Source organism: Lipotes vexillifer, unplaced genomic scaffold, assembly GCF_000442215.2.
Source record: "Lipotes vexillifer unplaced genomic scaffold, Lipotes_vexillifer_v1.1 scaffold1361, whole genome shotgun sequence".
Classification (NCBI taxonomy): Eukaryota; Metazoa; Chordata; class Mammalia; order Artiodactyla; family Lipotidae; genus Lipotes; species Lipotes vexillifer.
The window spans coordinates 370,186-442,274 of record NW_006788723.1 but is presented as its reverse complement, the minus strand read 5'-3'; positions in this window follow the sequence as shown (position 1 = coordinate 442,274).

Genomic DNA, 72,089 nt, shown 5'->3' with positions numbered 1-72,089 from the left:
TTAGAAGAAGAGAGGATAGCATGTGTCCATTGGTCAGGGAGAATAGGACACCTTCAGGGAACCAAAGAGTCTGGCTGGAATGTAGAGTGTGAGAGGTGGCGAGAGGTAAGAATGAGGCTGGCGTGGAAGCAGGGGGCTTATAGGTTGTAAGCCAGAGGAGGAGTTAGGGCCTAATGGTCAGGGTAATGGGGACATATGAATAGTTTGACATCCAGAACCTTTGAGGATCTGGCCCAACGTACTTTTCTGGGATATATTCCTACCATTTATCAATATGTGCTCCAGGGTTCAGACAAGTGGATCACGGGCTGTTGCTGTTTTGGGAAAGTCCTCTTCCATCCATTTGCAGAGACTGTCTTCTCCATTCAACTTTCTTTGATTTTCACAGTTGGGAAATGCCTTCTTCCTGTTTTGAACTCCCAAAGCTCTGTGTACGTGTCTTATGAGGCTTACCTTATAGCTTTTCTTATGTTTATGGCATATCTTAGCTCTCTGCTAGATGATGTCTTGAGGATAAGGATTCATCGTATTCATCTGTCTGTATTTCTGAGAGTGACTGTCTAAGAATTACTGTGAATTTGTTTGGTCCATATTCATCTCCAGTGAATCCATTGCAGTTGGCAACATTCTAACTCACACAATCCAGATATTGGCCTTTTGGAATCTTCCTCCTTTTCTTCATCCTAGGTGTACTTGTAGCATCCTTGGTATACAGGGAGGTAGTATGAACACTGCTGCTCTGACCGCAGCAGAACGAAGGACAGACACCAGTGGCAATGATGGCTTTGGGGGACTGTGGCAGCAGATTGCTCTTCTGCTATTGCAGTGACTGGCCACATCACCTCCTTGAAATGGAACAGGAGGAGGAAAAATTGATGTAACATACAGACAGCAGGGCTAGCAGGCAGCCCGCTAGACAAGGTGTGTGGACTCCTAGATTTTGGGAGGTACTGGAAGGAGATTAAAGTTTTTGTGGAACAGGTGGGAGTTAAGCTAGAGAAATATTTTTGTAGGGCTGCCTTTGTGTTTCACCTTTTACCCCAGGCTGGTATGAGTGGTAAACGTAAGTCACCTACATTATATTTCATTTGTTTCCTCAGATGTACATATAAACATCTTCTAGGAGGGGGGATCCTAATCCTGTGGGACTATTGAGCTGCATGGCTAGAGAAGTAGAGGCACTATCCCTGGTGTGATTAGGAGCTGGGGGTACCTAGCAATATGCCATTGTAGACCTGCAGCTGGTCTGCAGCTCTAAACTGCCACCTCACATTAGGGGCTGTTGGAGGGTGGCACGAGTCTCTCTTCAGGGGTGATCTGGGTTCTGGGGTCCACGCAGTGTATTTGCAGCTCATGAAGTGGCAGACTCAGCCAGATTAGCCTCATCAGCGTTGAAGGGAGCACCAGTCATTTTCCAGACCTGATGGGGAGCTGGGGTCCACATCTTTCAGTTGACCAGTTTTTATTGTTTTAAGCCCTTTGCCATTGCCAGTTTCCATTGAGCTTTGCAGGAGGCCAACCTTCCCTCTGGGAGGTAACCTGTAGGAGATGGATTTTTCACAAGTTTTCCCTTACTTCTCTCTCTTTCCAAACATGTGAAATTAAAGATGCTGAAAATGTTTTATTACCTTTTAATGTATGATTTAATTATTTTATTCTGCTGCACAATTCTTAGCTCTGTAGGAAGCACAATTGAGTTCTTAGTTTTTAACTTAAAAAACTTGTATATTTTATGATGACAGAAAAAATGTTTTGTAGAAAAATTCAGATAATATAAAAGAAGAAAAACTGGGGCAATATTTTTTCCATAGCTTTTTTCCCTCTCTCTAGAGAAAAGCATTAAAAAACTAAAAGCAGAATTACCATAAGACCCAGCAATCCCACTACTGGCATATACCCAGAAAAAAACATAATTCAAAAAGACACATGCACCCCAATGTTCATTGCAGCACTATTTACAATAGCCAGGTCATGGAAGCAACCTAAATGCCCACTGACAGAAGAATGGATAAAGAAGATGTGGCACATATATACAATGGAATATTACTCAGCCATAAAAATGAATGAAATTGGTTCATTTGTAGAGATGTGGATGCATCTAGAGACTGTCATACAGAGTGAAGTAAGTCAGAAAGAGAAAAACAAATATCGTATATTAATGCATATATATGGAACCTAGAAAATGGTACAGATGAACCGGTTTGCAGGGCAGAAATTGAGACACAGAAGTAGAGAAAAAACGTATGGACACTAGCGGGGGAAGCGGCGGGTGGTGGTGGTGGTGGTGTGATGAATTGGGAGATTGGGATTGACATGTATACACTGATGTGTATAAAACAGATGACTAATAAGAACCTGCTGTATAAAAAAAAAAGTGCAAATATATGGGTAACTTTGGAGAATATTAGGAGTTACTTTGATTAGATTAGTGAATTAGATTATTTATGGAATTAGATAAAAATTGTTCATAACCCCAAACAAAAAAGGCTTACAGAAGTTATAGAACAGTTTTGGTGACAATAAGCTAAATGTTAACAGAATTGTAATGCACCTTAGAGAATTCTATCAAATGATAAACTTATTAACTAAGAAATGGTGTCTAAAGATCCAGAAAGCCCATATTGTCTGAGAAGTAATCATGTGACAAAGGTCACCATGAGATAATGACTCAGATCATGCTGGTAGTTTACCTGATTTGGTGCCCATTTTTGTCTGTGTTGCCTAAGGCTCTTACCAGATAGGTCAGCTTAGCTGTAAAGAACCTCAAACTGAGGTTTTGATGTTCCATTTGGGGAGAAAACACTTCCCTGGGCACAAATACTGAGTTAGCTTGTTGAGTCTTAATATTATTAATTAATGCTCCAAAGAGTTAATTCTCTTGTTTGAGTCAAGGAATTTTGGGGCAATTTGTGTTGGATACAATATATTGTTTGATAAAGTAGAATTAAAATAAAATTTAATATTTCTCTCTCCCATCACTGAGAGTTTTTAAGAAAAATGTAAGCCACAGAAAAAATACTGACTCCCAACTACCTAAAAGGAAAAATACATGAATGCAGGGAAGGAGTAGTTTGTTGGGAGAAGATGAGACGATTCTTCCATAATATGTAGAGATATCAAAGCAGTGTTTTTGGATGGTAAAACTTCCTGGTGGTTGCCAAGCTTGTATGGCATAACACTGAGATGTAACATTTATTATTACCAACATTTTGCATGGGTTCTGGATAAACACATTGCCTTCAGAACTTGAAATCTAAATGAAACCACTTCCAAACACTGAAGAAATGATGGCTTTTAGGAGTGTCAAACTGATTCAAGATGAAGTGCCTGCAAAGAGCTTGTAATGAGCAATTTCAAAGTCACCTTCAAGATAAAAGTTTGTAATGGATAGGTAAGATATTTTAGATACAAAGTTTATTTTCTGAGAGGTTGACATCTGGTATGTGAATAGCTTCTTTTATGGAATGCAATATACAGAATTGAGTCAGTGTTCCATAAAAGATAATTTTAATATATCAGTGCCTTCAATTTTAGGCATTTTTATTATTATGCATCACATGCCTAACTAGGGATTGTAAATACAAAATATTTGAAGGATGATTTAGTTCTTTTTCATCACTTGGAGTTACAAGTGTGAATAGCAAATATTACTCTAGTATAGAACCAATAATGTCCTGAGAAACTGCTGAAGTAGGTAGTACTTAAAAAAAAATCTTCCTGGAAAAATTAAAATTTACAGCCCTTTTCTCTCATGTCTGTTACCGATGTGATTTCTCACTGTTGTTGTGGTTATAGTACTACTTTGAAATAACAGTTTTTCTGTGAGTCCTTTTTTTTTCCTGAAAGAACCCGAGAGTAATTCTGCCTCTTTTGAAGAACAAAATGTGTGTTTTTTGGCAATCGAAAAATGGGCAGAAGACCTTAATAGACATTTCTCCAAAGAAGACATACAGATGGCCAGTAAGCACATGAAAGGATGCTCAACATCACTAATTATTAGAGAAATGCAAATGAAAACTACAATGAGGTACCAGCTCACATCAGTCAGAATGGCCATCATTAAAAAGTCTACAAATAACAAATGCTGGAGAGGGTGCAGAGAAAAGGGAACCCTCCTACCCTGTTGGTGGGAATGTAAGTTGGTACAGTCACTATGGAAAATGGTATGGAGGTTCCTCATAAAACTAAAAATAGAGCTACCATATGACCCAGCAATCCAACTCCTGGGAGTATACCTGGAGATAACTATAATTCAAAAAGATACATGCACCTCTATGTTCATAGCAGCACTGTTCATAATAGCCAAAACATGGAAATAACCTACTTGTCCATCGACAGATGAGTGGATAAAGAAGATGTGGTGTATATACGCAATGGAATACTACTCAGCCATAAAAAAGAATGGAATAATGCCATTTACAGCAACGCGGATGCAACTAGAGATTATCATACTAAATGAAGTAAGTCAGAAAGAGAAAGACAAATACCATATGGTATCACTTATATGGGGAATCTAAAATATGGCACAAATGAATCTATCTGCAAAACAAACAGACTCATAGACGTAGAGAACAGACTTGTGGTTGCATGGGGGCGGGAGAGGGATGGACTGGGAGTTTGGGGTTGGTAGATACAAACTATTACATTTAGAATGGATAAACAACAAGGTCCTAATCTATAGCACAGGGAACTATACTCAACATCCTGTGATAAACCATAATGGAAAAGAATATTAAAAGAAGAATGTCTATCTGTGTATAACTGAGTCACTTTGCTGTACAGCAGACATTGGCACAGCATTGTAAATCAACTCTGCTTCAGTAAAAAAATGCATAGGTTTTTGGTACATTTTGCTGTTTGAGGCCTTCCAAGTTCATGCATGTGTTCTGCTCAACTAAAGAGCAACATGACATAAAAATAAATGAGTGTTTTATTATTTACGTTTTCCAGGAAGAGCTTTTCTATAATTGCTTAGAAAATCTTAAAGAGGTTCTGTGCCTGCAATCCAACTGTTGATTTTTTGGCCATTTTCAGGTAAGTCCACAGAAAAGCAAAGATATTATTTGAACACTAAACTTATAATCTATTTCCAGTTTGTTGACATTGACAACTAGAAAGATTATTTGGAATTTTTGCTAAGTTGGTGGTATAAACAAACACAACATAACTAACTGCTCTTAAACGTTATTTACATGGTAGTCTGTAAATCGCTGTCCCCTGTGATCATCAAATACTGTTAGATATCACTGGTACTTGCTTTATCTGTGGTGTCTGAATAACATCATGACCAAATCTATTATTTCTCTTTTCTATATGGTGCAAATGCAATAATGGGTTTGAACCAAAATGTTTTGTTTCTTATTTCTCCTTGAGCAAGTAGTTCTGTTTAATTTTTTGCTTAGTAAAATGAATTTATTCTGGGTTCTTGAGTAACAGGTGATATCTGGGCCATGAAATTTGCTGGCTGTCACAGATCTGACAATTCCAGTGTATCTTCCCTGCTGACACTCACCAAATCTCTGTAACGCCGTTATCAGCTCATTTTGATGTCTCTACATTACAAGTATTGTACCTGTAAGCGTTAATAACTCTTCTACTTCTGAAAAGTGCTGCTTTTGTTAGTGGGCATAGGCCCAAGGAAATGGATGGGAGGACAATTATATTTTAATAGAGGTTACAAGTGGGAAGTAATCTGAGCTTAAGTGACTGCCCAGGAGAGCTGGCTATGATGCTACATTTGCAGTGACACACAATCTGTTTGTGCCCTTCTATGATTCCATCCCTTTTCTTCCCTCAGGTAATTGTATTACTGAATTTTGTGTTTCTCATTTTCAAAGAATTATACAGTTTATTGTATTTGTTTTGTGTGCTTTTGGATTTTGAATAGATGGAGTTATACTTTTGTAACTTGCTTCTATCACTCAACATTATGTTCCTTGGATTCATGAATGATGATACAGGTAATCGTAGTTTATTCATTTTTATTGCTGTATAATATTGTATTATATGAATATACAATTTGTAAATATATTTTGATTGATCTATTATATAAATTGGGCTGTTTCCTGCTTTTACTATTGTAAATAATGCTGCTATGAGTATTCTTGTACATATCTTCTGTTGTGTGCTAGTTTTACATGTGTGCTAGTTTCACTAAGGCAGCATATAGTTGGGTCTTTTTTTTTTTTTTAAATCCATTCAATCACTCTATGCCTTTTGATTGGAGAATTTAATTCATTCGCATTTCAAATAATTATTGATAGGTAAAGACTTACCAGTATCATTTCGTTAATTGTTTTCTTGCTATTTTGTAGTTCCTTTGTTCCTTTCCTTTGTGAATTGATGATTTTCTGATGGTAGTATACTTTGATTCCTTTCTCTTTATCTTGTGTGTATCTACTATAGCTTTTTGTTTTGTGGTACCTTGAAGTTACTTGAAGTATCTTACTGATATAGCAGTCTATTTGAAGCTGATACCAGCTTTGATTGCATACAAAAACTCTACCCTTTTGCCCTCCTCCCTGCATTTTATGTTTCTGGTGCCACAATTTACATCTTTTTAGATTGTGTGTCCATTAACAAATCATTGTAGCTACAGCTATTTTTAGTACTTTTGTCCTTTAACCTTTATACTAGAGTTAAGTGGTTAATAGACCACCATTTTATAATATTAGAGTATTTTAAATCAATTTACTTTACCAGCGTGTTGTATATTTTCTATTTTCATACAATTTTATTTTTACTAATTAGCATCCTTTCATTTCAGCTTGAACAACTCCTTTCAGCATTTCTTGTATAGGTTGGTCTAGTGGTAATGAACCTCCTCAGCTTTTGTTTGTTTGGAAGTCTTTATCTTGCCTTCCTTCTTTATCTCCCTCTTCCAGACTTTATAGACTGATCCCTAGGAAAAGACCTTCGCCAGCAGGTGGGGACATGCTGGAGTGTGCTGTGAGTCTTGTGGTGCTGGGCACCAAGTGCAAGAGTGTGTGGTGGCTCTGGTCCGGGGAGGAGTGATGTTCAGGCCACTGAGGTCCACAGCATTGACAACTGAGTGGTCCTTGGCACACGCTGTAGGGGTCCACAGTGGCTCTAAAGGCTGTTGGGGTCCTCACAGCACCTCCAGGTTCAGTGGCCAAGGATCAGAGCAGGCAGAAGTGGTAGTCAGTGCTGGTGGTGGGCAAACACTTGGCTGCAGGTACCAGCTCTGTATGGCAGGGGCTGTTGTAGACACACACACAGTGGGGTCCAGGGCCAGCAGCAAGGGCCAGGGCCAGCTGCAGGTGCTATGGGGGCCCTTGTCGTTGGCATGTACTTTTGTGGCTGCAGGGTCTCACCTCGTGCGCATGCATAGTAGTTCAGGCCTTTGATAGGAGACAGGGTCAGAGCTGAGCCCAGAGCAGGTGTGGGGACTCTGGCTGTCCATGTGCATTTCTGTGGCTGCAGGGTCTCACAAAGGGCATGCCACAGTGGAGGCTGGTGAGAGGAGTCAGGGAAGTGGTGTGCAAGTGCACGGTTGGAGGGGCTAGCCCCAAGCATATGTATGGCAGTGGGGATCAGCCTTAGGGGTCTAGGCTGGTGTCTTGTACTCAGGCAGCTGCAGAGGCCTCAGCAAGCTGGTGTGGATTCCAGGATGCAGCAGAGGAGGGAGTAGGGAGGGACTCATGCAGTTAGCTGGCATCTTGTCTGCAAATACCTGTGGGGTGAAAATCAGTAAAACCTGCAGGGGGTCTGTGGTGACTTCTTCAGTGGTAAAAGCGGCTGGGGTCCTCTGCACAGCAAGCCTCTGGGAATCTTGGTCACTCTTGCTGTATGGCTGATACCAGTATTCTCTGCTGTTCTTCCTTGTTCCCAGTCATCTCGATAGCCTCAACTTTGCCAGTCTCTGCGTGGTGTGAAACCAAAGTGAGCTTTGCGTGGTGCCTTGAAAGGCTGGGGAAGCTGCTTGCTCACCCTGCTTGCTCTTTCCCAGCCAGGAGAAATCTTTCTAGTTGGGGAGCTCCCTCTTGGCTCTGAGCAGTGCCTGCCTGGGGAATGAGATGATATAGGCAGAATGAAGTTATTTTTCTTCCCCTTTTTGTGGGATTATTCTCAGTTTTGTTTTGTTGTTGTTGTTGCTGCTGAAATTTCTTAAGTGGACTTCTGAGCTGTCCCAGAGCTGTTTCTGTTTGTGGATAGATGTTTGTTGATCTTCGTGGGAGGACAGTGGCTAGGGTCTGCTCCTTCACCATTTGGTGATGTCACTCCTTTCTGATTCTTGAATATGTCAGGTTAGAGACACTTTTACATGGATAGTTGAAGTGATGTCCTCAGTATATTTATGTGGCAGTCTCAGTTTGCACTGAGGTAAGATCTGTCACGCCTTACATTGTTGCTTCCATCTTTCTAGCCTCTAGGAGTGGGTGATTCTCTTAGGAGAAATTCTAGTCCAATATGCTTTCATTTGGCAGTTAATAGCTCATCAGCTACAGAATAAAAATTATTTGGTTTTAAGCCTCCCCAAATCAAAGCCATTTAGGCAGATTTTTCTTGGTCTTTGGCCATGCTTCAATAGTTCTTAACTCCTAGAATTCCTTTATGGATACTCCATTTCTTGGAAGGAGGAGAGAGAGAGAGAGTTAATTCTTCTTGTATATAAATGACTTTCAAGTCTGCCTTATATGTTCTGGCAGCCAATTTCTATATGAAAAAAACACAACTCTTAATGTATCTATATACTCCAGTTGTTACCTTTATGTTGTTATAATTTGTCCCAGTATCTTAAAACAGGCTTTTAAATTTCTATAAAATCTCTTCAGCATTTGTTCTATAAAATACCAAAACTTCAATAGAAATTCTTCACATGGAATCAGGGCACATATATTTTAAATCATCTCAGGATTAAAAATCACTGTTCTTATGTGAAATATACAAGTTATTAAATGAAGGAATCACATCTTGGACATAGTCTAGATGATCGAAATCACAGCATCTCATATGCAGTTTTATAAAGTTGTAGGTTCATTGGATCAGATTGATCTCTTGCTTTCAAATTGCAGACATGAGAAGTAGATTTTAAAAGTAAGAAAACATTTACTGTAAATATAGAAATAAAGGAATAAGAAAACCCCAGGCAGCTGCCGTGTCTCCTCACCTGGTCCCTCTTGAGAAACACAGGAAAAAGAAAAATAAGAGATGAGGACAGAGCCTGGACACAGCCCTAGGCTAGGATTTCCTAGTAAGTAAACAGCTTCTGTCTTGAACTTGAAATTCTAGCATCTGTCTCTTGGAGAGAGACAAAAATATTAGAGTTCTGTAACATTTCCTTAGAGTTTCCCTAAATAGGCAGGCTCGCTCCAGTTTCAGGACCTCTGCACTAGTCAGTTCTCGGCCTTCCCACAGCTTGCCCACCTGGCACCTCCCTCTTACTCTTTATGTCTCACTTCAGACACCACTTCCTCCATGAGGCATTCCCTGATTACTGAAGAAAGTCTCCGTGTCTGTTCACCTAGGCTCCCAGTTCACGTTATATATACATCTGGTAACCGAATGCATTATTTCCATAGTGTTTTGCAGAACTCTCTTTCCTTGAGATTCTCCTCAAAATACAACAAAACAAACAAACCCCAAATCTGTTTTGTGGTCAAATAATTTTGGGAAACTCTGTGTTCTAGGCTCCTCTTACATATTTATTATACTCATTTGAGTACTGGTGGTCCTGAGAAGATATTCATGGAAGAAACGTATTTTTATCCAACGTTTCCAGAATTACTTGACCATAAAACGTCTCTTTTGAGAAATATCTGCCTGCAGATTTCTCTGGAACGAGGTTGGGAAATGCTGTCTTATTGTCTTGTTATTTGTTTTCTTTGAACTGCCTCGCCACTAGATCATAATTATTGGTATCACCAGTGCTTGGTACAGTGCCTGGCACATAGTAGACCCTTAATGAAATTATTTTTGTTAGTTAAAAACATGGGAGAGAGAAAGGTAATGCCTCCCATGTTTGAAGCTTGGGCAGCTAATACAGTTGTTTATTATTATATAACAAACCACCCCAAAATTTAGTGGCATAAAACAATCTTTTTAAAAAGAAATCTTCATGGTTTTTGTGGGTTTGTAATTCAGAAAGAGCACAGTGAGGACCACTCGCTTTTGCTTTTCAACGTCTGGGATCTTTGCTGGAATGATGCAAATAGCAAGGGGTGCCTAGATTTGCTGGGGGCTGGAAGGGCTGTGCTGGAGGACCCACCTCTAAGATGATCTCTTGACTCACATGAGTGGCCAGAGCACCTACATGAGACCTCTCAAGCGTGATGGTCTTAGCATGATGGCTCAGCATTCCAAGAACAAGTGTTCCCAGGAGCTAAGGCAGAAGCTGCAAGTTTTTTTATGACTCACACTCAGAAATCTCAGGTATGTCAAAGAATTTACAGCCGTGCTTCAAACTGGCACAGCAGCTGTGAGGATAGTGATGCCTCTAATTGACATAAGGAATTAGGGAGAAGAGAGTTTGCTGGGTACGAGAGAGTGTAAAACAATGTGTTTAAGTGTGAGGCACAGGTGAGCATCCAGGTGCAGATGTCTAGGGGAAGCCAGGGGGATGTATGTGGAGCTCAGGAGAGAGGTGGGAGTTGAAAATGAGGGTTAGGGTTTAGACCATGTAGGTTGATGCTGCAAGCACAAATAAGATTCCTTAGGGAAAATTTTCAGAGAAGAAGAGGAAAGAAGCTTGGACATAGACCTCGTATTATGGACTGAATGTGTCCCTCCTCAAATTTGTGTTGAAATCCTAAAACACCCCCTAATGTGATGGTATTAGGATGGTATTAGCAGATGGGGCCTTTGGGAGGTGATTAGGTCATGAGGTGAAGCCTTCATAAATGGGATTAGTGTCCTTTTAAAGGAGACCCCAGAGAGTTCTCTTCTCTTCTTTTGGCCATGTGAAGATACAGTGAGAAGATGGCAGTCTGCAGCAAAAAGAAGTCCTCACCAGAATTTGACCATGTTGGCACCCTGATCTCCTTGACTTGTAGCTCCAGAACTGTGAGGAATAAATTTCTGTTGTTTATAAGCCATGCAGTCCATGGTATTTTGTTATAGAAGCCTGAACTCATGAAGACACGTGTGTCATGCCAACATTTAAGGGAAAATTGGAGGAAAGTAAGAAGGGAAAGGAACTGAGAAGCTGCAGTGGTGGGAAGAATAAAACAGCATGATCCTGGGAAGCCCAGAGAAGACAGAGTTCCAAGGGCAGGATGGTCAGCATGCCTCAGAGAAGTCAAGTGAGGAGGCCCAAGACGTGGCTGCTGGATTTGGTAATTACATAATTTGGTAAGACAGGGTTCAGTGAAGAGGGACATGGGCCAGAGTTGGCAGTGGAGGGCAGCTGTTGAGTTGGGATGGGAGTTGGTGGTGGGAAGCTGGAGTGGGTGCCAGGGAGGATGCTCTGCTTTCACAGTTGGGCTGCATTCAGGTGGTGAGAGTGCTCCTTTCCGTACCCACAAAAGCCTTCCCTTGTGATTGCACTATGGAGTCACATGGCACCTCATTCACAATTGTTAGAAATGTGTAAAAGTCATTGAATTGGGAAAAGCTTTCAGGAGTATAAGGCAGCCAGGGTGGATCACATAACAGCCCAAACATATGACACATCCCTAGATAAGCCTGAAGCCACAGCCAATAACAGTTCTGGAATCTGCCAGGGAGTAGCCGATGCGAGGAGCAAATACACTTCCTCTGTTTGGCCTCTGCTGGCTGCTGAGAAGGGCAGTTAGCCAAGTCCATTTTCCCAAAGGGTTAAGAGTCATGTGGGCTCTGTTATTATGAAGATACATCTACATATGGGGAGTGAATAAGGACTGTTGGGACAGGGCAGTGTTTTGTCATCTTACACATTCTATTAGTCCTCTTGACATTTCCCTTTTAGGAATAGGCAAATGCAGGCCTACCAGAGAAACAATTTTGACGTTCGATTTTTTTGATTCTGTGGGACTTGAACATGACTGTTGGAAAAAATTTGTTACAACTGATAAATTGTGATTAAATGATTTAATATACCTAAAGCTCTTAGAATAGTGCCTGTTCTAAGAACAAACACCATATAAGTGTAAAGTATTATTATTAATAATTTTTTATTACTTTATTATTGTGTTGCAGCATTTCATTATTATGTTGTAGCTTTAAATACAGGATTACAGTTTGGAGGAAATTCTTCTTCTCCTTTATCTTTTTCATAGATATCTTTATCTATTTCATAGATAAGATAAACTTCATATTTTGGACTTTTTCAGGAAACATTATAAAGATGGAAGTAAAATTTCTTTAGCCCTAAGTGAAAGCAACATTACCAGAGAACGAAGTGATATGACGATCCGCGTGTACTCAAAATAGAGTCCAAAATTGACAACTGAGTGGCTATATTTAACCTAAGTGGATATTCTTTGTGGTTGGTGGGCTTTGATGCCAGTGACTTGTGTTTTGACCCTGAATATCGTACTTGAGAGGGAGTCCTTTTGGGAAAATCGGTGTGCTCAAGTGATACAATGTACAGATGTAAAGTGGTCCGACTTGAAGACCTATTGAAAATTAGGAGCCCCATTGTACACCTCCTATCTCTTTTGCTCTCTCATAGAACGAGAATGCTAGAAGTTCAGGTCAGAAGCTGTTTACTTACTAGCAAATCCTAGCCTAGGGCCATGCCCAGGCTGTGTCCTGAGCTCTCATTTTTCTTTTTCCTGTGTTTCCCAAGAGGGCCCAGGTGAGGAGTCATGGCAGCTGGCTAGGGAGATATAGAGTGGGATCTATGGGGATTACTTTATTCCTTTATTTCTACTCTGAAAATGAAATCTTATTTACCAAAATCATCTCATGCTTGCACTTTTGAAAGCAGGATTCCAGTTTGATTCAATGCCTGCAAAATTTGATAGAAATCCACATTAAGCTGTGGATTAGATAGTAGAAAAAAAGTGGAAGATGTGATTTCTGACTTCAAGAATTTCACAATATATTTTAGATATGAATGAAATTCATAGCCAACTACATAAAACATATATACACTTAGAAACATGAACTGTTTATTTTGAAATATAAGTTTTCTGATCAGAAAACAGTGGGACAACTTATATGAGTTTAGAAGGATGTTTTAGGAAGATGGAATAGACTATGGTGGAGTAAATGTGATGAATTAGTGACAAAGACTTGTTTTTATTTTTATTTTTATTTATTTATTTATTTGAGGCAAGGAATAGTAACTTTATTCAGAAAGCTGGGTGTCAAAGAAGATGGTGGGCTAGTGCCCTAGAGTACCATCTTATGGGGTCTTTTATAATACAGAGAGGGGAAGAGGTGAGGAAGTAAAGTAAAAAGGCCATTAGTCTTGCAAAAGATCTCCCTTGGCCTGCATCAGGGAGGGGATGTGTTAATTTCTTCTTTTCTGTTGCTATTCACAGGTGGGCAGGGTCAGAATGTCTCCATGTGAGCTGAACAAAGGCACTTTAGTTTAACATTCAGGCAGAGGGGCAGGGTTCCCCATGGCAAGCCATTATGTATGCTTGCAGCTATAGACAGCATCCTTTTAGTGATTATAATAACAAAAGCAACAAAAAGCAAAGGTAAAAGAAACAGATCCAACATGGAGTCAGATTTTGCTCTTCCCTATTACAATTCCACACTGTCAATGTCCATTCCCCAATCTTGTGGGAAAAAGACTTGTTTTAAAAAATTGTCCCATTAGATAGAAATAGACTTACAAAGTACTGTAGACAGAAGTAGTTGTGGGCAAACTGAAAAGGAGCATAAGTATGATTAGTCATCCCATAAGTGGGATCATTGGGCTTTTCTAGCACTTTTCTGAATCAAGGACTAGGTTGAAAGTGGTTATTGACTATAATAAGAAGGAATGCTGTGGCCTGACAGATATACGGACTTGTGCTTCTAGAGAACACAGGTAGGTTAGTCTCTGATGCTTAAGTAGAGAGGATTTAATTTAATCACAGGGAGAAGCACTGTGTTTTGCACACAGCAGGTGTCCTGTGAATGCTTATTGTTCACAGTGCAGCTCATGTCTGAATTTGTGAGGGTTTCATGGATCCTAAATTCCTGAAATGCTTTTTTTTCTTTTGCTGTTATTGCACTCTGACATTCAGTCACGTCTTGGATTTTCTTCAGACTGCACATGCATGCTTGAAAACCTCCTGGAGCTATAATGCTATGCACAGATTGGGAAAATGTCATAAATATGTCTATTTCCTGTAGGCTGCTTAGGATAATATTGTCTGCAACAGGATTTTGGGGGGCCTTAAATATCCATTCAGGTGATATGTCTATGAATATTTGTCCTCAGTAATTTTCAAAACTAGTGTCCCTTACCCTCTTTAGTGTTATGTCTAAAGTCAACTGTTTCTAAGCTCAGTTTTGTGGGATTTGGAACATAGTAAGTTTCTATGCAATTTTTATGTCTCTGGAACTCACATCCTTGTTGGTCTGGAGGCTAGAGTTTCTTTAGGAAATGAGGCAAGACCTATTGATGGTCAGAAAGCATTAATAGTAAACCCATCTGCTCAAGTCAAGTTTTGCCTGACAAGTCAAGTTTTGTTTGTAGTAAGATCAAATAAAATGCCAGATTATTTCTAATTTAATTTTTGATTATCTAAATCAATGGAGATGCACTAAGAGGTCAAGAAATGTTATGTGGGAAAATAAGCCCTCTCTCTTTCACACACACTCTCACACATGTATATATACATTTGGAATTTGGTGACTCGACAGTAATGGTTCATATTGAGCTTCACATGTAAAACATTCATTTAAATTAGCTAACACTAATGGTAACAATATTTTATGGGGGCAAAAAATTGTTTGGTGACCAATTAGATAATTTTTATTATCATAACAAACCACATACAAGATAGCAATATAAGATTCTGTATTCAGTTAATGGTCTTAAAAAAGGAATAAGTCTTTGATGTTCAGTGTAGTAGTTACTAGCTAATGTGGCTACTTAGCACTTGAAACATGGCAAGAATTTAAAATTTTGTTTGATTTTAATTATTTTAAATATAAATAAAGAAACTCATACACAGTTCAGTCATTGGAAAACTTTTGTGAATGTTTGAAACAACTTGAGTATGTCAATTTACTTTTTGAATAAGTTCTATGAAGTCTAAATACAGAGCAAGTATTTCCTATAAAAATTTAGTATCTGAATTGAGATATGTTATATGTGTAAAATACATACTGGGTTTTAGAAACGATACAAAAAAGAATGTAAAATACCTCATTAATAACTGTATTGTATTGATTACTTATTGAAATGACAATATTTTACATAGTTGATTAGGGAAGCTTTCTCTGATAAGGTGAGAGTTGAGTAGAGATCTGAGAGGAAGGAGGGGGCAAGGCATACAGTTCTCTGCAAGAAGAGTGTTCCAGGGAGAGAACACCAAATGCAAAGGTTGTGAGCTAGGACCATGATTGGTATGCTCAAGGAGTAGCAAGAACCTCAGTCCATCATTGACCGGAGCAGAGTAAGTACAGAGGATCTGTACAAGAGATAAGTTCAGAAATGAAGCTATGCCAGGCCATGTAACATGCCATTATATAATTTAGGATTTTACTTTGAGTGAGATGGTAAGATACTGGAGGAATTTTAATAAAGCATTGACTTAATCTGACTTATATTTTAAAAGGATCACTATGACTAGTATTTGAGATTTGATTTTATGGGGCAAAGATGAATGCCGTTTAGGGGGATACAGAAATAATCCAGGTGAGAGATGATGCTGGCTAGGATCAGCATGTTAGAGGTAGAGGTGATAAGAAGTGTTTGCATTCTGATAATTAAAACTAACAGGATTTGCTGATGTACTGAATATGAGGTGTGAGAGAAATAAAGGAGTCTAGGAAGACTTCAAGAATTTTGGCTTGAGCAACTGGAAAGATGGAGTTATAATTTACTGAGATGAGGAAGAATATGATCAGAACAGATTTTTTTGGGAGACAGAAATCAGGAGTTCTGTTTGGAGTATTTAGAGGTTCCTGCTAGCCACCTATGGTGAGAAGTCAAGTAGACAGTAGACTATATGAGTCTGTAGTTCAGGGCACATATTCAGGCTGGAAGTAAATGGTGTCATTAGTACTATAGTTAGTATATAAAGCAAGGAACTGGATGAATTTGCTAGGACATGAGTCTAGACAGAAAAATAGTCTGAGATCTGAGCTACGGGATGCACCAACATCTAACATTTACCGGCTGGGGAAATGAGTAACAAGCAAAGAGACTGAAAAGGAGTTGCCAGTGAGGTAGGAGGAAGACCAACAAAGGCGGCGTCCTGGGAGCCAAGTGCAAACAGTGTTTCAGGGAGGAGAGAGTGATCAAGAACTTAAAATACTGCTGTTAGGTCAATAAGATGACTTGGCAAATGTTCATTTGATTTAGCAACCTGGAGGTCACTAGTGGCTTTGGCAAGAGTTATTTCTCTGGAGTTTTGAGGAAGGAAGACGAATTACAAAGTTCAGAAGGCAGTTTTGAGAAAAGAAAAGAAGATGGTGAGTATAGATACTTCCTTTGAGTTTTGCTGTAAAGGAAACAGAAAAATGAGATGAAATCTGGAAGAAGAAGATGTGGGGTCAGGGAAGATTTTGATTTTGTTTTGTTTTAAAGAGGAAGTATAGGGCACCTGTGTGCAAATGCCAGTGACTCTCTGTGGCGTAGGAGAGAGGGGAGAATTGGGAGAATTGCTGGAGCAATATCACTGAGAAGCTGAGAGAGGATGGCATCTTGTGCACAAGTGGAAGAGATGGCCTTTGGGAGGAACAACTGTAGTACGGGAATAATATTAGATTCAATAAATTGATAGTATTGAATTGTTAGTAACCAATTTACCAAATTGTACCTCAGATTTTTTTCTTTTAAAAAGCATCCTTCAACACATCTTAACTCTCATTCTCACTCAGAGTAAGAAAAATGGAAAAATGAAACTGCAGTGAGATAATATTTTTCACCCATCAGGCTGACAAAGATAAAAAAAATGTTTGATAGTATACTGTGTTGGACAAGTGTGGAGAAATTGTTACTCCCATACACTGGTGGTGGGAGCATAATTGGTACAGCCTATAAGGAGGGAAATTTGGTGAATATTTATCAAATTTACAAATGCAAAATACTTCTTGTACCAGAAATTGCACTGATAGCTTTTTCTATAGATATACTTACCTACGTGGGAGATGGCATTTAATAGGAAAGGATGGTGAATTAATATATTTATCAGTAGTGGATGATGTATGAATTGTGGTGCACCCATACAATGGAACTGGATACAGCTGTAAAACAGAAATATGGAAGTCCTTTATCTATTGATACAAAAAGATCTCTGGGAAGCCAGTTATGGAGCAGTATGTCCAGTTATGGAGCAGTATGTCCAGTTTGCTATCATTTGTGAAAAAATAATATACATATATGATTCATATACATGTATTTGCATATGTCTAAATATCTCTGGAAAGATCTGTAAAATATTGAAAATAATATTACATGGAAGATGCTGGCTAGTTCATTGTTCATATGATAATCCATTTTAATGGTGAGGTCTATATATGTAAAAGCAAAAAAAAAAAAAAGAAAGTATGAAAATTTTAAAAAGTCAACATTTTTATGACTTTAGCACTTTTGACCAACCAGTAGCTAAATATTTTGACTGTATACAGCTATCAACTTAAATCTGAAAAATCGAGAAATGAAAATACATATTATAATTAATGAATCAAAGCAATCTATTTCACAATTATTTTAAACAATACTAAGAATATTGTCATTTTTGGCTTTTGAGTAAAATGTAATAAATTATAATTTTTTATAATAGATGGTATGCCCTTTAAAAATATTTTAACAAATTATTTATTAACCTAATTTATTATATCTAAATAACAGTGTATTCAAATACATTATTCTAAATATAATGTTAATAAAATATTAAATGCATTGGTGGATTTAGCATAGTTATTTAAACAATTTTAATATTTCTAAATTATCTAGAATTTTATTTTTTATAAGTATAATATTTTTCATTATTATTGCAGTATTACATCAAAAACAGGCTATATCATTGCTTGAAGAAAGTACAGTGTAATTCTTCCAACTTAACTCTCTTTTTTTAGTTCAGTTCTATTTCTTTCAGTTTCTAGGTGATTAAGACCTTGCTTTATTTTGTATATTTGACCTACATAAATACAAGGAAGTTATTGCCATTTAGTTTTTCCTTCAATTACTTAATTTGCCCCAATTTTTTTGCCTCCTTTTGTCTGGGGAATAGAGGCTGTACTATATAATGAATATGTCATAACAAATGCATGTTGAAATCATACCTGAGAATAATCCTTTTAGATTCCTTAAAGTGATATTATATAAACCTGTGCTAAATATTTACACATTTTGGAATGTAGGATTCTGTTTTTCAGTGTTATTGACTGTACTTTCTAACACTTGTCCAGTAAACTCATTTCTAATGATCAACAAATGGTGTTAATTTCAAGATTTCTAACATAACGTCTTGAAACACTAGAGTGTCTTTTGTTGGAACAAATACTAGTTGACAATTCAAAGACATATCTTTTTCTGAATGGTGTACGGTTAAGAGGAAATACTTGTGAACAAAAGGTGGAAATAACTGAACTGGGAATCAGGTATCACAGGTTGAGAACAAGAATATCGAATAGAATATATGGTCAAAGTCTAAGGACTTGAATGACAGCTCAAAGACAAGATGGGATTTCACCCACTTTCAAAACATTACTTTTGTGCTCAACTTTAAAGCACCGGCTGCTTTTTTTGAGTTCATGTGATAGTAAATATTCAATACTCAAGCATATATATGAGCTTCCATTTACTCAAGGGTGGTAGAAGTATTCATACTTTATTGGACTTCATTTAGCAACTAGATCCTTTTTAAAAGATTCACATTTTCAGGCGTATTTTAAAGATTAGTTCTTTATATATGTGTTATAAATATAATTTTATTTTTCCTCATTCAAAACACTATGATTATAAAATAGAACTATTATAGTCACATGTAATTAAAAAAAGTAATTAATCTACCTCTAAAAGCTAAGGTCAAGAAATACAAGCACCTGTCAATATGTTAATGCATGTAAATAATTCTAGCTAAGTTTGAAAATAGTCATAGGAATATTTTGTGCTCCTAGTTTATAATGGTGCTCTTCTAGCAAACTCATCTGTAATCATCTAAGTGATATTAATTAGGGCAATCTAGAGACCTGGGACACCCTTGCAATATTACTAGCAAAAAAATCTACTAGACATTTCAAAGACATGAGTATTCTGAGTGGTGTTTTTGTGAAAGATAAATTATCACATTATTAGGAAGCAAGTACCCAAGGAAATGATAAAATAATGTGAAATAGGGCAAAAGACTACAAGTTTGAAAGATATCTGAAAGGCACAATCTGGGGTAATTATGCCTTTTTAATTCTTTATTTTTTAAGAGTGGCAAATCAAACTAATCCATGATCTGGTAAGTAAAATGAGATGACATGGGTTTGGGGTAGAAGCTGGCATAGGATTTTGGAGCTAAGGTCATTTTTAAAATAGGAATTTTATGTTCTAATATTAATAATGAGAATATCTGATCTATTTATGCTATAATGTATTTTGTTGGGTAAAGTTCCTTAGTTCCTTAGCCAGGAACATTTTGATTAGTTAAAAATCGTTTAAGGAGTGTGAATTTTATTTTTGGTATTTTGTTGAATAATTAGACTGTGAGAAAAGTTGGTTTAAATATAGTTTACCACAAAATTTTAAGAGAGAAAATGAAATAGGAAACTAATATAATCAGAGGTGTACTCAAAGTATTTATGCAAAGAGCTTTTGGGGGTTTCTTTTAAGGTGTATTAAAGTGAAAACAACCTTCTGTGACAAACCAGAAAATCCTAGCCATTACTTTATCTGAGTACATAAATTTCCATTTTAGCTTCTTAACATTCTCCTTGAAGAGAATTAGAATGGAATTGATTCAGGAAGAGAAACTCGTCTTCAGTCTATAGGCTTACCAAAAAAGGCTACTGCTCCGCTGGATTTTGGAAGATATGACTTTTGGTATATATGTGTTTGTGAATTTTAGAGGGGAAAGGAAGAAACTTTGAGATCTTAGAGTCATTGGCTGTGAGAAGTAAACTTGTTAAACATTTACTATGCCTCATTTTGATAGGAGAAGTGAATGAAGTCCAGAGGGATTAAATCATTTTCTCATGGTCATGTAGCTAGTTAATGGAAGAGCTGGATTGTAACTTGGGCCTTCTAACTGCCTCCTGAGGTCACGGTTCCTTCAGAGGATCACTCACATCTGCCTGCACCCTTGCATTCATGGGCCATTGCCAGTTTTGTGTCTTCACCATTTCCCACGTGGTCTGTTGCCACAGTGAAATTTCTAGGATGTGTGTTTCAGACTTTGGGGTCCTGCCCTGTTGTGCCCTAAGTAAACTCTGTTAGCTGGCAATGAGGTAGGAGGGTGAGGATAGATGGTCCTCTCGGCACCAATCTCCATCTATCCATTTGTAAATGAGAGTTCTTCCTTCCTGTTCCTACACCTTTCCCTCCAGTGGCTTGCATTGCATGCTCTTTTTTCCATTTTAAGACTGCTCCCACTATTCATTTTAACTTGATGTCTTCTAGTAAAATGTGCCAGGTATTTTTTGGAGCAGGGGACTACAGTGTGATCATAGTTGAAATATGTCCTAGGACCCATATCTTACAAGTTTGCCCTATCTGTGAGACCAATGTTTGCTTACACCCCATGCCCAAACTACCCCCACACATCTGTCAGGCTAATCTTCTTAAAGCACATATTTCTCCAATGTTATTCTAATCCTTAAAAATATGAGTTTACTCTCTATACTTATATAAGTAATTCCTTAGTTGGATGTTTAAGATTTTCCCCAATCTTTCTCCTAAGTTTTCAGTGTCATCTTTAGCCATTCATATTAATAAACACTCTGCTGCAGTACCAGTGGTATTATTACTCACTGCCCATTCAATGAACTATGTTTCTCTTGCTCCTTTTATTAGGGCAAATGGTGCCTGATGTTGAGAATGCCATGACAGGTGACTATCACTTACTAAAGTGGGCAATTAAGAAACCTGTCAGTATTACTAACACTATCACCATTACTATTATCATTTACCATCACAGGGTCATAAATATAACTCAGAACTTACAGGTGCAGAGCAGCATAATTCATTAATTTTTATCAGTAATTAATCTGGCTTGCTACTCAGCCCTCCCCTAGGTAGCAGGGGCCTCTGTCCTTGAGATCTCCTCCCCTCAAAGTAACTACACTAAATGTTCAATTGTGTTTAAACCTTAGACCAGTTCCAATTTAACTACTTTATGTAGGTAATGCTCAATCTCTCTAAGATCAAATGCTCAGTCTGTTAGATGTTTTAATCTTCTACTATCCCTCCTGGCTCTTAAGATAGTATCTGATGGTATCTGGTGGGGGGTAGGGTGGTGGTGGAGAAGGGATGGATATGTCTGAGTGGAAAACTAGGGGTCCTTGAGCAAGGTATCCCTTGCTTCTCTGGTCTCTGTGTCAATGTCCCTTGCCCATCTGGTTTGGTGCTTATTCTGCTTGAATTTGCAGCTAAAGTCAGCGACTGGTGTACTCCTTGGTACTTCCAGGCAAATTTAGTCATATCCATCTTATGATGGTACCACAGACGTCTTTAGGCCCTTTCTGGGTATTGTACTTTGCAGCTGTTGATTCAGGGCTTTCTAATCCCCTAGTCTATGAAAATTCCTCACTCAGATTCACCTCTCTTGGGTCCTGTCCCATCTATGCTACATGGAAAGATTGCTGAGGAAAACCACACTTCAGGATTTCCCTCTGTCTGACCAGAATATTTCATTTTCTTAACTTTTCAGGCCTTCTCTCTTGTGGTGGGACTTCCTGTACAGAGTCCCAGTTGGGAGTGTGGGCAAGAGGCCTTCCTGAGCTTCTCACAGGGCTAACTTCCTTATCTAATGCATCTTGCCTTTCTGGGGTAAAATTGGGGCTATGTCTCATCTAATGCTATATCTCTCCTACTGCTCTCTCTTTTTTCATACTGTGTATTTGTGCCCAAAGAGACTAGCCTTCCTCATGTCTTCTGACTTGTATGCATTTGTTGTCAACCACAGAGTAGCATGCCCTGTGACCTAGCCACTCCGCATTGTGGCTAGGCTCTATGAACCTGGCCCCCAAGTTTGGTCCTGATACGGACCAGAGGAACTGTGATTATCTTTCCATACGTGGTCATCTCTCATTTCAGTTTCAACATGTTTAAAAGAGAATTATCAGCTTTTCTTACCTCAAACTTGATTTATCTTCGTGCCCTATTTCTCTTGAGGACATTATAATTATACCTTGTAAGAAGGCTTTAGGTCCTTATTGTTCTCTAAATTACTCTGTACAAAATTAGCCTCTAGATTCACCTAGCTCTTTCTTTAAAATTCCATCTTTTCAATTTCCTTTATTGTGCACAATCCTGTTTTTGAACCTCAGGCCTCTTTCCCCTGCATATTTATCCTAGTTTCTTAATTAATTTTGCCACCTTCAGAATTCCTGTCTCTTAACCACCATCATCCAAACTGTCACACTGTCACACTGTCAGAATTATGAAATACAGATTTCCATTCTCAAGAATATTTGGTTGCCCATGGCCTGGGGATAAATCCATTTATTCGACAAATATTTACTCAGGGTGTTTTATGTTGTAGCTGCCTTTTCAATAGCTGTTGTGTCTGTTACTTCCCTCTGCATCCCCAGTCACTGCTACTCTAATTGACACTACATCATGTCCTGTCTGGATTACGACACTAGCCTCCTCTCTGGCTTCTCTGCTTTCCACTTGCTCATCTCCAGTTGAGCAGCTATGGTAATCTTTTATTTGTTTAGCTCTCCTACATTATATTTCCTCAAGAAGTTGTCAAGAATTGGTTATCATTTCTAGGTAGCTAATTTCCAAGTGTTAACAACTATAATAATATTTTCATTTTAAATACTTTAAACTAATGAGTAATTTCAGGAACTAGCATCTGTCATACAAATGGACTGGATGCGAGGAGGGGAATTTGTGGATGACTTTCTGGTTAAATGTTTAATATAGTGTTCTGTACTCAGTTTGATTTAAAGTAGCACCATTCCAGGCACATTTCCTCCTAGACCATCTCTCACACTCATATATTACACCTTGCCACTCTGTTACTGCTCCTTAGTGAACACTAGCAACTTTTTCATGCCACATTTGATTTGTGTTATTCACTAAGCCTGGAATGCCCTTCTAATTGCCACTGTTGAAATCAAACTAATATTTCAAGGTTTGAAAGGAATATTCTTCAAGACTTTCTTCTTCCTTTCAGTTGAAATTAATCACTTCTTCCATGGTGGCTCACAGTGCCTTAAAAAAAAAAAAAAACTAGATTTTTGGAAACGTATATGATAGATTATGCGATGGTTAGATTGAAAGTCTGTATGTTGCCCTAGATGTGTAAGTTTAATAATTGAGGGAAGGCATCCTATCTTATCTTTGTGTCCTCCCCAAATCCCAGTTTCCTTTACTGAGTGCATTGCATGTTGCAGTGTTCAATAAACATTTGCTGTTTCTTCCATCTATTACCTATACAGAGGACCAGACATTTCATAATGGTGTCCAAATGTCCATCCGGTGGCTTCATATTTTGAGATCAGTTTTCTGGGTCATGATGATAAATGGCATAGAGGTGACTAAATATATGCTTGTTTTTATTATTTGCTATTTTTTTCTCTTGGCTGACTGCTCATTTATCTTTAATTTTAGGAAAGATTCTTTGTTAATGATTCAGAAGTTCAACTTTCTGGAAAGCATATCATAAAAAGGTTAGGTACGGAAAGTTTACAGCCATACGATTATCAACTGTAGTTTAATTGGTTTTGAGAAACGATTGCAGCACTTTTAATTTCCATAAAACCTTATGTAAAAAATAATTGTACAGTCTAACCCATTTAACTGTAATTTTTAGGAATGAAGGCTCTTTTTGGTTTGTGATGACTACTGTTCATCTGTCTTGGCTCTTTAAGACTTGAAACAAAATTCAGAGCAGATCAAACTCTGCAATTGGAATAGGAACTCAATGAATTGGTGTGGTTTTAGGAGTGTCCAAAGGCTCCACTTTCCTTTATTGTTCCTAAAATAACTCATTAGTTTAAGTTAAGATGTTTAAAATGCAAATATTATTATAGTTGTTAACATTTGAAAATTAGCTAATGAGAAATAATAACCAATCCTGTACAGCTTCTTGAGGAAAAATAACATAAGGAAGATAAAATTTGAAGTAAAGTGAGAGTATTGTCTCAGAGAGGAATGCCCATCATTCTTTTTTTTATTTTATTTTATTTATTTATTTATGGCTGAGTTGGGTCTGTTGCTGTGCACAGACTTTCTATAGTTGTGGTGAGCAGGGGCTACTCTTTGTTGAGGTACGCAGGTTTCTCATTGCAGTGGCTTCTCTTGTTGCAGAGCATGGGCTCTACGTTCGCGGGCTCCGTAGTTGTGACTTGCAGGCTCTAGAGTGCCAGCTCAGTAGCAGTGGCACACGGGCTTAGTTGCTCCATAGCATGTGGGATCTTCCTGGACCAGGGCTCAAACCCGTGTCCCCTGCACTGGCAGGCGGATTCTTAACCACTGCGCCAACCAGGGAAGCCCATGTCCATCATTCTTAGTATGAGACTTATAGGGAATGGGAGAAGGTAGTGTTGAAATAGAAAGCTAAGTAAAAAGGAAAAGAAAACAAAGAAGAAAAAGGGGAAGAGGAAGAGAACTGATATTTACTGAGTGCTTTACAATATGCCTGAACTTGTCTGTGAGAGGAATGTGACATGCACATGGAGAAGAGCTGAGGCCAGCTAAACCCAAAGATATAAAAGAATAGTGAGGGAAAATTCAAAAAGAGTCATGTACCACAATGTTCATTGCAGCACTATTTACAATAGCCAGGTCATGGAAGCAACCTAAGTGTCCATTGATAGATGAATGGATAAAGAAGATGTGGCACATACATACAATGGAATATTACTCAGTAGTAAAAAGAAATGAAATTGAGTTATTTGTAGTGAGGTGGTTGGACCTAGAGTCTGTCATACAGAGTGAAGTCAGTCAGAAAGAGAAGAACAAATACTGTATGCTAACCCATATATATGGAATCTAAAAAAAAAAATGGTTCTGAAGAACCTAGGGGCAGGACAGGAATAAAGACACAGATGTAGAGAATGGACTTGAGGACACGGGGAGGGGGAAAGGTAAGCTGTGACGAAGTGAGAGAGTGGCATGGACATATATACACTACCAAATGTAAAATAAATAATGGGAAGCAGCCACATATCACAGGAGATCAGCCTGGTGTTTTGTGACCACCTAGAGGGGTGGGATAGGGAGGGTGGGAGGGAGATGCAAGAGGGAGGGGGTATGGGGATATATGTATACATATAGCTGATTCACTTTGTTATACAGCAGCAACTAACACAATGTAAAGCAATTATATCCACTAAAGATGTTAAAAAAAAAGTAAATTTTAATTAAAAAAAAAAAAGTCAGGGAACAGCAGACCCTATCCAATTGACTGCTCATGGCAGGTGAACCCAGTTGTGACCCAAGAAACCACTCAGTTGACCTGCTGACTTGTGAGCAATCATAAATGGTTGTTGTTTAATCCACTGAGTTTTGGGGTGATTTGTAACACAGCATTATTTTGGCAATAGATAACTTGCTACACACCAGACACTGTGATATGCACTGGAAATACAAAGATAAATAATAAATGGCACTGTCCTCAAGTTGTTCATTTTCTGGTGAGGGAGCCAACATCAATGAGATCACTGCTTAATAATAATAGTAATAATAGTGCTGTGACAGTCAAGAAGGGGTCACCCAGCCACCCAAGAGAGTGTGGAAAAAGAGGTGACATTTAAGCATGCTCTTGAAGAATGGGCAAGAATTTCGCATAAGGGGAAGAGAGGAGAACATTTGATGGAGGGCAAAGTATGTACAAAGAGCGGGAAGTATATCAAAGAAAAAGGCAAGAGGAGTTGTAGGAGGCAGAGCTAGAGAGGTTGGTTGGACCCAAAGGCGATGTATCTTGGGCACTTTTGGTATTCAGCTTACTATCGGAGTACCGAGGATACACATTTGTTTGTAATTGTTCATAATAAATCCACTATGTATGTCCTTGAGTTAACTGTGGTGAATTTGTTGCTTCTTTGAATGCATCATTATTGATAGTAATAACAACAAATGAATATTATAAATAGTAATTACAACCAAAATCAATAGTATTAGGGTTATAGATTTACATATGAAGCAAAGAACAGATGGCCATTAGTACTTGTACACAAATACATGTGACATAAGAGGAAGAATTTAGTGAAAACCAGAAGGTGATACAGCAGTGGCTGACACTGCTGCTTTTGAGGACTACCTCTACCAGTTTGTCTTGAAAGTCCTCATAGGAAGGTAAAGTAAAGATTCTTTTGGATAGAGTACTAGTGTGCTTTTCCTACAATAAAATGCAGTCTTTCAGGATGTATTAGGCCCTGAGGCAGGGGTCACAGAAACAGTTCATTGCATATTTTTCAGCAGTAGAACATCTCCCATTAATTATCCTTAGAAAGTTACAACAAAATTATTACAGGACAGCTTGAATGGTAGGAAGGAGCACTGCATAAAGATGTAGGCTGCTCAAACCACAAGTGGCTTTAGTTTTTCTCTTTTAAACACAGACCCAATTAAATGAATTAATTCTAAAGAAACGTTGAAAACTAAAAATGGCTTTAAAGTGGAAATATCTTTTGGTTTACTTATTTCACTTAACCTTCCTGTGGACAACAAATGCTAGTCTTTCATAAGCAGTTGTTAATTTTGGAATTTTACTGTTTGTTCCCTTACTTAAAAAAGAAAAACTCCACAAATTCATAGTCTTATGTTTTTCACTTCTGTGTACTTCTTTCATTTGTTTCATTTTTTCTCTTTTTCTTCTAAAAATGTACAACTTTTGGTATAAGAGTTTTTGTCTTTTTGGTATCCTAGGATTCATATTTTTAAAGATTTATTTGCTTTTTGTTAGGTGGCTGGGTACAGTGGCGATGTTTTAGTCCAGGAGATGATGTATTTATTTGTTTTATCTATCTATGTTTTTCCAAGAACTCAGGATACAAAGAATTTAAACACACAGCACTCCTTTAACACAACAAACAGTAGCAACAGAAGCAGAACTGGGGCTAGGAAAGGAGAGAGACCATTTTAGCTTTCTTCATAGCACTTTGTTCTGTATTTTAACGTGGTAGCTGTTTAATTCTGTGGAGAGTTTAAAAATGCAGTATATCTGGAGAATGCATAGAAGTTCAAGTCATTCAATATTATTTATGTCTTTTACAAAAGAATAGTAGCAGCATGTACTTCAGACTCAAATTTTGACTTCTATAGAATAAATTTAGTAAACTCAGTGCTTTGCTTCCTTTTAAAAAACTTATCTTTTTTCTTTATATTTTGAGGAAACTTTTGGAGCAGCATATCAATGATAGAACCTAATAAAATCTTACCTTCAGGCAAACTTCTTGTATACAAAATCAGAGACCATAGTGCCAGGGCTTTCTATTAGTACCATCCATTTTGTTAGCATTTTTCCAATTTATCTTGCGTTACTAACTCTCAGCGTACTATGCCTATTGTAAATATTTAAGCATTACTGTTGACATAAAGATAATACTGACAAATTGAGTTAACATTTCTGTTGAGGATTACTGACCATGTGTAGCCCAGAACAACTTTAACACCCACACCAAATCCTATACTCAGGCCAAACTGTGTTTAGTCTACAATACAGTGCTGTTCCTCAAATGAATTTTTAGCTCTGATTTACACAAAACATGAAACAACCTTTCTTGCATCAATTAATTGTTTGACTTTCCTAATACATTTCCATTTTAACTAGATTATGTCTATATCAAAGGAAAAGGAACGTGTGCAAGATGTCAGTGTCTTGAGCACACATACCCACCCATCATGGGATCTTGTAACTTTCTGAGATCTGAATAAAAGGAATCTGTTTGGTTTCTCAGCAGTCTCACCTGAGGACTGCACCTCAGCTTTCACATTTGACTAGCTTGAACATTATTTAACTGGCTTTAATATCTTACTTGAAAGGAAAATAATTTGGAGAATTTTGTCTTGTGGAAGAATCCATGACCCATCAATAAAAACTAACCAAGTGAAGAAAAAAGACTAGCAAAAGATGAAATTCCTCTCATATCTATTGATATATTTCTGATACCTATTAAGAGAGTTATTTTTCCAATTGCCTAATTTATTTCTCCTATTTGCTCCTATTGCCAGAAAATGGCCATTTTGAGGTTTAGTTGATAGTATATTAATCTTCATGTCAATCTGGGCTCCATATTTATAAGATACTCATCACTGTAAATGTATTTAGTGGGAAAGTTTTATAAAAAGAAATGCGATGGCATTCTCACATATCAGTTAATTATGGAAGCATTTTGGAATCCTGGCCTTTTCAGATTACAGTATGTTAATAAATTAGCATGAACAATTCTCTTTTCTGTTTTGATTAAATTCAGCTTTCCATAGAAAAGCTTACTAATAGCAAATTGATGGAGATCAAAACATTAATTTGAGTCATTTCCTTTTTAATTCACTGGCTTATTTGAGGAAGTAGTAACAAAAGCCTGGTGACATCAGGAAGGCAAAATCATAATTTGGTTAAATTGCATCTTTCTTAATTACTTTGCAATTTAATGTCCCTCATTGCTTCAGTTCAGAGCCCCAGGACTCTATTTATAATTGTAGCTTTACTCTAAGAAGGAGAAAAGCTATGCTATTCAGCTTATTCTTATGAAATGATTTCTGCATCTACTAGTTTATATTTATTTCTTAGAAATTTCCCAAATGGCTATTTAGGCAAAGGAAGCCCTCTCGTTATTGTTACCTTTTAATTTCTATATATTATAAGATATGTTCCTCAAAAGCCTATTTTAAGATCTGTTGTGTGAGGAAACATTTTTTTTTCCTTAGCAAAACGTCATTGTTACAGAATTAAAATAAAAAATTTAAATACTTATCACAAGGATTTTATTTCCTGTGATAGAATGTTCCCTATCTGTGACACAGTGATCAAAATTAAAATGTACTGAGAAGATAAATATGAGCAAGTTACCACATTTTGAAGTGTCTGATTAATGAAGCTGTTGGGAGCAATTTCCTATTGAGATGCTCTTCATAAAAGGAAACTCAGTTTGAGAGAAACTCTAGAAATGTGATAGAGGTCTGTGAGGTCTAAGATGCCTAAGGTTCTAGTTTCATTAATTCCTTGGAGAGATCTGTAACCTTCTATTGGGAAGCAAATGGCTTTGTTGAGACTCAGGCTTCATGACATCAAATAGCTCTTACAAAACAACGGTGTTTTGAAGAAGCAGAAACAGATGGATTGAATTTCCTTTGAAACACAATAGGGTTTAAAAATGATGGGGAGAAAAAAATAACGCCAAATCCTCAACTTTTGTAAGAGAGTTTGAAACATTTCCCAGTCTCAGAGTGCTTGTCGTGTTCACTTATCAGAGTACATTGACAGAGGATCCTGCAGAACCCTACCTGTCTGTGAAAATGCCGTACTTGAATCAGTTACTCAGATCCCATGATCTGCCTGACTAGGCCATAGATGTCACATTCCAAAAGAAATTATACTTGCACCTGATACTGAACTCCAGTTTTTCAAAGTCAAAAGTGAATGACTTTAGTAAATTTTTTATGGCTTTTGTTTAGTACAAAATGTGTGAATGGTTGGTGTTTCTTTTTTTGGCTTTGAGTTAGAGGAAGGACCAAAAAAGGATAATTTCCAAGGTACTTGGAGTTATTGATGACAAAGTGGAGGGACATCTCATATGGTGTTTTCAACAGTATCATAAGTAAGAAATGCTGTAAACGCAAATAAAACAAGTTGCAGGAGCAAAAAATTTGACAAATAATTTCTGATTATTTAGGTGGCTGATAAATGGAATTTCAGCAAGGCAGTGTCATGATTTAAGTTTAATTAAAGATTAGCTTAGCTATAATATATGATGCATTGAATCTGGGTGAGGTAATGATGATGCCAGCAGCTAAAATTTACTGAGTTCTTATTAGTTGCTAATTATGGTGCTATGTCTTTTTATATGTGCATTATATCATCTCAACCTCTTGACAGTCCTATGAAGAATTTTTATTATTATCCCTACTTTACAGATGAGAAGATTGGAGTTTAAGAAGTTAAACTTGCTTAAGGCTACAACAGTTTGGACAGTGCCAGTCCTGGAATTCAAGGCAGTATTTTCAACATTTTGCTATGGAGGAGTGTCTAGTATAATATATACAACTAAGATGTTATAGTTATTAATCAATACATGAAGCCACTAGAGATGAAGAATGATGCACATTTGGAAGGAAATATTTATAGGAATGAATGAAATAAAGGAGTGGAAGAAAGATAATGTCAATATTTCAAGGTTGGATGACTGGGTGGAATGTGGTGCTTTAAATGCAGTGATGATGGGGTGAATTGATTCAGACATAGAAGAGAAAAGATGATGGATTCTGATTTAGATTTGTAGTTTTTTTTTTTTTTTTTTTTTTTAGATTTTTAAAAGATTCTTACATTGAGTTTGAGGCAGTTGCAAGACATCACATGGAATGTCCAGTAGACAGAAAGAGAAAAGGGGGTTTCAGTTTAGAAGAGATGGTAGGCTTTGTTTTGATTTTTAGTTTTTTTTTTTTTTTTTTTTTTAGATTTTTAAAAGATTCTTACATTGAGTTTGAGGCAGTTGCAAGACATCACATGGAATGTCCAGTAGACAGAAAGAGAAAAGGGGGTTTCAGTTTAGAAGAGATGGTAGGCTTTGAGCTACAGAATATTGAGAAGGTAATGAAACTGTGGAAATAGATGAGCTCTCAGCTGGAGGGAACATGAAAAGGGAAGAGTCAAGGACTAAAAACTGAGCCTTACGGGATGCTGAGATACATATCTTTGATTTTTGTTTTAGGATATTTCTCTGAGGATTCAACATGGAGAAATAAATGGTAGAGGAGGAGTTTTAAGAGTTTCTTCATTGCATATAAATGATCTTCTGCTAGAGTAGAGACATTGCTGTTCAAACCTTTGTAAATACTTTTGTTTTTAATAATGATTGATACTATTATAACAACCTCTCCCATATGATATCAATTCATCTTGTATTTGTATAATTATGTTACTTTCTGTTTCCTTGTTTTAAAAGCTGAAGGAACATTTCCTACTTTTTCTCATTCATTTTCAAAGAGAGTTTACAGAGAAAGTGAAATGTGATGGAATCATGTTGAGCCATGATTATAGCTTCACTTATTCATTACAAAGCTTCCAGTGTTTTCCTTATTGTCTGATATAAGACAGAAAACCACACCACATTCTTTGTAACAGAATGATGACCACCATGCTATTTCATTGAAACAGATGGCTTTCAGAAACTCTTCTAAAATGGAGCAATAGTGGGTCAAATGAACATTGGGTTAATTATTTCTAAGTAGAATATATGCCAGTAATTTACACAGAACAGTAGTATGGGGTAGGAGAAAAAGTCAGTAAATCTGAGCTGAGACTAAAGCTCTCTGGGTTAACAATTTTGTAACCCATAGCAATCTAGCAAAATATTTCTGTCCTTCAACATTACTGCTAGAATTAACGAGCTGTCTCCATTTATTTTTCAGTTTTTACAGTCTGTTGTGTTTATTTCTTCATTTTTGTGCCCATTATTTCAGTCTTTTGTTGGGGCTATTGTAATCTTATGCCTGGTCTTCTTTCCTCTTCTTTCAGTATTCTTTAATTCATTGGTTTATTGTTCCAGAGTAATATTTCTAAAATTTAGATCTGATCATTTTACTCTCCTGTTTAAATATCTATTATTTCCTAACAATTTATACCCAAATAAATTAGTACTGCATTCAGCACTTTCCATTACCTGGTTTCAGCTAAATCCTCAGTCCCGTCTTTCTGCTATTCTCCCTCATGTACCTGAATTCCTGCCAAGCTCTCTAAACACCAGTAATTTACAGCCTCTGGCCTATAATTATGACAGAGCCATCCTTCTTCATTTCCCTTCTTCACACATGGGTTGTTTTTATGTGGAGAAACATCTATGAGAAGGTTTCTGGGAGGTTTTTAGCTTAGAGATGGTATACTTACCCAGTAGAATGTGAGATCCCTGAGAGAGCAGGAGCAATATCTTCTACATCTCTATCTTTCCGGTTCCTAGCACAGTTCTGGGTACACAGTAGATGCTCAAGAAATACTGGTTAATATGAGCTTGTTTGTTTGTTTGTTTTTTACTAGCCTAAGTTCCCAGAATCAGTGTGACAGCACAATACCAACAACAAGGACAGCGAGAGGCAAAGGACAAAACGGTCCTGATGGTTCAGAAGGATTTTAAGATTTTACCCTTTCAATAGGATTCTGGTCTGTTTTTGATCATAGGTCAGGTATAGAATCAGTCAGGATCTCAGCAGAAAACAGATGTCGCAGTTGGAAAGAATTGGAGGGGACTGTGAACAGAGGTATGGACAGGGTTAAGGAAACCAACAAGGGATGAAGACATACCCAAAGACCAGCTATAGCAGGAAGCTGTTATTCCCTTTCAGTTTATCAGAAGGAAGGATATGCCACAATGGGACTTGCCAGCGTAATCTCTTGCAATGAAGTAATACTTGAACAGCTTTAGGGACTCTCCCATCAACACATGCACTTAATAATTTCAAAGAAAACATTCAGAGAAGTCATGCTTTTGAGTGATGATTGTGGCAACTTTTCTTGCAGAAATGTTATTGTACAACAAAAGGCCTGCAGAAAGATTAAGAAAAAACATTCATTGGCCTGCAAAAAAGTTTCTATGATCTTTAAATTTTCATCAAATCTCCTAACCCCACTTTAACAGCTCCTAAGGCATGTCAAGTCCTCTGAGCTGTTCTCGAGATTACGAGGTTGAAGAAGCTGTAGCTATACAGAAGTTTCTCTAAAAGTCTAACACAAGATAATGGAGAGTCAGAGGTTAATGGGTTGACTTTCAAGATTGACTTCTTTTAAGCTTCTGATCTCTGGGCTGAAAAACGGGAGATGGTGTTTATTTGACTTGTCTGTGCTGTGAGGTCAGTAAAACACCCAAATACCATCTTATTTTTATTTATGAATTCCATTTCCTAAAAGCAATAAGATACTCATTCCCTACTGTGTGTTGGTAGGATATGACTGAATAGTTCAAGTGGCTAAATTGAGTTGGTTTGGAGCTTAGTGACTTATAACATTCATACCATCCATCAATTAAAGCAGGCCTGCCTGTCTGCTTGTAATTTGGCAAACAGCATTTTGTCTTCCAGAAGCACTTAGAAAAATTCTTCCCTCAAAAGTAACAGATGAGGAAAAGTGTTTGATGGAATCAGCAAGACAAGATACTTGCTCTGATTAGACAGCAGACACAAACTTGCTACTGGGTGCATATTCCATGGTGATGGTCATTATTACATGTAGGGAATGAAAAATGAAATAATCTACCCTGTCTCAGTCCCTGGCTGTAAAATGAATAAAAGACCTATGCTGGGAGAATAAAATAGATGGTGATTTCTACAGCATATTGAGTTTCCATGGGAGAAGGCTACTTCATAAATCCAAGCAAGGGTTTACATTCATTGTAATTCTATTTCTGTACCCAATAATAAATTCTTTAAACAATGTGATGGGACCTAATCTTCTCTGTAGTATAAATCAGGTCACATCATTCACCTGCTTACTTCTACTCTTGCTTCCTATTGCAATTCCAATAAAATCTAAAGGTCTTCATAGGGTCAACAAAGCACTGAGTTGACTCTCCTACCTCTCCAGCACTGTCTCCTTCCCTGTCTTCCTCTGCTTGCAACACTTTAGTCATACTGGCCTCCCTCCTTTTCCTTGAGCTGGTTAAGGTCCTGTCCATCTTAGAGCCTTTTTTTTTTTTTTTCTTTTTTTCTTTTTTTTTGTGATACACGGGCCTCTCACTGTTTTGGCCTCTCCCGTTGCGGAGCACAGGCTCCGGACGCGCAGGCCCAGTGGCCGTGGCTCACAGGCCCAGCCGCTCCGCGGCGTGTGGGATCTTCCCGGACCGGGGCACGAACCCTTGTCCCCTGCATCGGCAGGTGGACTCTCAACCACTGTGCCACCAGGAAAGCCCCCATCTTAGAGCCTTTGCTTGCGTCACTTCTTACACCTGAAATCCTCTTCCCCCAGATCTTCATGAGCCTGACTCCTTATTTTCATTCAATTCCAGGTTCAAAGATCATCATCTCAAAGTAATTTTCCTTAACCACTTACTTTAATGTTGCTCTTGAGATACTCTTTCTTACGTTAGCTTCTTTTAGTGCCTTCATAGTTCTTAAAATTACCTTACTGATTGGTTAGTGTAATTGTTTATTGACCCCACTCTGTTGGAGGGTAAGCTCCGGAGAGCAGGAATCTTATTTGTCTTGCTCACTGCTGTATCCCTGGTACCTAGAAGAATGGCTAGCATGTAGTTGGTGCTCAGTAAATAGTTTAGGTATTGAATGAATTACTGAAGGGATAGCTATCTCCCAGGAATTTAGCAAGTATGTAAAAATATTTTCTCCACTGACAACAACAAAAAAAGAGAATCACAATTCGGTAGTCCCTGACCAGTGTACACAAAGAAATAGAGCATTTAATAAGTTGGGTTATATTTTAAATTTGTAGGTTACTGTGAGTTGATTAAAAGATAAGCTTCTCAATTTTTAATAAGGTAAGGTAACTTTATTTTAACCATAGTTCTGTTAAGTCCTTAGATATATCAGTGAAGTCCATTTCATTAAAATAGAAAACATATTTCTAAATATTTTCTAGTAACATTGTAAAGTGGTTAATTTCTGAAATTAGAGTAGCATTTTTCATATATATATATATATATATATATACACACACATATCTATCTATCTATCTATCTATATATATATATATATCATCCAAGTTGACATAAGTGGCAATACTTGTGAAATGTTCCTTATACAATTACTTTTATTTTCAGTGAATTTTAAGGCTATGATTATTATTGGGTTGAAAACTTCTGAAATCATGTTTTAAAATGTCACTCTCATGAAATGTGAAACTCAGACTGACTGAAGTTTGCAATCTGTAGGTGTTTTATTTATTTTTTATACAGCAGGTTCTTACTAGGTATCTATTTTATACATATTAGTATATATATGTCAGTCCCAATCTCTCAGTTCATCCCACCAGCCCCCCTTCCCCCCTTGGTGTCCATACATTTGTTCTCTGCATCTGTGTCTCTATTTCTGCCTTGCATACCAGTTCATCTGTACCACTCTTCTAGATTAAACATATATGCATTAGTATACGATATTTGTTTTTCTCTTTTTGACTTACTTCACTCTATATGACAGTGTCTACATCCGTCCATGTCTCTAAAAATGACCCGATTTCATTCCTTTTTATGGCTGAATAATATTCCATTGTATATATGTACCACATCTTCTTTATCCATTCATCTATTGATGGGCATTTAGGTAGCTTCCATGACCTGGCTATTGTAAATAGTGCTGCAGTGAAATTTGGGGTGCATGTGTCTTTTTGAATTATGGTTTTCTTTGGGTATATGCCCCGTAATGGGATTGCTGGCTCATATGGTAATTGTATTTTTAGTTTTTTAAGGAACCTCCATACTGTTCTCCATAGTGGCTATATCAATATACATTCCCACCAAGAGTGCAAGAGGGTTCCCTTTTCTCCACATCCACTCCAGCATTTATTGTTTGTAGATTTTTTGATGATGGCCATTCTGACTGGTGTGAGGTGATACCTCATTGTAGTTTTGATTTGCATTCTCTAATAATTAGTGATGTTGAGCAGCTTTTCATGTGCTTCTTGGCCATCTGTATGTCTTCTTTGGAGAAATGTCTATTTAGGTCTTCTGCCCATTTTTGATTGGGTTGTTTGTTTTTTTAATATTGAACTGCATGAGCTGATTATATATTTTGGAGATTAATCCTTTGTCCATTGATTTGTTTGCAAATATTTTCTCCCATTCTGAGGGTTGATTTTTCATCTTGTTTATAGTTTCCTTTGCTGTACAAAAGATTTTAAGTTTCATTAGTTCCCATTAGTTTATTTTTGTTTTTATTTCCATTACTCTAGGAGGTGGGTCGAAAGATCCTGCTGTGATTTATTATCAAAGAGTGTTCTTCTTTGTTTTCCTCTAAGAGTTTTATAGTGTCTGGTCTTACATTTAGGTCTCTAATCCATTTTGAGTTTATTTTTGTGTATGGTGTTAGGGAGTGTTCTAATTTCATTCTTTTACATGTAGCTGTCCAGTTTTCCCAGCACCACTTATTGAAGAGACTGTCTTTTCTCCATTGTATATCCTTGCCTCATTTGTTGTAGATTAGTTGACCATAGGTGCATGGGTTTATCTCTGGGCTTTCTATCTTGTTCCATTGACCTATGTTTCTGTTTTTGTGTCAGTACCATATTGTCTTGATTACTGTAGTTTTATAGTATAGTCTGAAGTCAGGGAGTCTGATTCCTCCAGCTCCGTTTTTTTCCCTCAAGACTGCTTTGGCTATTCGGGGTCTTAGGTGTCTCCATACAAATTTTAAGATTTTTTCTTCTAATTCCATCAAAAATGCCATTGGTAATTTGATAGAGATTGCATTGAATCTGTAGATTGCTTTGGGTAGTATAGTCATTTTCACAATATTGATTCTTCCAATCCAAGAACATGGTATATCTCTCCATCTGTAGGTATCATCTTTAATTTCTTTCATCAGTGTCTTATTGTTTTCTGCATACAGATCTTTTGTCTCCCTAGGTAGGTTTATTCCTAGGTGTTTTATTCGTTTTGGTGAAATGGTAAATGGGAGTGTTTCCTTAATTTCTCTTTCAGATTTTTCATCATTAGTGTATAGGAATGCAAGAGATTTCTGTGCATTAATTTTGTATCCTGCAACTTTACCAAATAAATTGATTAGCTGTAGTAGTTTTCTGGTGGCATCTTTAGGATTCTCTATGTATAGTATCATGTCATCTGCAAACAGTGACACTTTTACTTCTTCTTTTCCAATTTGTACTCCTTTTATTTCTTTTTCTTCTCTGATTGCCGTGGCTGGGACTTCCAAAACTATGTTGAATAATAGTGGTGAGAGTGGACATCCTTGTCTCATTCCTCAGCTTAGAGGAAATGCTTTCAGTTTTTCACCATTGAGAATGATGTTTGCTGTGGGTTTGTCATATATGGCCTTTATTTTGTGGAGGTAGGTTCCCTCTATGCCCACTTTCTGGAGAGTTTTTATCATAAATGTGTGCTGAATTTTGTCAAAAGCTTTTTCTGCATCTATTGAGATAATTGTATGGTTTTTATTCTTCAATTTGTCAATATGGTGTATCACATTGATTGATTTGCATATATTGAAGAATCCTTGCATCCCTGGGATAAATTCCACTTGGCCATGGCGTATGATCCTTTTAATGTGTTGTTGGATTCTGTTTGCTAGTATTTTGTTGAGGATTTTTGCATCTATATTCATCAGTGATATTGGTCTGTAATTTTCTTTTTTTGTAGTCTGGTTTTGGTGTCAGGGTGATGGTGGCCTCATAGAATGAGTTTGGGAGTGTTCCTTCCTCTGCAATTTTTTGGAAGACTTTGAGAAGAATGGGTGTTAGCTCTTCTCTAAATGTCTGATAGAATTCACCTGTGAAGGCATCTGGTCCCAGACTTTTGTTTGTTGGAAGATTTTTAATCAGTTTCAATTTCATTACTTGTGATTGGTCTGTTCATATTTTCTGTTTCTTCCTGGTTCAGTCTTGGAAGGTTATATCTTTCTAAGAATTTTCCATTTCTTCCAGGTTGTCCATTTTATTGTCATAGAGTTGCTTGTAGTAGTCTTGTAGGATGCTTTGCATTTCTGTGGTGTCTGTTGTAACTTCTCCTTTTTCATTTCTAATTTTATTGATTTGAGTCCTTTCCCTCTTTTTCTTGATGAGTCTGGCTAAAGGTTTATCAATTTTGTTTATCTTCTCAAAGAACCAGGTTTTAGTTTTCTTGATCTTTGCTATTGTTTTCTTTGTTTCTATTTCATTTATTTCTGCTCTGATCTTTATGATTTCTTTCCTCCTACTAACTTTGGGTTTTGTTTGTTCTTCTTTCTCTAGTTCCTTTATGTGTAAAGTTAGATTGTTTATTTGAGATTTTTCTTGTTTCTTGAGGTAGGATTGTATTGCTGTAAACTCCCCTCTTAGGACTGCTTTTCTGCATCCCATAGGTTTTGGATCATCATGTTTTCATTGCAATTTGTCTCTAGGTATTTTTTAATTTCCTCTTTGATTTCTTCATTGATCTCTTGGTTATTTCATAACATATTGTTTAGCCTCCATGTGTTTGTGTTTTTTACGTTTTATTCCCTGTGGTTGATTTCAAATCTCATAGTGTTGTGGTTGGAAAAGATGCTTGATATGATTTCAGTTTTCTTAAATTTACCGAGGCTTGATTTGTGACCCAAGATGTGATCTGTCCTGGAGAATGTTCCGTGTGCACTTGAGAAGAAAGTGTACTCTGCTGTTTTTGGATGGGATGTCCTATAAACATCAATTAAATCTACCTGGTCTATTGTGTCATTTAAAGCTTGTGTTTCCGTATTAATTATCTGTCTGGATGATCTGTCCTTTGGTGTAAGTGAGGTGTTAAAAGTCCCCCACTATTACTGTGTTACTGCTGTTTTCCTCTTTTACAGCTGTTAACAGTTGCCTTATGTATCGAGGTGCTCCTATTTTGGGTGCATATATATTTATAATTGTTATATATTCTTCTTGGATTGATCCCTTGCTCATTATGTAGTGTACTTCCTTGTCTCTTATAACATTGTTTTAAAGTCTATTTTATCTGATATGAGTATTGCTACTCCAGTTTTCTTTAGATTTCCATTTGCCTGGAATATCTTTTTCCGTCCACTCACTTTCAGTCCGTATGTGTCCCTAGGTCTGAAGTGGGCCTCGGGTAGACAGCATATACATGGGTCTTGTTTTAGTATCCATCAGCGAGCCTGTGTCTTTTGGTTAGAGCATTTAAGCCATTCACGTTTAAGGAAATTATTGATAGGTATGTTCCTGTTACCACTTTCTTAATTGTTATGTGTTTGATTTCGTCGGTCCTTTTCTTTTCTTTTGTTTCCCACTTAGAGAAGTTACTTTATCATTTGTTGTAGAGCTGCTTTGCTGGTGCTCAATTCTCTTAGCTTTTGCTTGTCTGTAAAGCTTTTGATTTCTCTGTCGAATCTGAATGGGATCTTTGCTGGGTAGAGTGATCTTGGTTGTAGGTTCTTCCCTTTCATCACTATATATATATCATGCCACTCCCTTCTGGCTTGTAGAGTTTTTGCTGAGAAATCTGCTGTTAACCTTATGGGAGTTCCCTTGTATGTTATTTGTCGTTTTTCCCTTGTTGTTTTTAAAATTTTTTCTTTGTCTTTAATATTTGTCAATTTGCTTTCTATGTGTCTTGGTGTGTTTCTCCTTGCGTTTCTCCTGCCTGGGACCCTCTGCACTTCCTGGACTTGGGTGGCTATTTCATTTCCCATGTTAGGGAATTTTTCAACTACAATTTCTTCAAATATTTTCTTGCATCCTTTCTTTGTCTCTTCTCCTTCTGGGACCCCTATAATGCAAATGTTGTTGCGTTTAATGTTGTCCCAGAGTTCTCTTAGGCTGCCTTCATTTCTTTTCATTCTTTTTTCTTTATTTTTTTCCATGAAAGTGAATTCCACCGTTCTGTCTTCCAGGTCACTTAGCCATTCTTCTGCCTCAGTTATTCTGCTATGGATTCCTTCTAGTGTATTTTTCAGTGCAGTTATTGCATTGTTCATCTTTGTTTGTTCTTTAATTCTTCTAGGTCTTTGTTAAACATTTTTGCATCTTCTAGATCTTTGTCTCCATTCTTTTTCTAAGGGCCTGGATCATCTTCACTCTCATTATTCAGAATTCATTTTCTGGAAGGTTGCCTGTCTCCACTTCATTTAGTTGTTTTTCTGTGGTTTCAACTTGTTCCTTCTTCTGGTACATAGTCCTCTCCCTTTTCATCTTGTCTGTCTTTCTGTAAATGTGGTTTTTGTTCCACAGGCTGCAGATGGTAGTTCTTCTTGCTTCTGCTGTCTGCCCTCTGGTGGATGAGGCTATCTGAGAAGCTTGTGCAAGCTTCCTGATGGGAGGGACTGGTGGCGGGTAGAGCTGGGTGTTGCTCTGGTGGGCAGAGCTCAGTAAAACGTTAATCTGCTTGTCTGCTGATGGGTGGGGCTGGGTTCCCTGCCTGTTGGCTGTTTGGCGTGAGGCGACCCAGCACTGGAGCTTACCCAGCTCTTTGGTGGGGCTAATGGCAGACCCTGGGAGGGCTCACACCAAGGAGTATTTCCCAGAATTTCTGCTGCCACTGTCCTTGTCCCTGCAGTGAGCCACAGCCACCCCCTGCCTCTGTACGACACTCTCCAATACTAGCATGTAGATCTAGTTCAGTCTCCTATGGGGTCACTGCTCCTTCCCCTGGGTCCTGATGCACACATTACTTTGTGTGTGCCCTCCAAGAGTGGAGTCTCTGTTTCCCCTAGTCCTGTTGAAATCCTGCAATCAAATCCCTCTAGCCTTCAAAGTCTGATTCTCTAGGAATTCCTCCCCCTATTGCTGGACCCGCAGGTCTGCAGGGAAGCCTGATGTGGGGTTCAGAACCTACACTCCAATGGGTGGACTTCTGTGGTATAAGTGTTCTCCAGTTTGTGAGTCACCAACCCAGTGGTTATGGGATTTGATTTTATTGTGATTGCGCCCCTCCTACTGTCTCATTGCAGCTTCTCCTTTGTCTTTGGATGTGGAATATCTTTTTGGTGAGTTCCAGTGTCTTCTTGTCATTGACTGTTCAGCAGTTAGTTGTGTGTCTGGTGCTCTTGTAAAAGGGAGTGAGCACACGTCCTACTACCTCACCATCTTGAACCAATGATTTGTAGGTGTTTTATAGAAAACCTCAAATGGATTCCTTCTTGGACTGTTTTTTTTTTTAAAACTATTTCAGGTTTGTTTTGATAAAGCAGCCACTTATTAATGTAATTTCAAGTTTATCAAATTCATAGTCAGTCATTCTTGCTAGTTCTGTATAAATTTTCAGAATTGAAATAGGAAACAATTTTCTTTTTTTTTTCAACATCTTTATTGGAGTATAATTGCTTTACAATGGTTTGTTAGTTTCTGCTTTATACCAAAGTGAATCACCTATACATATACATATTTCCTTCTACTTGCGTCTCCCTCCCACCCCTCTAGGTGGTCACAAAGCACAGAGCTGATCTCCCTGTGCTATGTGGCTGCTTCCCACTAGCTATCTGTTTTACAGTTGGTAGTGTATATATGTCCATGCCACACTCTCACTTCATCCCAGCTTCCCCTTCCCCTTCCCTGTGTCCTCAAGTCCATTCTCTACATCTGTATCTTTATTCCTATCCTGCGCCTAGGTTTTTGAAAACTTTTTTTTCCTTTTAGAGTCCATATATATGGGTTAGCGTACGGTATTGTTTTTCTCTTTCTGACTTACTTCACTCTGTATGACACACTCTAGGTCCATCCACCTCACTACAAATAACTCAATTTCATTTCTTTTTATGGCTGAGTAATTTTCCATTGTATATATGTGCCACATCTTCTTTATCCATTCATCTGGTGATGGACACTTAGGTTGCTTCCATGTCCTGGCTATTGTAAATAGAGCTGCAATGAACATTGTGGTACCTGACTCTTTTTGAAGTATGGTTTTCTCAGGGTATATGCCCAGGAGTGTAATTGCTGGGTCATATGGTATTTGTATTTTTAGTTTTTTAAGGAACCTCCATACTGTTCTCCACAGTGGCTGTATCAATTTACATTCCCACCAACAGTGCAAGAGGGTTCCCATTTCTCCACACCTTCTCCAGCATTTATTGTTTGCAGATGTTTCAATTATGGCCGTTCTGACTGCTGTGTGGTGATACCTCATTGTAGTTTTAATTTGCATTTGTCTAATGATTACTGATGTTGAGCATTCTTTCATGTGTTTGTTGGCAGTCTGTATATCTTCTTTGGAGAAATGTCTATTTAGGTCTTCTGCCCATTTTTGGATTGGGTTGTTTGTTTTTTTGATATTGAGCTGCATGAGCTGCTTGTAAATTTTGGAGATTAATCCTTTGTCACTTGCTTCATTTGCAAATATTTTCTTCCATTCTGAGGGTTGTCTTTTCGTCTTGCTTACGGTTTCCTTTGCTGTGCAAAAACTTTTAAGTTTCATTAGGTCCCATTGGTTTATTTTGTTTTTATTTCCGTTTCTCTCAGAGGTGGGTCAAAAAGGATCTTGCTGAGATTTATGTCATAGAGTGTTCTGCTTATGTTTTCCTCTAAGAGTTTTATAGTATCTGGCCTTAGATTTAGGTCTTTAATCCATTTTGAGTTTATTTTTGTGTATGGTGTTAGGGAGTGTTCTAATTTCATTCTTTTACATGTAGCTGTCCAGTTTTCCCAGCACCACTTATTGAAGAGACTGTCTTTTTTCCATTGTATATTCTTGCCTCTTTTATCATAAATAAGGTGTCCATATGTGCGTGGGTTTATCTCTGGGCTTTTTATCCTGTTCCATTGACCTATATTTCTGTTTTTGTGCCAGTACCATACTGTCTTGATTACTGTAGCTTTGTAGTATAGTCTGAAGTTGGGAGCCTGATTCCTCCAGCTCCGTTTTTCTTTCTCAAGATTGCTTTGGCTATTCTGGAACTTTTGTGTTGCCATACAAATTGTGAAATTTTTTGTTCTAGTTCTGTGAAAAATGCCATTGGTAGTTTGATAGGGATTGCATTGAATCTCTGGATTGTTTTGGGTAGTATAGTCATTTTCACAATGTTGATTCTTCCAATCCAAGAACATGGTATATTTCTCCATCTTTTTGTATCATCTTTAATTTCCTTCATCAGTGTCTTATAGTTTTCTGCATACAGGTCTTTTGTCTCCTTAGGTAGATTTATTCCTAGGTATTTTATTCTTTTTGTTGCAGTGGTAAATGGGAGTGTTCCTTTAATTTCTCTTTCAGATCTTTCATCATCAGTGTATAGGAATGCAAGAGATTTCTGTGCATTAATTTTGTATCCTGCTACTTTACCAAGTTCATTGATTAGCTCTAGTAGTTTTTTGGTAGCATCTTTAGGTTTCTCTATGTATAGTGTCATGTCATCTGCAAACAGTGACAGCTTTACTTCTTCTTTTCTGACTTGGATTCCTTTTATTTCTTTTTCTTCTCTGATTGCCGTGGCTAAAACTTCCAAATCTATGTTGAATAATAGTGGTGAGAGTGGGCAACCTTGTCTTGTTCCTGATCTTAGAGGAAATGGTTTCAGTTTTTCACCAGTGAGAATGATGTTTGCTGTGAGTTTGTCATATATGGCCTTTATTATGTTTTAGTAAGTTCCCTCTATGCCTACTTTTGGAGAGTTTTTATCATAAATGGGTGTTGAATTTTGTAGAAAGCTTTTTCTGCATCTATTGAGATGATCATATGGTTTTTCTCCTTCAGTTTGTTAATATGGTGTATCACATTGATTGATTTGCATATATTGAAGAATCCTTGCATTCCTGGATAAACCCCACTCTATCACAGTGTATGATGCTTTTAATGTGTTGTTGGATTATGTTTGCTAGTATTTTTTGAATTCATTCATTTATTTATTTTGGGGTGTGTTGGGTCTTCATTTCTGTGCAAGGGCTTTAGTTGCAGCGAGCTGGGGCCACTCTTCATCGTGGTGTGTGTGCCTCTCACTCTCGCAGCCTTTCTTGTTGTGGAGCACAGGCTCCAGATGCGCAGGCTCAGTAGTTGTGGCTCACAGGTCTAGTTGCTCTGTGGCATGTGGGATCTTCCCAGTCCAGGACTCGAACCTGTGTTCCCTGCCTTGGCAGGCAGATTCTCAACCACTGTGCCACCAGGGAACCCCTGTTTGCTAGTATTTTGTTGAGGACTTTTGTATCTGTGTTCATCAGTGATATTGGCCTGTAGTTTTCTTCTTTGTGACATCTTGGTCTGTTTTTGGTATCAAGGTGATGGTGGCATTGTAGAGTGAGTTTGGGAGTGTTCCTCCCTCTTCTATATTTTGGTAGAATTTAGAAGGATAGGTGTTAACTTTCTCTAAATGTTTGATAGATTTCACATGTGAAGCCATCTGGTCCTGGACTTTTGTTTGTTGGAAGATTTTTAATCATAGTTTCAATTTCATTACTTGTGATTGGTCTGTTAATATTTTCTATTTCTTCCTGGTTCAGTGTCAGAACGTTGTGCTTTCTAAGAATTTGTCCATTTCTTCCAGGTTGTCCATTTTATTGGCATAGAGTTGCTTGTAGTAATCTCTCATGATCCTTTGTATTTCTGTAGTGTCAGTTGTTACTTCTCCTTTTTCATTTCAAATTCTGTTGATTTGCGTCTTCTCCCTTTTTTCTTTATGAGTCTGACTAATGGTTTATGAATTTTGTTTATCTTCTCAAAGAGCCAGCTTTCAGTTGTTTTTGATCTTTGGTATTGTTTCCTTCATTTCTTTTTCATTTATTTCTGATCTTATGTTTATGATTTCTTTCCTTCTGCACACTTTGGGGTTTTTTGTCATTCTTTCTCTAATTGCTTTAGGTGTAAGTTTAGGTTGTTTAGTTGAGATGTTTCTTGTTTCTTGAGGTAGGATATTATTGCTATGTACTTCCCTCTTAGAACTGCTTTTGCTGCCTCCCATAGGTTTTGGGTCATAATGTTTCCATTGTCATTTGTGTCTAGGTATGTTTTGATTTCCTCTTTGATTTATTCAGTGATCTCTTCGTTATTTAGTAGTGTATTGTTTAGCCTCCATGTGTTTGTATTTTTTACAGATTTTTTTCTTGTAAGTGATATCTAGTCTCATAGCGTTGTGGTTGGAAAAGATACTTTAAACTATTTCAATTTTGTCATATTTACCAAGGCTTAATTTGTGACCCAAGATATGATCTCTCCTGGAGAATGTTCCATGAACCCTTGAGAATAAAGTGTGTTCTGTTGTTTTTGGCTAGAATGTCCTATAAATATCAAATAAGTCCCATATTCTCTAATGTATCATTTAAAGCTTGTGTTTCCTTTTTATTTTCATTTTGGATGATCTGTCCATTGGTGAAAGTGGGGTGTTAAAGTCCCCCACTGTGATTGTGTTACTGTCAATTTCCCCTTTTATGGCTGCTAGCATTAACCTTATGTATTGAGGTGCTCCTATGTTGGGTGCATTAATATTTACAATTGTTATATCTTCTTCTTGGATTGATCCCTTGATCATTATGTAGTGTCCTTCTTTGTCTCTTGTAGTAGTCTTTATTTTACAGTCTACTTTGTCTGATATAAGAATTGCTACTTCAGCTTTCTTTCGATTTCCATTTGTATGGAATATCTTTTTCTTTCCCCTCACTTCCAGTCTGTATGTGACCCTATGTCTGAAGAGGATCTCTTGTAGACAGCATTTATACAGGTCTTGTTTTTGTATCCATTCAGCCAGTCTATGTCTTTTGGTTGGAGCATTTAATCCATTTACATTTAAGGTAATTATAGATATGTATGTTCCTATTCCCATTTTCTTAATTGTTTTGGGTTTGTTATTGTAGGTGTTTTCCTTCTTTTGTGTTTCCTGCCTAGAGAAGTTCCTTTAGCATTTGTTGTAACGCTGGTTTGGTGGTGCTGATTTCTCCTAGCTTTTCTGTGTCTGTAAAACTTTTAATTTCTTTGTCAAATCTGAATGAGATCCTTGCTGGGTAGAGTAATCTTGTTTATATGTTTTTTCCTTTCATCACTTTAAATATGTCCTGCCACTCCTTTCTGGCTTGCAGAGTTTCTGCTGAAAGATCAGCTGTTAACCTTATGGGGATTCCCTTGTATGTTATTTGTCATTTTTCCCTTGCTGCTTTTAATATGTTTTCTTTGTATTTAATTTTTGACAGTTTGATTAATATGTGTCTTGGTGTATTTCTCCTTGGATTTGTCCTGTATGGGACTCTCTGCACTTTCTGGACTTGATTGACTATTTCCTTTCCCATATTAGGGAAGTGTTCAACTATAATCTCTTCAAATTTTTCTCAGTCCCTTTCTTTTTCTTTTCTTCTTCTGAGACCCCTATGATTTTAATGTTGGTGTATTTAATGTTGTCCCACAAGTCTCTGAGAGTGTCCTCAATTCTTTTCATTTTTTTTCTTTATTCTGCTCAGTGGTAGTTATTTCCACTATTTTATTTTCCAGCTCACTTATCTGTTCTTATTGCTCAGTTATTCTGCTATTGATTCCTCCTAGAGAATTTTTAGTTTTATTTATTGTGTTGTTCATGATTGTTTGTTTGCTGTTTAATTCTTCTAGGTCCTTGTTAAATGTTTCTTGTTTTTTCTCCATTCTATTTCCAAGATTTCTGATCATCTTTACTATCATTACTCTGAATTATTTTTCAGGTAGACTGCCTATTTCCTCTTCATTTGTTTGGTGTTGTGGGTTTTAACCTTGCCCCTTCATCTGCTATGTGTTTCTCTGTCTTCTCATTTTGCTTAACGTATTGTGTTTGGGATCTCCTTTTCACAGTCTGCAGGTTTGTAGTTCCCATTATTTTTGGTTTCTGCCCCCAGTGGGTAAGGTTGGTTCAGTGGGTTGTGTAGGCTTCCTGGTGGAGGGGACAGGTGCCTGTGTTTTGGTGGATGAGGCTGGATCTTTTTTTTCTCATTGGCAAGACTGTGTCTGGTGGTGTGTTTTGGGGTGTCTGTGACCTTCTTATGCTTTTAAGCAGCCTCTTTGCTACTGACTGGGGTTGTGTTCCTGTCTTGCCAGTTTTATGGCATAGGTTGTCCAGCATTGTAGCTTGCTCGTCGTTGAGTGGAGCTGGGTCTTAGAGTTGAGATGGAAATCTCATAGGAGAGCTTTCACTGTTTGATATTACATGGAGCTGGGAGGTCTCTTGTGGATGTCCTGAACTTGGCTGTCCTACCTCAGAGGCACAGGCTGTACACCTGGCCAGAGCACCAAGACCTTGTCAGCAACATGGCTCAGAATAAAAGGGAGAAAAAAAGAAAGAAAAAAAGCGTATTAAAATAAAAAAATGAAAAAATACTAAAAATAGAAAACAATTTTAAGAAAAAAAGAGATAGAAAGAAAGAGAGAGCAGCCAAACCAAAAAACAAATCTACCAATGATAATCAGAGCTAAAATCTATACTCAAAAAAACAACAACAGCAACAAAAAAACTGGATAGGCTGAACCCTAGGACAAATGGTAAAAGGAAAGCTATACAGACAAAATCACAGAAAGAAACGTACACATACACACTCACAAAAAGAGAAAAAAGAAAAGAAAAAATATATATCTATATATATTTTTAAAAAAGCAAGAGAGCAACCAAATTAATAAATATACCAATGATAGTAAAGTATAAATACTAAACTAAGATAAACATAAAACCAAAACCAAATTAGATGCAGAAAGCAAACCCTAGGTGTACAGTTGTTCCCAAAGTCCACCGCCTCAATTTTGGGATGATTCATTGTGTATTTAAGTATTCCACAGATGCAGATACATCAAGTTGACTGTGGAGATTTAATCCGCTGCTCCTGAGGCTGCTGGGAGCAATTTCCATTTTTTTTCTTTGTTCGCACACTTCCTGGAATTCAGCTTTGGATTTGGCCCTGCCTCTGTTTGTAGGTCGCCTGAGGGCGTCTGTTCCCACCCAGACAGGATGGGGTTAAAGGTACAGCTGAGTAGGGGTCTCTGTCTTACTCAGGCCGGGCCGGGGTGGCGGGGGAGGGAGGGGTATGGAATGCATGGTAAGCCTGCTCTGTGGCAGAGGCTGGCGTGACGTTGCAACAGCCTGAGGGCTGCTGTGTATTCTCCTGGGGAAGTTGTCCCTGGATCACGGGACCCTGGCTGTGGCGGGCTGCACAGGCTCCCAGGAGGGCAGGTGTGGATAGTGACCTGTGCTTGAACACAGGCTTCTTGGTGGCTGCAGCAGCAGCCTTAGCAAGTCTCATGCTCGTCTCTGGTGTCCGTGCCGATAGCCGCAGCTTGCGCCCGTCTCTGGAGCCCGTTTAGGCGGTGCTCTGAATCCCCTCTCCTCGCACACCCGGAAACAATGGTCTCTTGCCTCTTAGGCAGGTCCCGAATTTTACCCAGACTCCTTCCCGGCTAGCTGTGGCACACTAACCCCTTCAGGCTGTGTTCATGCCGCCAACCCCAGTCCTCTCCCTGTGCTCTGATTGAAGCCCGAGCCTCAGCTCCCAGCCCCCGCCCGCTCCGGCGGGTGAGCAGACAAGCCTCTTGGGCTGGTGAGTGCTGGTGCGGGAATCTCTCCGCTTTGCCCTCCGCACCCCTGTTGCTGCGCTCTCCTCGGAGGCTCCCAAGCTTCCCCCTCCGCCACCCGCAGTCTCCGCCCGCCAAGGGGCTTCCTAGGGTGTGGAAACCTTTCCTCCTTCACAGCTCCCTCCCACTGGTGCAGGTCTCGTTCCTATTCTTTTGTCTCTGTTTTTTCTTTTTTCTTTTCCCTACCCGGGTACATGGGGAGTTTCTTGCCTTTTGGGAAGTCTGAGGTCTTCTGCCAGCGTTCAGGAGATGTTCTGTAGGAGTTGTTCCACATGTAGATGTATTTCTGATGTATTTGTGGGGAGGAAGGTGATCTCCATGTCTTACTCCTCTGCTGTCTTGAAGGTCTCCCCAGGAAACAATTTTCCATGTAGAGTTTGTGAGTCTGTTAGTCGCACTTATGAGTTAAACAGTTTCTTTTTATAGTCATCGTATACGACAATATATGGTATTTGGTTTTTAAAGATTTCTCTATTGCATTCATTCAACAAGTCATTTTAAGAACTTTTTTTGTTGTTCAAAATGTATTTGTGAGTAAAGCATAAATAAGCCATGTATGCTCATACAACAGTAAGAAAGATAAGACTTCTTTAAGAGTAATTATATTTATATAGATATTCAAGAGTAAGATACAGTCATTGATAAAAAACTGAGTTTGGTGCAGAATGCTATTTGCATTTAGAAAAAGAAGAAAGGTATGTGTATGGAAATTTTAATGGAAGATGTGCTATTAAGCTGAGAGATGTGAAGTAGGACCCCTAGGAGAAAAGAATGACATAAATAAAAATGGAATAGACTTATATATACAACCAAACGTACAATAGATAGCTAGTGAGAAGTAGCCGCATAGCACAGGGAGACCAGCTAGGTGCTTTGTGACCACCTAGAGGGGTGGGATAGGGAGGGTGGGAGGGAGACGCAAGAGGGAGGATATATGGAGACATATGTATATGTATAGCTTATTCACTATGTTATAAAGGAGAAACTAACGCACCATTGTAAAGCAATTATACTCTAATAAAGATGTTAAAAAGATGGAATAGTGATAAAAAGAAAGATCTGCTTGGTGAAACATGGTTTCAAATTTGGGTAGGCTTAGGGAAATCCTGAGGGATAACTCAGAGGGCACTGAAATAAAGACAAGGAACCTTTACCTTTTAATAGCCAAAGGGAGCTCTTACTGCCTGTTCTCAGTCAGCAAGTGATAAATCCCAGTAGCAATGTGAAAGATAGGACATGAAGAAAATTCAGGCAGAAGGAGCCACTGACAGCCAATTTTAGTAGTCCAGGCATAAGGTGGTAATGCATTAAATTAACTGGGGTGAAGTGAAGTAATCAGTGATTTGGTGTTTGATTGAATAGATAGAGGAGGAAATGATGTGGTTCAAGAAGGGTAGAATCAAGCTTCTACAACAAGGAAAATTGTTCTACAATTACTAGTAATAAGGAAATCAAGGCCTGAGTTTGGACTGAGAGTGTATATGATAAGATGAACCAAGGTGTTAGCCAAATAACCTTCAGCATAAGTACTGACTAAAGGTTTCTTTCTTTCCTTTTTTTTTTGGTGAGTGCTGTGGACAGTGGTGAAACTGTTATTTGGAACTTAGTCTTTGTGCTGAGACCCAGCTCGTCTGGAACTTTGTCTCAGAACCAGTCACTTCTTGCCTTAGAGCTTTTTTCTTAGTAGACTCAGAGTTGCATATTTTCCTAGACATTTAACCTAGGTTAAATGGTATTGGTTTATCTGTTTATTACAGAAAATTCCAGGTTTTTATTGGCCAAGTTTTATCTTTATTTCTGTCTATAACTCAAGTGTCTATTTCATTAATATGGTTATCTTTCACTTAGTATAATTATTGGTGATATAAGGTCTATGCATGAATGTATCTAGTATTTTGAATCATTTGATCAGTGTTTGTGAACATAGAATTGGCATTTATGAATTCACATGGATCTCCTAGAATTACCTTTTAGGGAAGGAAATTTCCATTCTTCTTCTTAACTCACATAGGATTTTTTTTGTTTGTTTGTTTTTGCGGTACATGGGCCTCTCACTGTTGTGGCCTCTCCCGTTGTGGAGCACAGGCTCAGCAGCCATGGCTCATGGGCCCAGCCGCTCCGTGGCAAGTGGGATCTTCCTGGACCAGGGCACGAACCCGTGTCCCTTGCATCAGCAGGCGGGCTCTCAACCACTGTGCCACCAGGGAAGCCCTCAAATAGGAATTTTTAAAGTTAGATTTCTTGATCTGAAGCAATGTAATCCTTTTGGCTTATTGAGAATTAAGAAATGGGAGCAACTTAAAAACTGTAACTTTCCATGAGGTTTGTGCTCACTGAGAAAGAATCTCTTGGCTAATTTGGGAGAAAAGAATGTTTAAATAAGGAAGTTAGAAGTGAATCAAAGATAGCATTTGAATATGAGAAGCCAGAAATGCCCACTTTCTTTAGTTATGAAACTAATTCTGTTGACTATAAAGAATTGTAAGCATGAATTATCATCATCAGTTGCATTGTATAGTCTATGCTAATAGTTTGTCAGTCTCCATATTTGGACCTGTTTTCTGCAGCAGTGGTAAATGCAGGAGAAATAGAAATCATTTCCCTTTCTCCTTCTATTCCTTTCCCTTCCTTCTTCTGTATCTAAGTGGAATGGTGAATAGTATTAACATCACTTATTGAGTTATTTAAATCAGATTAGATAGGGCTGGAATGAATACAATGATTATTTCTTCTTTTAGTTGGTACTGAGTTTTGTATAGGGCTTTTATTTAAGGGAGCAGGGTTTATTCTTGATTGAAATACTGGAAGCATATCACATCTTACATAAAGTCTTGATAAGGATTGAATTCTAGTGAGTCACAGCATTTTACTGCAAATCTCCAATTATATTGCTGTAGTAACATTATCATGAATGGTGTCATTTCCTAAGGAATTTTGCTTTAGTCTACATAGTGTTCAAAGACAAGCTGAGACCTTTCTTTCTCCATGAGGCCTTACTTAATAATTCCCGTCCATTCTATATTCTCTATTCTTTAGGTGCTTTGAAAACCAGTGGTCTATATCATACCACTTTTGATCATATATTTTATTTTATTCCTCTTTGAGCCCATGGCAGATTATCTCTAGAGGGACCCCCCGTGATATGGGCCTCCTGATGTTCATGTCCTTGTATAATTTCCTCCTTTTGAGGGCAGGTAGAAACTGTGTCTTGCTAGTAACCAGTACAATATGACACAGGTGATCGGATGTTACTCCCTTGATTATGTTATACCACATCAAGCTCCGTCTGGCTTGCAGACTCCCTCTAGAGACTCTCTCTCTTTTTTTTTTTTTGCGATACGTGGGCCTCTCACTGTTGTGGCCTCTCCTGTTGCGGAGCACAGGCTCTGGACGCACAGGCTCAGCGGCCATGGCTCACGGGCCCAGCCGCTCCGTGGCATGTGGGATCTTCCTGGACCTGTTTATGCTGGACCGGTTTATGACCCCATGTCCCCTGCATCGGCAGGCGGACTCTCAACCACTGCGCCACCAGGGAAGCCCGAGACTCTCTCTTTTTAGCTGGCATTGAGCAAGTAAGTGGTCATGCCGGGAGGCACAGAGCTACAGTACCCTTTAAGAGCTGAGAGAGACCTCCAGATGCTAGGCAAGAAGCTAGTACCCTTACTCCTAGAACCACCAAAAAAAATAAATACATTCTGCTAACAGCCTGAGTGAGCCTGGGAAGAGATTCTTTCCCAGTCGAGCTTCTAGATGAGAAGACAGTTAATTAACACCTTTGCAGTTGTGTGACCCTAGGCCAGAGGACCCAGTTAAACCATGAATGAACTCCTGACCCACAGAAACTGTGAGATAATAAATGTGTTTTTCTAAGTTGCTTAGTTTGTGGTAACTTGTTACACAGCAGTAGGTAACTGGATATGGGCATGACTTGTCTCCCAAACAAGGCTGAGAAAGATTTAAGGAATAAAGCTATTGGTATCTCATGCAATATCATGCCAAGTATCTAGTAGAGGACAGGCAAATACTTGTTAAATTTTTATTACAGAAAACTATTGAATGTATATAGACCTTTTGAGGACAGATACCCTATAATATTCATCTTTGTGTCTTCTTTGCCTGGCAGGGATCTGAAACATAGTTGGCACTGAAAATATATTGTGTTATAGTTCAGTCAGTGAGACATAACCACTATGAGTTATTGAATAAATCAGCAAATTATGACCCCTATGGTTAAATATGACCCACTACCTATTTTTGTACAGATTTTAAGCTGAGTGTTTTTACATTTTTAAATGGTGGAAAAAATCAAAAGAATAGTATTTTATGGTATGGAAATGATATGAAACTCAAGTTTTAGTGTCTGTAAGTAAAGTGTTATTGGAATACAGCCACCTTCTTCATGAATGTGTCATCCATGAGTGTGTTCATGCTAAAAAGGCAGAGTTGTAGCTGCAAGAGAGACTGTCTGTGGTGCTTTTATCACTTCGCCCTGCTGCATAACACACTACAAATGGCAGTGATGCAGTTATAACCGCACTGTTTCAAGTGCCATGCATATTGCCAGACTGTGACATTTTACCTGTTTACTTATTTTTTATTACCAGTGCATACCTATTGTGTCAAAACAAGAAAGGTAGACTTTGAATGTTGCTCTTTCAAGGTACGGTGAAGTGTGAATTATTTTGTTGTTTCAGTAGATGGCCAAGCATTTTGTTTTCGTGAAATAACATGATAGCTGTGCTAAAAGAGCACAGTATATGTCAGCATTACCAGACTAAGTACTTATCACAATATTTCCAACTCCTAGTAATGCAAAGGAAAGAAAAATCAGATAATTTAAAATGGAATATCCATCACAGAAGAATTTGTTCACAAAAATAAAAAGTGAAAATGAGACTACAACCAAAGTAAGTTTCTGGGTTTCTCATTTGTTAGCAAAGCAAGGAAAGCGGTTTAAGAATAATGAGTTAATTAAACTGTGCTTGACTGTGGCAACCAAACAAATGCATTCAGAGAAAACAAACTCATTTAAGACTATTAACCATTTGGTGAGCACAGTTGTTTGAAGAGTCGACAATATGGGAAGTAACATCAACAGCCAATTAAAAAGCAAGGCAAATGAATAATTTTCCCTTGATGAATCAATAGATGTTACTGTTACTACTCAGTTGTTGTTTCTTTTGAGGCAATGACGAGTTTGAATTGACTGAAGAATTAGCCCCTATGAATAGTGTGTGTGGAACAACTACAAATGAGAATATTTTCAAAGAAGTTCAGAAAAAAATGAATTTAGTACAAGCTGAAGTGGAATCTGCTAAGATGTATTACTACTTACGGTGGTAAAATATGTGTGGAGCAGAAAAACAATTAGTTGGACAAATGGGCAAAACCTATGAAAATTAAAGTTGTTTAAAGTCTATGGCTATTTATTCTATTATTCACCAGAGGCACTTTTGAATTTATTATATGTCTTTGAACTGGTGTCATCAGTGGTAAACTTCATTAGCTCTTATAAACTTAACGATTATCAGTTCCATGAATTTTTGCCAGAAATGGAAGCTGAATATTCTAACTTTCTCTACCACAAAGCAATGTAATGGCTTAGCAGTGATAAAGTTTTACTCTGATTTTTCTGAGCTCATGGGAGAGAGTGAAATTTTTCTGAATTGTCCTCACCCAGTATTTTTTGCACACTGCATGGCTTTGAAAATTAGCCTTTGCTGAAGACTTGATAATGTTTCTTAATGAATTCAACCTAAAATTACAAAGGCAAAACAGCACTTATATGATAAACTTATACTTCGGGTAAGACATTTGAATGTCAACTAATATTTTTTTTCAATAATGAGTAATGTTAAACTACTTTATACACATAGGTGCTGTCAAAAGGCAAGAATTGAGATCTTCATTCTTACACAACTTTGTAGCAGATGTATTTTCTAAGCCCAAACTATAGTTCTAGCAGCTCTTAAATTTCTTTTCCTGTGGTAAAATATATATACATAAAATTTATCATTTTAACCACTTTAAGTGTCCAATTCAGTGGCGTTACATACATTCACAATGTTGTGCAACCATCATCACTGTCCATTTCTAGAATGTTTTTATCATCCCAAACAAACTGTTAAGAAAGGGCTCCCCATTTACTTCTCTCTCCAGCCCCTGACAACCTCTATTCTATTTTCTGCCTCTAAGAATTTGCCTATTCTAGGTACCTCATATATGTGGAATCATACAATATTTGTCCTTTTTTATCTGGTTCCTTTCACTTAACATAATGTTGTCAAGATTCATCCATGTTAGCACATATTAGAATTTCATTTCTTTTAAAAAATAAATAATATCTCATTGTTTATATATATACCACATTTTGTTTATCCATCCACCTATAGACGTTTGGGCTGTTTCTACCTTTTGGTTATTGTGAAAAATGCTATTATGAACATTGGTGTACAAGTATCTGTTTGAGTCCCTACTTTCGCTTCCTTTGGATATACCAAAAGTGAAAATGCTGGAGCATATGGTAATTCTATGCTTAAGTTTTTGAGGAACTGCTGAACTGTTTTCTACAGCAGCTACATCATTTTATATTCCCACCAGCAGTAATAAACAAGGGATCCTATTTCGCCATATCCTTGCCAGTATTTTGTGTGTGTGTGTGTGTGTGTGTGTGTGTGTGTGTGTGGGTTTGTGTGTATATGGGTGTGAAGTAGTATCATATTGTGGTTTTGATTTGAATTTCCCTAATGGTTAGTGATGCTGAACATCTTTTCATGTACTTTTTATCCATTTGCATATCTTCTTGGGAGAAATATCAAGTCCTTTGCTCATTTTTGAATTTGGATTGCATTTTTCTGTTGTTGATTTGTAGTTCTTTATATTAAATATTCCTTTCTCAGATATATGCCTTGCAAATATTTCCTCCCATTCCTTGCAAGCACATTTAGACCTTAATGCAAATGTAAAGGAAATTTCCATATTTCAAAATCCATTTAACCCAGCAAACCCAGGGGCTTCCATCTGTTCTTCAGCTGGAAGTAATTAATCTGCAATTTAATGGCATGCTAAAGGGAAAATATCAAGAATAGACTTCTAGTAGACTCCTATAAATGCCTTATAAGTGTTGTAAGTGTTGGATATGCTCAAGTAATATTGTGTGCTCAGGGGGTAAAGAACAGTAACTTTGAATCCCAATTAAAAATAATGTTATCCCCCACCAAAAAAAAGAAATTTCATTCTTCTAATTAGTAGATAGGTATTATAAAAATTGTACTCAATTATGATTATTTTACTTTGTTATCAATAAAAATTGTGGAAATTTGTTTCTCTCGTTGTATGAGTACCTACACAATATCCTTGATTTCATCTTTTGGCTTGCAAAGCCTAAAATATATGCTCTATGGCCCTTTACAGAAAAAATTTGCTAACGCCTGTCATAATAGATTTATTATAGGTATTAGGCCTTATATGATTGTTGGAAGAATTGGGAAAGTTAAGGTCTATGAGAGATATTGGATGATCGGAGAAGAAAGCATCAGTTCATCTGAGAAATTAAACATGTTCAGATATTGAAATCATATTGCAAGGGAAGTCAAAACTATGTGGGGAGGAGGGAATGGTGCTTCTATGTAGATACCACTTCTGTGGTCCTACAGCAAGTATCTCATGTTGTATCTGAGCTATAGTGTCAGTTGGGAGTGTAGCTGGGAGAGAAGCTGGATATGGGATGGAAAAGAGCAAAGACAATTTAGAAGCCATGGGTACCTCTGAGTCCATCACTACATCTAACCACAATGACCTTCAGAAAGTAAGGCTGCTGCCTCACTTCTGCCTTCTAAGTCTCATGTAGATTCCTTTGTTAGCCAATTCTAACTCAGGACCATATAGTTAAAAGGATTCTGGGACAAAAATTCCAGCTTAATCAAATTGACATTTATAAACCACAATACTGAATGAATAAACAGACGGAGAATGATCTAAGTTTTCAGTTAGACTGTTTGGGCTATTTGAGTTAATATTCAGATCTCTTTATGATTCAGACATTTTATTTTATTATTTATGTATAGAATAAATATTTTCCTTTAAAAATCAACCTTACTGAGATATATACAATAAATGAACTAATTTTACATGTATGTTTAGATGAGTTTGACCATATCTGTGTAACCACAACTCCACTCAAAATTTATAATGTTTCCATTAGTGCCAAAATTTTTTCTCATTCCCTTTGTAGTCGATTACTACTCCAGTAGATCTAGACAACGACTGATGTATTTTATAGAACTACAGATTAGATTTTCTTCTTTTACAGTTTCATTCAAGTAGAATCATAGAGTATGTACACTTTTGTCTCTTTTCTTTTGCTAAGCATTTTGTTTTGGAAATATTACATCCATGTTACATGTATTTGTAGTTTGTTTCCCTTATGACTGAATAATAGTCCATTGTTTGAATAGACCACATTTTATCTAACCATTCACATGTTGTTGGACATTTGGATTGCTTCCAGTTTTGGACTATGAATATATGTTCAAGTCTTTTAGTAGACGTATGCTTTAATTTCTCTTGCTAAATATCGGGAGTGGAGTGTTTCATTCATATGGTTAATTTTTACTCTATAATCAACTACCAAAATGTTCTCCAAAGTGAATATGCCATTCTACATTTTATCATCAGTGTATGAGAGTTTCAGGTGCTCTATTTTCTTGGCACCACTTGTTGCTATCACTTAAAAATTTTTTTAACCTTCTAATGAGTGTGTAATGTTAGCTCATTGTGATTTTAATGTACAACTTTCTGATGACCAATGATGATGAGGCATCTTTTCACATGGTTGTTGGCCATTTATATATTTTTTATAATGAAGAGTTTGTTCAAGTCTTTTGCCAAATGAAAATAAATTAGGCTGTCTATTTAACATTGAGTTATAAGAGTTCTTTTTTTTTCCAGATACATATTCTTTGTCAGAAACACTGGAAGTATTTATTCCCAGTTTGTGGCCTGCCTTTTCATTTTCTTAACGGCATATTTTGAAGAGTACTAGCTTTTTATTTGATAAAGCCCAGACTTTTGCTTTTTTTCCCCTATGGTTCATAGTGTGTGTGTGTGTGTGTGTGTGTGTGTGTGCGCGCGCGCATGTGCGCATGCATGTGCGTGCGCTTTTCATTTTGTTTAAGAAATCTTTGATTACCTTAATATTTAAGAATATTTTCCCTTTTGGATTATTTTAGAAGTGTTATGATGTTTGAACTTTTATGCTTAGGTCAATGGTCCGTTTTTTTAAACCTAATTTTTATGTATGGTATGAAGTAATGGTCAAGATTCTTTTTTTTTTTTTTTAATATGGCTATTCTATTGCTTTGGCATCAATTGTTGAAGAGAATACCTTCCCCCATTGAATTATTTTTGTATTTTTTTGAAAATCCATTAGTCACATATCTGTAGATCTATTTCTGAACTCTTTATTTAATGATCTATATGCCTATATTTATGCCAATATTGAATTTCTCTGATTGCTGTAGCGTGATAGTAACTCTTGAAATCAGGTAATGTAAACCCTTCATCTTGGTTCTTTTTCAAAAATGCTTTGGTTTTTTAATTTCTTCTTTGCTTTCTTCAGTGATCCCTTGGTTATTTAGTAGCACATGTTTAGCCTCCATGTATTTGTGTTTTTAAAATTTAAAAAAAATTTTTACTTTTAATTTAATTAATTAATTTATTTAACATCTTTATTGGAATATAATTGCTTTACAATGTTGTGTTAGTTTCTGCTATATAACGAAGTGAATCAGCTATACGTATACATATATCCTCATAAGCCCTCCCTCTTGCGTCTCCCTACCACCCTCCCTATCCCACCCCTCTAGGTGGTCACATAGCACACAGCTGACCTCCCTGTGCTATGTGGCTGCTTCCCACTAGCTATCTATTTTACATTTGGTAGGGTATATATGTCAGTGTCACTCTCTCATTTCATCCCAGCTTACCCTTCTCCCTCCCCATGTCCTCAAGTCCATTCTCTTTGTCTGCATCTTTATTCCTGTCCTGCCCCTAGGTTCTTCAGAATCTTTTTTTTTTTTTTTTTAAGATTCCATATATATGTGTCAGCATACGGTATATGTTTTTTTCTTTCTGACTTAAACTTCACTCTGTATGACAGACTCTAGGTCCATCTACCTCACTACAAATAACTCAATTTCGTTTCTTTTTATGGCTAATATTCCATTGTATATATTTGCCACATCTTTTTTAACCATTCATCTGTCGATGGCCACTTAGGTTGCTTCCATGTCCTGGCTATTGTAAATAGAGCTGCAATGAACATTGTGGTACATGACTCTTTTTGAATTGTGGTTTTCTCGGGCTATGTGACCAGTTGTGGGATTGCTGGGTCGTATGGTAGTACTATTTTTAGTTTTTCGAGGAACCTCCATACTGTTCTCTGTAGTGGCTGTATCAGTTTACATTCCCACCAACAGTGTAAGAGGGTTCCCTTTTCTCCACACCCTCTCCAGCATTTATTGTTGGTAGACTTTTGATGCTGGCCATTCTGACCGGTGTGAGGTGCTATCTCATTGTACTTTTTTTTTTTTAATTTTAAAATTGTTTTAATTAAATTTTTATTTTGTATTCAAGGGATAGATATAATTCATTTTTTATTGAATTATAAAAATTATACAATTGACATCTAACATTAGGTGTACAACATAACAATGATTTGATATCTGTATACAGTGGAAATGATCATTACAATAGGTCTAGTTAACATCTGTCACTATGAAATAGGCTGGGACCTGGGACCTGGGACCCTTTACTGCAGTGCTTGCACCTGGACAAACATCTCCTCATCTCTTCCAGCAACTGAATACAAAGAAACTATAAGGGACTAAAAATAACCACATGCATGAGCAGTTGGGGCAAGTTATAAACAAGATACAAAAAGGCCAAAACACAACTGCCACTTCTGAGGTTCCGGGAACAAAAGCAGGGTAGAGCCCAAGGACCCTGATCGGTAACAACTACACATAGTTCCAAAGAACTTCTTTTTCTTGTAATGAGAACTTTTAAGGTCTACTCTCTTAGCAAATTTCAAATAATCAATACCATATTATTAACTAGTTGCCATGCTGTACATTACATCCCGTGTCTTACTTATTTTAAAACTGGAAGTTTGTATCTTTTGACCACCTTCCTAGGCACCCATCTTCATGCTGTACTGTAATTATCTGTTACTTGTCTGAGTCCCTCACTAAATTGTAACTTTCTAGAAAACAGAGACTGCCTTGTTCATCTTCATATCTCCTAACACCTTGAACAGTGGCTGGCACATACTTGGTATTTAATATTTGTCTGTGGAAGGGAGAAGGCTTGGAAGGAAGAGCAGAACAGGGGAGACACACACACAGACAACCAAATGAGAGGAGCAGTTGTGTAATGCAAATGGCACTGGAGATCTGGGACCTAATTATGACTCTCCTGTGAGAATGAAAGTGGGCAGGACATCTGAACTTCCTGGGCCTCTGTATTATCATCTGGAAGACAAGGAATTTATAGCTTTAGGATTGTATGAGCTTTCAAGGAGGAAAATGCGTAGTTTAGGAGTTGGGAGTTTGGTTTTTTTAATGTTTCTATGCAAAAAATAGAGCTAAAACTGGAGCAAAGATTAGATTATGTCAAAGGATGGAAAGAGGGGAAAAAGGAAGGAAGGAAGCAAGGCAGGAGGGAGGGAAGGAAGGAAGGAAGGAAAGAAGGAGGAGAGGGAGGGGGGAAGGAGGGAGGGGAAAGAGAGGAAAGAGGGAGAGAGGTTCATTACACAGTATTACCCAAATTTTCCAGTTAATTGAAACCTGGTTAAAAAGAATGTATGGTGTGAGGTGATTTTTTCTTGAGGTCATTAACTCTAGCTTAATTTTGAATGTGTAAATGAAAAATAATATAACTAACTTTATAGAACACTAAGCATAACAAAGTAGAAAATTTGAGGACCCAGAGATTATATTCATGAGAATGCATAAGTAACTATACATCAAAGAAAGAATAAAGTCCATACTACATGGATTTCAAAATATTAACAGAAATGCAGTGGGGGGATTCTGAATTATTATTGTTTTTTCCTTTTTTTTCATCTTGATCTTTTGTTAGCACTTTTATGAATTCATCAGTTTTCCATTAGAGTTCTGAAAATGCTTATTCATTCAGTTCAGCAGTATAGTCAGTTACCAGAAACCTGTACTTGTCAGAGTCTTTTCCATGAATTCCTTGAAGATGAAACCCTTTTATAGGAACATTTTTGCAAAAGCATCAGAGTACACCCAGAACTCTCTGTAAATGACAAAAGACTTAAAAATGACCATGGTTAAAGATTTGATGAAAGTTCATAATAATGCAGTTGACAAGGAAATTTAGTTATTTCTGAGATACACATTTTAAAGTAGTAACTCGAATTATGACTTATAACATTATACCAGAACATATAAGATTTTTAGAAATTTCATGTAATGTCTGAAACATTTATATTAACATATTTCCATACAAATAACCCAAAGAAAGTTTGGTATTAGTTGTTTTGTTTGTTTGTTTGTTTTTTTATACTGCACATTCTTATTAGTCATCAATTTTTTACACGTCAGTGTATACATGTCAATCCCAATCGCCCAATACAGGACACCACCATCTCCACCCCACCGCGGTTTTCCCCCCTTGGTGTCCATATGTCTGTTGTCTACATCAGTGTCTCAATTTCTGCCCTGCACACCCGTTCATGTGTACCATTTTTCTAGGTTCCACATACATGCGTTAATATACGATATTTGTTTTTCTCTTTCTGACTTACTTCACTCTCTATGACAGTCTCTAGATCCATCCACGTCTCAACAAATGACTCAATTTCGTTCCTTTTTATGGCTGAGTAATATTGCATTGTATATATGTACCACATCTTCTTTATCCATTCATCTGTCGATGGGCATTTAGATTGCTTCCATGAGCTGGCTATTGTAAATGGTGCTGCAATGAACATTGGGGTGCATGTGCTTTTTGAATTATGGTTTTCTCTGGGTATATGCCCAGTAATGGGATTGCTGGATGATATGGTAATTCTATTTTCAGTTTTCTAAGGAACCACCATACTGTTCTCCATAGTGGCTGTATCAATTTACATTCCCACCAACAGTACAAGAGGGTTCCCTTTTCTCCACACCCTCTCCAGCATTTGTTGTTTGTAGATTTTCTAATGATGCCCATTCTAACTGGTGTGAGGTGATACCTCATTGTAGTTTTGATTTGCATTTCTCTAATAACTAGTGACATTGAACAGCTTTTCCTGTGCCTCTTGGCTATCTGTATGTCTTCTTTGGAGAAATGTCTATTTAGGTCTTTTGCCCATTGTTGGATTGGGTTGTTTGTTTCTTTAATATTGAGCTGCATGAGCTGTTTATATATTTTGGAGATAAATCCTTTGTCCGTTGATTTGTTTGCAAATATTTTCTCCCATTCTGAGGGTTGTCTTTTCGTCTTGTTTATGGTTTCCATTGCTGTGCAAAAGACTTTAAGTTTCATTAGGTCCCATTTGTTTATTTTTGTTTTTATTTCCATTACTCTAGGAGGTGGATCAAGAAAGTTCATGCTGTGATTTATTGTCAAAGAGTGTTCTTCCTTTGTTTTCCTCTAAGAGTTTTATAGTGTCCGGTCTTACATTTAGGTCTCTAATCCATTTTGAGTTTATTTTTGTGTATGGTGTTAGGGAGTGTTCTAATTTCATTCTTTTGCATGTAGCTGTCCAGTTTTCACAGCACCACCTATTGAAGAGACTGTCTTTTCTCCATTGTATATTTCTACCTCCTTTGTCATAGATTAGTTGACCATAAGTGCGTGGGTTTATCTCTGGGCTTTCTATTTTGTTCCATTGATCTATATTTCTGTTTTTGTGTCAGTACCATACTGTCTTGATTACTGTAGCTTTGTAGTATAGTCTGAAGTCAGGGAGTCTGATTCCTCCAGCTCCGTTTTTTTCCCTCAAGACTGTTTTGGCTATTCGGGGTCTTTGGTGTCTCCAAACAAATTTTAAGATTTTTTTGTTCTAGTTCCGTAAAAAATGCTATTGGTAATTTGATAGGGATTGCATTGAATCTGTAGATTGCTTTGGGTAGTATAGTCATTTTCACAATGTTGATTCTTCCAATCCAAGAACATGGTATATCTCTCCATCCAGTGTTATCATCTTTAATTTCTTTCATCAGTGTCTTATAGTTTTCTGCATACAGATCTTTTGTCTCCCTAGGTAGGTTTATTCCTAGGTATTTTATTCTTTTTGTTGCAATGGTAAATAGGAGTGTTTACATAATTTCTCTTTCAGATTTTTCATCATTAGTGTATAGGAATGCAAGAGATTTCTGTCCATTAATTTTGTATCGTGCAACTTTACCAAATTCATTGATTAGCTCTAGTACTTTTCTGGTGGCATTTTTAGGATTCTCTCTCTATGTATAGTATCATGTCATCAGCATACAGTGGCAGTTTTATGTCTTCTTTTCCAATTTGGATTCCTTTTATTTCTTTTTCTTCTCTGATTGCCATGGCTAAGACTTCCAAAACTCTGTTGAATAATAGTGGTGAGAGTGGACAACCTTGTCTTGTTCCTGATCTTAGAAGAAATGGTTTCAGTTTTTCACCATTGAGAATGATGTTTGCTGTGGGTTTGTCGTATATGGCCTTTATTATGTGTAGGTGGGTTCCCTCTATGCCCACTTTCTGGAGATTTTTTATCATCAATGGGTGTTGAATTTTGTCAAAAGCTTTTTCTGCATGTTTTGAGGTGATCATATGGTTTTTATTCTTCAATTTGTTAATCTGGTGTATCACATTGATTGATTAGCGTATATTGAAGAATCCTTGTATCACTGGGATAAATCCCACTTGATAGTGGTGTATGATCCTTATAATGTGCTGTTGGATTCTGTGTGCTAGCATTTTGTTGAGGATTTTTTCAACTATATTCATCAGTGATATTGGTCTGTAGTTTTCTGTTTTTTGCAATATCTTTATCCGGTTTTGGTATCAGGCTGATGGTGGCCTCATAGAATGAGTTTGGGAGTGTTCCTTCCTCTGCAATTTTTTGGAAGAGTTTAAGGATGGGTGTTAGCTCTTCTCTAAATGTTTGATAGAATTCATCTGTGAAGCCCTCTGGTCCTGGACTTTTGTTTTTGTTTTTTTTCTTGCGGTACGCAGGCCTCTCACTGTTGTGGCCTCTACCGTTGCAGAGCACAGGCTCCGGACGCGCATGCTCAGCGGCCATGGCTCACTGGGCCAGCTGCTCTGCGGCATGTGGGATCTTCCCAGACCGGGGCATGAACCTGTGTCCCCTGCATCGGCAGGCGGACTCTCAACCACTGCACCACCAGGGAAGCCCTCGACTTTTGTCTTTTGGAAGATTTTTCATCATACTTTCAATTTCATTACTTATGATTGGTCTGTTCATATTTTCTGTTTCTTCCTGGTTCAGTCTTGGAAGGTAATACCTTTCTAAGAATTTGTCCATTTCTTCCAGGTTGTCCATTTTATTGGCATAGAGTTGCTTGTAGTAGTCTCGTAGGATGCTTTGTATTTCTGTGGTGTCTGTTGTAACTTCTCCTTTTTCATTTCTAATTTTATTGATTTGAGTCCTCTCCCTCTTTTTCTTGATGAGTCTGTCTAATGGTTTATCAATTTTGCTTATCTTCTCAAAGAACCAGGTTTTAGTTTTCTTGATCTTTGCTATTGTTTTCTTTGTTTCTATTTCATTTATTTCTGCTCTGATCTTTATGATTTCTTTCCTTCTGCTAAATTTGGATTTTTTTGATTCTTTTCTCTAGTTCCTTTAGGTGTAAGGTTAGATTGTTCATTTGAGATTTTTCTTGTTTCTTGAGGTAGGCTTGTATAGCTATAAACTTCCCTCTTAGAACTGCTTTTGCTGCATCCCATAGGTTTAGGATCATTGTGTTTTCCTTGTAATTTGTCTGTAGGTATTTTTTGATTTCCTCTTTGATTTTTTCAGTGATCTCTTGGTTATCTATTAACATATTGTTTAGCCTCCATGTGTTTATGTTTTTTACGTTTTTTTCCCTGTAATTCATTTCTAATCTCATAGCGTTGTGGTCAGAAAAGATGCTTGATATGATTTCAGTTTTCTTAAATTTACCGAGGCTTGATTTGTGACCCAAGATGTGATCTATCCTGGAGAATGTTCCATGCGCACTTGAGAAGAAAGTGTAGTCTGCTGTTTTTGGATGGAATATCCTATAGATATAAGTTAAATCTGTCTGGTCTACTGTGTCATTTAAAGCTTGTGTTTTCTTATTTATTTTCATTTTTGATTATCTGTCCATTGGTGTAAGTGAGGTGTTAAAGTCCTGCACTGTTATTGTGTTACCGTCAATTTCCTCTTTTATAGGTGTTAGCAGTTGCCTTATGTATTGAGGTGCTCCTGTGTTGGCTACATATATATTTATAATTGTTATATCTTCTTTTTGGATTGATCCCTTGATCCTTATGTAGTGTCCTTCCTTGTCTTTTGTAACATTCTTTATTTTAAAGTCTATTTTATCTGATATGAGTATAGCTACTCTAGGTTTCTTTTGATTTCCATTTGAATGGAATATCTTTTAACATCCACTCACTTTCAGTCTGTACGTATCCCTAGGTCTGCAGTGCGTCTCTTGTAGACAGCATTTATATTGGTCTTGTTTTAGTATCCATCAGCGAGCCTGTGTCTTTTGGTTGGAGCATTTAATCCATTCACGTTTAGCATAATTATCCATATGTATGTTCCTATTACCATTTTCTTAATTGTTTTGGGTGTGTTTTTGTAGGTCCTTTTCTTCTCTTGTGTTTCCCACTTAGAGAAGTTCCTTTAGCATTTGTTGTAGAGCTGGGTTGGTGATGCTGAATCCTCTTAGCTATTGCTTGTCTGAAAAGCTCTTGATTTCTCCATCGAATCTGAATGAGATCCTTGCTGGATAGATTAATCTTGGTTGTAGGTTCTTCCCTTTCATCTCTTTAAGTATATCGTGCCACTCCCTTCTGGCTTGTAGAGTTTCTGCTGAGAAATCAGCTGTTAACCTTATGGGCTTCCCTCATATATTATTTTTCGCTTTACCCTTGCTGCTTTCAATAATTTTTTTTTGTCTTTAATTTTTGCCAATTTGATTACTATGTGTCTTGGAGTGTTTCTCCTTGGGTTTCTCCTGTATGGGACTCGCTGTGATTCCTGGACTTGGGTGGCTATTTCCTTTCCCATGTTAGGGAAGTTTTCAACTATAATCTCTTCAATTATTTTCTCTCCTCCTTTCTCTGTCTCTTCTCCTTCTGTGACCCCTATAATGTGAATGTTTTTGCACTTAATATTATCCCAGTGGTCTCTTAGGCTGTCTTCATTTCTTTTCATTCTTTTTTTCTTTATCTCTTCTGCAGCAGTGAATTCTACCATTCTGTCCTCCAGGTCACTTATCTGTTTTGCTGCCTCAGTTATTCTGCTATTGATTCCTTGTAGTGTAGTTTTCATTTCAGTTTTTGTATTGTTCTTCTCTGTTTGTTTGTTCTTTAATTTTACTAGGTCTTTTTTAAACATTTCTTGCATCTTCTCGAACTTTGCCTCCGTTCTTTTTCTCAGGTCCTGGATCATCTTCACTATCATTATTCTGAATTCTTTTTCTGGAAGGTTGCCTATCTCCACTTCATTTAGTTGTTTTTCTGGAGTTTTATCTTGTTCCTTCATCTGGTACATAGCCCTCTGCCTTTTCATCTTGTCTATCTTTCTGTGAATGTGGTTTTTGTTCTGCAGGCTGCAGGATTGTAGTTCTTCATGTTTCTGCTGTCTGCCCTCTGGTGTATGAGGCTATCTAAGAGACTTGATGGGCAGGATGGTGGGTAGAGCTGAGTGTTGCTCTGGTGGGCAGAGCTCAGTAAAACTTTAATCCCCTTGACTGTTGATGGGTGGGGCTGGGTTCCCTCCCTGTTGGTTGTTTGGTCTGGGGTAACGTACAATGGGGCCTACCTGGGCTCTTTGGTGGGGCTAATGGCAGACTCTGGGAGGGCTCACACCAAGGAGTACTTCCCAGAACTTCTGCTGCCAGTGTCCTTGTCCCCACGGTGAGCCACAGCCCCCACCCCCCACCCTGCCTCTGCAGGAGACTGTCCAACACTAGCAGGTAGGTCTGGTTCTGTCTCCCCTGGGGACACTGCTCCTTCCCCTGGGTCCTGATGTCCACACTACTTTGTGTGTGCCCTCCAAGAGTAGATTCTCTGTTTCCCCCAGTCCTGTCGAAGTTCTGCAATCAATTCCCACTAGGCTTCAATGTCTAATTCTCTAGGAATTCCTCGTCCTGTTGCCAGACCCCCAGGTTGGGATGACTGACGTGGGGCTCAGAAGCTTCACTCCAGTGCGTGGATTTCTGCGGTATAAGTGTTCTCCAGTCTGTGAGTCATCCACCCACTAGTTATGAGATTTGATTTTTCTGTGATTGCGCCCCTCCTACCATCTCATTGTGGGTTCTCCTTTGTCTTTGGATGTGGGGTATTATTTTTGGTGAGTTCCAGTGTCTTCCTGTCAATGATTATCCAGCAGCTAGTTGTGATTCTCGTGTTCTCGCAAGAGGGAGTGAGAGCACGTCCTTCTACTCCGCCATCTTGGTTCCTCTCTACCTCATTGTACTTTTGATTTGCATTTCTCTAATGATTACTGATGTTGAGCATTCTTTCATGTGTTTTTTGGCAATGTGTTGATCTTCTTCGGACAACTATCAATTTAGTTCTTCTGCCCATTTTTGGAATCTATTGTTTGCTTTTAAGATATTGAGCTGCATGAGCTACTTGTATATTTTGGAGATTAATCCTCTGTCAGTTGCTTCATTTACAAATATTTTCTCTCATTCTGAGGGTTGTCTTTTTGTCTTGTTTATGGTTTCCTTTGCTGTGCAAAAGTTTTGAAGTTTCATTAGGTCCCATTTTTTAATTTTTGTTTTTATTTCCATTTCTCTTGGAGGTGGGTCAAAAAGGATCTTGCTGTGATTTATGTCATAGAGTGTTCTGCTTATGTTTTCCTCTAGGATTTTTATAGTGTCTGGCCTTACATTTAGGTCTTTAATCCATTTTGAGTTTATTTTTGTGTATGGTGTTAGGGAGTGTTCTAATTTCATTCTTTTACATGTAGCTGTGCAGTTTTCCCAGCACCACTTATTGCAGAGACTGTCTTCTCCATTGTATATTTTTGCCTCCTTTATGAAAAATAAGGTGACCTTATGTGCGTGGGTTTATATCTGGGTGTTCTATCCTGTTCCATTGATTTATATTTCTGTTTTTGTGCCAGTACCATACTGTGTTGATTACTGTAGCTTTGTTGTATAGTCTGAAGTCCGGGAGCCTGATTCCTCCAGCTCCGTTTTTCTTTCTCAAGATTGCTTTGACTATTCGGGGTCTTTTGTGTTGCCATACAAACTGAAATTTTTTGTTGTAGTTCAGTGAAAAATGCCATTGGTAGTTTGATAGGGATTGCATTGAATCTTTAGATTGCTTTGGGTAGTATAGTCATTTTCACAATGTTGATTCTTCCAATCCAACACCACGGTATATCTCTCCGTCTGTTTGTATTATCTTTAATTTTTTTCATCAGTGTCTTATAGTTTTCGGCATACAGGTCTTTTGTCTCCTTAGATAGGTTTATTCCTAGGTATTTTGTTCTTTTTGTTGCAGTGGTAAATGGGAGTGTTTCCTTAATTTCTCTTTCAGATTTTTTTATTTGTGTTTTTTTTTTTTTTGGTATGGGGGTCTTTCACCGTTGTGGCCTCTCCCACTGTGGAGCACAGGCTCCGGATGCTCAGGCTCAGCAGCCATGGCTCACAGGTTCAGCCACTCCGTGGTATGTGGGATCCTCCCGGACCGGGGCACGAACTTGCGTCCCCTGCATCCGCAGGCGGACTTTCAACCACTGCACCACCAGGGAAGCCCTATTTGTGTTTTATACAGTTGTTTTTCCTGTAATTGATTTCCAATCTCATAGCATTGTGGTCAGAAAAGATGCTTGATATGATTTCAGTTTTCTTGGATTTGTGACCCAAGATGTGATCTGTCCTGGAGAATGTTCCATGTGCACTTGAGAAGAAAGTGTAATCTGCTGTTTTCAGATGGAATGTCCTATAAATATCAATTAAATCTATCTGGTCTATTGTTTCATTGAAAGCTTGTGTTTCGTTATTAATTTTCTGTCTTGAACATCTGTCCATTAATGTAAGTGAGGTGTTAAAGTGCCCCACTATTATTCTGTTACTCTCGATATTCTCTTTTATAGCCGTGAGCATTTGCCTTATGTGTTGAGGTGCTCCTATGTTGGGTACATATATATTTATAATCGATATATCTTTTTCTTAGATTGATCCCTTTATCATTATCTAGTGTCCTTTCTTGTCTCCTGTAGTATTCTTTGTTTTAAAGTGTATTTTATCTGATATGAGTATTGCTACTCCAGGTTTCTTTTGATTTCCATTTGCATAGAATATCTTTTTCCATCCCCTCACTTTCAGTTGTATGTGTCCCTGGGTCTGAAGTGGGTCTCTTGTAGACAGCATATATATGGGTCTTATTTTTGTATCTGTTCAGCCAGTCTTTGTCTTTTGGTTGGGTTATTTAATCCATTTACATTCAAGGTTATTATTGATATGTATGTTCCTATTACCATTTTCTTAATTGTTTTGGGTTTGTTTTGTGTGTCTTTTGTTCTCTTTTGTTTCCCCCCTAGAAAAGTTTCTTTGGCATTTGTTGTAAAGTTGGTTTGGTGGTGCTGAATTCTCTTAGCTCTTGATTGTCTGAAAAGCTTTTGATTTCTCCGTCACATCTGAATGAGATCCTTGCTCGGTCGAATAATCTTGGTTGTAGTTTTTTCCGTTTCATCACTTTAAGTATATTGCCACTCCCTCTGGCCTGCAGAGTTTCTGCTGAAAAATCAGCTGATAACCTTATGGGGATTCAAACAAATGACAACGAAAACGTGAAGACCCAAAACCTATGGAATGCAGCAAAAGCAGTTCTAAGAGGGATGTTTATAGCAATTCAATGTCACCTCAAGAAACAAGAAAAATCTCAAACAAACAATCTAACCCTACTCTTAAAGCAACTAGAGAAAGAAGAATAAAGAAAATCCAGGGCTTCCCTGGTGGCGCAGTGGTTGAGTGTCTGCCTGCTGATGCAGGGGACACGGGTTCGTGCCCCGGTCTGGGAGGATCCCACATGCCGCGGAGCAGCTGGGCCTGTGAGCCATGGCCGCTGAGCCTGCGCGTCCGGAGCCTGTGCTCTGCAACGGGAGAGGCCATAACAGTGAGAGGCCCGCATACCACAAAAAAAAATAAATAAATAAAAGAAAATCCGAAGTCAGTAGAAGGAAAGAAATCATCAAAATCAGAGCAGAATAAATGAAATAAAAAGGAAGAAAACAATAGCAAAGATTAATAAAACTAAAAGCTGGGGTCAATGAGAAGATAAACAAAATTGAAAAACCCTTAGCCAGACTCACCAAGAAAAAGAGGGAGAGGACTCAAATCAATAACATTAGAAATGAAAAAGGAGAAATCACACCTGACACTTCAGAAATGCAAAGGATTATAAGAGACTACTACAAACAACTGTATGCCATTAAAATGGGCAACCATGATGAAATGGGCAAATTCTTGGAAAGGTACAATATTCCAAGACTGAACCAGGAAGAAATAGAAATTATAAGCAGACCTATCACAAGTAATGAAATTGAAACCGTAATTAAAAATCTTCCAGCAAACCGAAGTCCAGGACCAGATGGCTTCACAGGCAAATTCTATCAAACATTTAGAGAAGAGCTAACACCCATCCTTCTCAAACTCTTCCAAAAAATTGCAGAGGGAGGGCTTCCCTGGTGGCGCAGTGGTTGGGAGTCTGCCTGCCGATGCAGGGGACGCGGGTTCGTGCCCTGGTCCGGGAGGATCCCACATGCCACAGAGCGGCTGGGCCTGTGAGCCATGGCCGCCGAGCCTGTGCGTCCGGAGCCTGTGCTCCGCAACGGGAGAGGCCACAACAGTGAGAGGCCCGCGTACCAAAAAAAAAAAAAAAAATTGCAGAGGGAGAAACACTTGCAAATTTATTCTACGAAGCCACCATCACCCTGATACCCAAACCAGAAAAAGATATCACAAAAGAAAAAAATCATACACCAATATCACTGATGAACATAGATGCAACAATCCTCAACAAAATACTAGCAAACGGAATCCAACAACACATCATAAGGATCATACATCATGATCAAGTGGGATTTATACCAGGGATGCAAGTATTCTTCAATATATGTAAATGAATCAATGTAATACACCACATTAACAAATTGAAGAATAAAAACCTTATGATCATATCAATAAATGCAGAAAAAGGTTTTCACAAAATTCAACACCCATTGATGATAAAAAATCTCCAGAAAGTGGGCATAGAGGGAACCTACCGCAACATAATAAAGGCCATATACGACAAACCCACAGCAAACATCATTCTCAGTGGAGAAAAACTGAGAGCATTTCCTCTAAGATCAGGAGCAAGACAAGGATGTCCACTCTCACCACTATTATTCAACATAGTTTTGGAAGTGCTAGCCATGGCAATCAGAGGAGAAAAAGAAAGAAAAGGAATACAAATTGGAAAAGATAAAGTGAAACTGTCACTGTTTGCAGATGACATGATACTATACATAGAGAATTCTAAAGATGCCACTAGAAAACTACTAGAACTAGTCAATGAATTCGGTAAAGTTGCAGGATACAAAATTAATGCACAGAAATCTCTGGCATTCCTATACAACAACAACTAAAAATCGGAAAGAGAAATTTAGGAAACACTCCCATTTACCATTGCAGCAAAAAGAATAAAATACCTAGGAATAAACCTCCCTATGGAGGCAAAAGACTTGTACTCAGAAAACTATAAAACACTGATGAAAGAAATCAAAGATGACATAAACAGATGGAGAAATATACCATGTTCTTGGCTTGGAAGAATCAGTACTGTGAAAATGACTATACTACCCAAAGCAATCTACAGATTCAGTGCAATCTGTATCAAACTACCAAGGGCATTCTTCACAGAATTAGAACCAAAAAATTTTACAATTCTTATATAAACACAAAAGACTGCAAATAGCCAAAACAATCTTGAGAAAGAAAAACATAGTTGGAGGAATCAGGTTCCCTTACTTCAAACTATACCAGAAAGCTGCAGTAATTAAGACAGTATGGTACTGGCACAAAAACAGAAATATAGATCAATGGTACAGGATAGAATGCCCAACGATAAAGCCATGCACATATGGTCACCTAATTTATGACAAAAGAGGCAAGAACATACAATGGAGAAAAGACAGTGTATTCAGTAAGTGGTGCTGGGAAAACTGGACAGCTACATGTAAAAGAATGAAATTAGAACACTCTCTAACACCATACAGAAAAATAAACTCAAATTGGATTAAAGACCTAAATGTAAGACCAGACTCTATGAAACTCTTAGAGGAAAACATAGGAAAAACTTTCCTTGACAAAAGCCATGGCATGATC